Source organism: Henckelia pumila, chromosome 3, assembly GCF_033568475.1.
Source record: "Henckelia pumila isolate YLH828 chromosome 3, ASM3356847v2, whole genome shotgun sequence".
In the NCBI taxonomy this organism is placed as follows: Eukaryota; Viridiplantae; Streptophyta; class Magnoliopsida; order Lamiales; family Gesneriaceae; genus Henckelia; species Henckelia pumila.
The window spans coordinates 46791714-46863802 of NC_133122.1; the positions used below are offsets into that span (position 1 = coordinate 46791714).

Here is a 72089-nt window from a genome sequence, read left to right on the forward strand (position 1 = left end):
TCAATCAAATATTCTATCTGACGCATCAAGCGGTGCCTAAACAAGAATTATATTTACGTATCAATATATCAACAAACTAACGTCATTTCGATCATATGATTTCACCGTCCTGCAACGACTATGTATTATGCTAAACTCTGTGACCGCAATACCAATACATAGAGAGTTTTCTTCACACACACACACACACATGCACACACACACACATATATATATATATGTATATATACTTGCATAGTCAAGCTAGGAATGCAAGATAGGTACACTCATGAAGCGAAATTTTATTCGAGCCGAGTCGAGTCGAGACTTGACCGTGAGAATAATTGACATGCATGAATGAATGGGAATTAGAATGCATGTATGGTGAGTGGTATTTAATGTGTATAGGTGAAGGTACTTTGGAGTAGTTGGGGAAAGAGAATGGGGAAATGTAAGGTTTTGGGTTGGCATTCCCAATGGAATGCGAGTGAGTGTGTGTGAGATGAGAGAGGCGGCAGAGGTGGGGGATCGGGGCGACTCTTAGAAAAGGACGTGTGCATGGAGGGGCTTATTAATTTTTCCCATTCATCTGTTGTTTTCAAACTTTATTATATATATATATATATATATATATATATATATATATATTACATATATTACATTATTACTCCTTTTTCATATTTTATATTTATATAATATATATTTCCTCTTCTTCATAATGTTTCATCTTGTTTTTGTGTATACATAGTCTAAATCACTTTAACTTTCTCTAATTTAGTCATTTAATTTGCATGTGTATTATTAGTCATTTTTCAGATGATTATTGGCGTGAGTCCGCGTGACATCATACATGCAAGTAATGTTTGACTCGATATTATCATTTTACATTAATGCAATGTCAAGACTCCGTTAAAATTAGAATAAATTGGCAAAAAGATATAAAGTGGACTATAAGACCACGAATGGTCAATAATATGATCATCGAATATGAAAAACGTACACGTTATCCATCCAAAAATATAATTTCTCATTAAACTAATTATTGAATAGGAAAATATGATTATAAAAATGTATTTTGAAAAAAAAAACAAAATAAAATGGAACCTCCTTTCATTTTCACGAATGAAAACAGATCGTATTGCCTAAAATATATTAATTGTGGGTCATAAAGCATTTGAAATAGTGAAATTATAGGCTATATATAAATATAATGTACCATATAATATATAGGATTTGAAGCTTTTAAACACCTAGCTAACTACCGTGGCCATTCATCATGTTCCCAAAACACCCATCACTTTTTACTTTTAACACAATTTCTATGTGCGTATATATAATTCGAAATTCTGAGGGGAAAATAATACATTTGGGATCGCAGATTAAGCATATGAATGAACTTGCTCGATCGCGAGCACTAGCTCAATTTTATGGGTCGTCGAAGCTTGCTCTACCTCTAAAGTCTAAATTGTGAGGATTATTTCTAAGATATCGATCTACTCGAGTTTGATTAATTTAACATAAAAAAAAAAAACTTATGTGAGACGATCTCACGAGTCAATTTTGTGAGACGGATGTTATATTTGAGTCACCTATGAAGAAGTATTACTTTTATTGTAAATATGGGTAGAGTTAACTTGACTCGTCTCACTGATAAAAATTCATGAGACTATCTCAAGGATAGAGGTATTACAAGAGACATGCTCTTAATTTAATTGTACCACTATTTGAAAGTGCTAATTCATTTCATTTTTTATATTGGTAATATAAAGCTTTTATAACTAAATATTTTAATGGAAAATGATTTCTTTTTCCATTATTTTGTCCACTTTTTGACGTTTGTTCATTAACTTTTCAATATTTTGTTTTTTTACATTAATTTTTAATTTTTGGATCTTTTGGTTCAATTGCTGATGTGACAGCTCGACATGTAACTATTTTTCAATGTCACGTCATCATTTTTTAAGGTCATATCAGCAACTGGAAAAATATTCGAAAACTAAAGGTTAATGCGTGTCACAGGCTCACAGCCAATGGCCGACGGAACCAAGTAGAAGCCCAACCGGGCTTTAGCCCGGGTGGGCTTGAATTTTTTTTTAAATTTTGTATATAAAATTTTGAATAATTTTTGTTTAATTTGGTGTTAGCCCGGGTAGTCCAATTCAAAATATTAAAAGATACGAGAGCTTAAAATTTTAGCCCGGATGGATTAAAAATCCTAGGTCCGCCATTACTCACGGCCAAACTTAAGGAAATTGAGCAAAAGCAAAAAATTATACAAATTAATGAAGAAAAAATGCTATTTAATTTCCTTTATTCTTTTGAGTGAAAAAGTATTATTTACAGGGTCAAAGAAAGTAAGTGATGGGAGTCAATGTATTTCTTGATTTGTGGGGAAGAAAAATAACAAACTCAAATGAATTTGAAATCCACATTTATTATGTCTTCCATGACATGTTCCCCAAAAGTAGATGACTGTCTATTTTACATTTTTAGCTAAGCACTGGACCACTTAGCCCTTCAAATTTTATAGGTGGGAACCATTATCATCAGATTCGAATATATATATTTATATATATATATATATATATATATATATATATATATATTTACCGACTAAAAAGTTAAATAGTGTGAATTATTTGTACAGCTAAATGAAATCAAATATTTAATCACTTGGTTTAAACCAAATTTTTCATGACTTTTTAAAAAACGGTGGACCGATCCATATATAGAATGAAAATCAATATTTTGACATAAAAACTAATATATTTCATTAGTTGGGTGAGTAAGAGATCCATCTTATAAAATTAACTTGTGAGATCGTGTTACACAAGTGTTGGTGATTAACCAATGAGATTGTGTCACAATTGGATTTCCTACGGAAATATCTTCAGAAAACATAAACCTAACTAGCAATAAATATTCCTTACAACATGTTTCCTCGATCGATATCTTCCAAACTTCGTCATTTGAAATTAATTAATTCCCAAAAATCTTGAAAAAATAAAAATTTTCGAAGATGCGATCCCGGAGAGAAAATGGAGAGAGTAGTTATTATTAATTTTCTTGATATATTTTTTGCTTTTGCCATTTTAGCATTAGAGGAAAGACACAAACCCTAGAGCTAGTTGGGTGAAAAAGATGGGCATAATCTGTCATTTCTTACTAACATATATATTCAACCGAAACCATCAAATCAAATTCAAACCCTGGGAAAAAAGAGGTTTCAATCGATCTAATTTGATTTGTTTGCCAAAATGTGTAGTCGATGCATTATAAAAATTCTCGTGAGATGAATTTCTTACTAATGAACTCAATCCATGAAAAAATATCTTTTTTTTATGTCAAAATTAGTATAGAATACTATAGATCAGTTCCACCGGCCATCGTCTCATAGAAAAATATAATTACTTGGCACGGTTTTATTCTAGTATTTTTCTTGAGTAATTTAGTTCGAGAATTTTTAGGATGCTTCGATTGTGTACGTTAATATCACGAGAGATCCATGTCATATTGAACCAAATATTTGGATTTTTGATTCTCAGTGGTCCAATTTCAAATGATATAGATGATATATATGTAACATATACAATTATAACAAAATTTCCACATGAAATTAAATTTTAATTTACGTGCACGTTTTTCTTAGTTTTTATACAATCAACTTGCAAAATATACGGTAGCATACGTGCATGGAAACGTCGATTACATATTTTCTTTCAAGAAAAAAAATTTAACAAAATGTAAAAAAAAAAAAAATCAAATATGGGAGGAGGAAATTATCCAATGGATATTTGATGGTGCTTTGTATTTGTCGCTTCAAAAAAGTTATTGACTTGTGGACATAATGGAAAAGGGTGTGTACTAGTGGAACCTTACATGAATGTGACTTGATATATCAGTGTAACAAATACTATATAGTCAACTTAGCTACACTTTTTTTGTCCCAATATTTCGCTATAAGAAAAAATAATTATTCAATATAGAAATGGTTCAATTTTGAAAATGTGTGATTATATTATTCCTAAAAAGATTTTAATCGAACTTCAGTTAACGAATTATTATAAACGATAACTTTTTTTAAACCAATTATTATAAACGATAACAAAAAGCATAAAACACAATTTAGTGAACGATTTTGATATTATATACATTTTCTTAATCAAAGTCACGCGACTACGTAGTCGCATACTAATTAAATTGACGAGTTGAGCATGTCAAGCATTAAAGTATTTTTTTTTAAATAGAGAAAAATCCATGTATAGATATTCCACCGGGAAAATGATTTTTTTATTTTTTTTTCTATTAATTCGTTCGATTTTGAGTTTCTGTTCATAAAGTTCAAATTTTGGGTTTAATTTGGACCTTTTAGCATATATATATATTTTTTTTTTCCAATTTTCAACTATTTTAGTCTAATCGACAATTGACATGTTGATTATATGATAAATCAACAATATTTAATGTTATTTTAATATTTTTCGATGTCATATAAGTATTTTTCGGTATAACGTAAGTAATTAGATAAAAAAATAATTGAAATGAAAAAGTTAATATAAAAAAAAACGTCGAAAACATAGCGAAAAGAAATCCAAAATTAAATCGAACAAATTAACTGATCAAAATGAACTATTTTCATTTTTCCCTAACCATGTTAATTATCAGGAAAAAGCAAGAAAAATAAAAATAAAATAAAAAAAGGGCAGTACTCATTAACTAATCATACCATTATTTTTGTCGATTCGCGTGTTGCATATCTTTCAATTATTTTGGGTTTAGATTAATTATGTGTCAGCTGACACCAAACTATTTTGTTTTTAGTTTTTGGGGTTCGCAAAATCTCATGCTCGAATCACAACACTCTTCACATTTTATTAATTAAGCCAACATATATAGTACATTGTACTGATCATGTACAATATTAAAGAAAAAAATAAAAGACCTAGTACTACTACTGCTACCTAGACACTTGCTATTTCCTAGGTAGAGCTCTGAGATTGCCATCCACCTCCTAATTTAACATTTTGTTTTCTAAATATAATCAAATATATATGTAATTTTAATTTAATCAATTGATATTAAACATGCATCATCATCATTATTATATGTGATGTTATATATATTCACCTCACTAATGGCGATCGACTCCATTTACTTCAAGATTATTAACATGACTACCAACCGAGCCTTCATACAAGCTCGGGCGACGCGGCGCCATTCATGTTTGCAAGGCTACGATCGAGCCATTTCACGACTCACGTATCGTGATTGAGCTTCGTAGCATCCTTTGTGAGTTACTTTGCACCTAAAATATTGTATGATTTGAATTATCCTTGATGAAATGGGAAATTTGAGGGTTGAGATTTGTTGTGTAGTAAAAATGAGGCATCGCTTTCAAAGATATATTTATATAGGCACAATCAACACACACATGAGAGTGTGAAAATCGATAAAGATGGAAAGGTAATGGTCGCAATGAATGATCTGTGGACTCTGAATCATGTTTTTGGCATCTTCAACCCCTACTATACCTACCTATGCCTCCCTATACATACAAATACATACATAAATACACACACACACACTCTTCTCTCTCTGTGTGTGTACGTGTATGTAGTTATATATATATATATAGGAAGTAGCCACAGAGCTATAGAGATAGACACTGCAGGTATTATGTAGAAAAACCTTCAAGTTTTTGAATTGCGAATTGTAGGTGGCATGTTTTATGTCGCCAATTATTTTCATGGATAATTATCTAATCAGTCCCTTGTTTATGTCGTATTCTCGATTGTATTGATATATACAAAAAAAATAAATTTGAGGGATGAACTACTGACAAAGGCAGAAAATGAAAGCTCGAGTGACTACATTTAAGTATTGAATCTCCATAATCACTTATTTTTAGAGGTTGCAAACACTACCTTAGAGTCGGTGGTTTTCTTATTTACTTGATTTATATTTATCTAGAAATGTATATTTTGATTTTAGTTATAATGAGTTAACGGCTTTTGATGGGCTGAAATGATTATCATGAGCTAAGAACTTAATTTTTAACTGTACAATAAGCATGAAACGAAAATGAGGGGAAATAATGTAAAATGAAAAACTAACTCAGGACACTTGAAGAAACGAAAGATCAAATTGAAAGAAAAAAAAACAATAAAATGGAGGACTAAACAGGAAATTATCAACGAGACATTTGCTTACTTTATATAATGTATTTTTAACTATACAACTAACAATAACAGGAGGCTTAATCAGGGAAAAAGCATACAAAATAAAGTTCTAAGTGGAGAGAATTGAAAAACGAGGGACCAAATCGAAAAAGTACGGTAAAAAGGAGGGACTAAAAAAGAAAATATCGCAGATATTAAATACACACACATACATACATAAATTATGTTAAACAAACGCGTAAACAATATTAAACAATTACAAAAATAAAATAAAGATGTAACTCTTTTCGTGGCATAATGTTATAGCGACAAGCAAAGAACATGTCAGGTTCTATGATTCTATCGACTTAGTAGGTCAACCTTAATTTTTTTTTTTAAGAAAAAAACAAGAAAACATAATTTTTAAATTTCCCAGGTCTCTTTAATCCCTTTTTATAATATAATATAATATAACGTGTAACTTACGTTGACAATATTACCAGAGGAACATACAAGGAATTTTGAATTCCACCAAAATTTCAAGTTTCCCTCAAATATATGTGTACACAATCTTTTAACTGGAACAAGTTTAAATATAAGCAATTCTTTCAGAATTAAAATTAGAACTTACATTTAACAAAGGAAATGAGAATTTGTATGGCACGGGTTCAGTAATCTATGTTACGGCATATTCCCCGACAAAAGTCATAGCTACGCAGCGCTACGTGCGTTACCATACCATACAGTTGATTTGCCAAGTTGAAAAAACAGAAAAAGCCCATGTTTTAGGGTAATTTTAGACAAGGACTGTGTAGTGCTTAGCTTTTTTACAGAAAAATAAATGTCAAACTTAATTGACCTTAAAGCTCCTTTACATCCATGATTCAGCTATCAGCCTACCATGCCCAACTGACCCCCACAAAATAAAAAAAAAAATAAAAAAAAAAGAGGATATTGAGGAGATATTGAACTTTTTCCATAAAATATCTTCTGATCAAGATCTACTCCATGGTAACTATTAAAGTGTAATCAACTATCTCGGATCGCCTGATCATATGAACTCGAGTTTTCGAAAACTAGGATATCAATTCTCTTCTCTACCACATAAAAAGAGAATCTAAATGGAGTCTCTTAAGTCGCTATTTCTGCAGACGGTGTCGATGCAAGTTTAATGGGTAAGACATAAGGAAAAATGGCTGGGAAACAGTAGACCAATTACTCTGTAGAAAATAGCACATTGAAATTTCCTTCAAAAAGCCCATCTTATTTGGCAAAAAAGATAAATAGATCTTTACTTGGAAAGCCAATAAATGATAAGAAACAGTGTACACGCAGCAATAACTGCAGAAAGGATGAGAGTGTCCCTCGATCGTTTCCTCCTGATTGAACCTGAGATGGTGTAATAGAAAATCAAGAATGGATGCATATTCAAAAGCACCAAAAATTAAAAAAACAAGAAATTATATATAATTTCCCGTTCAAAAATATATATACATATATATATATGTATACCAAGTAGGCCACGAATGACGGGGAATTTGTCACCGAGTAGTTTGACTTTTCCTTGAACATCACCGAACAAGGTCCTTTGAGAACCCAACGCGGTCCTAGTTGCTTGAGCTTGACTTATCACATCATCGATCTGCAAGAATATGACAAAAATGCCTGAAGGGATAATAGCATGCCTGATCTTAACAAACCTAAACCTCTTATATAAAACAACTGTGGGGATAAAAAGAACAAAAACAAGGACAACAAAAATGGCCAAAAGAACGAGCAGTGAAATTCATTGTTGTCAAAGAAGATGAGCAAAAATAAGAACCTGAACAGGAATAGTGGCAGTGATTCAGAGACGTAGCCATCATTAGTGACTGAGTGAAAAACTATGACAAAAGCATGTGTTAAACGGGTAGATCTATGAGCAGCGCCTTGTGGAAAATAAATTGTATGATGTCTTCATCTATCAAAGAAATTCCACTTGACGAATAATGGACGCAACAAATTCATCCTAACATTTAATAACAGACTCCAAAACCAGCATACGAACCTGGCTGTTACAGTTGTGATGTTATCACCTGAGACAATTATTTCACAAAACTGACTCATCCCTGCATCCTAATCCTTCTATCTCCCTATCTCGACTGAAGATGTATACCTCAAGCGCATAATGAGATATTATCCATCATCCAGAACAATATCAATTTTGAGAAATTTCAACACCACCAATTGTTTTTTGATAAAGAGATACTAAAGATCAACATTTATAGCTCTCAGTTATTAATGTTGATGCACCATTCCACCATGCAAGAGTTACGCTTGATTACAACAACTAGCCAATAAGAGTTCATTTAGACGATATTTGATAAATCCAGAGATGGAGATATTATTCTCTGATAGGCCATTACAATCAGAAAGAATAAACTTTAACTGCATTCATCCAAGGGAAAATACAACAATACGGTTGCTGGATTATTTTTTTTTACTTCCATCACACAAATACCAAAAAATTTTATGTCCAAGTAAAATAACTCGTTTTCCTTAAACGAACAATTGCAGAGACAAACATTCAAATGTACTTCAAAATTTAGGAAAGCTCAAGCATGTCGAAATTGCACCCTTGGAACCATATTAAACAACTCTACGGCCATTGAACAAACGGTGAATTTCTTTTTCTGTTTCAATTAGCCACAATATGACTGGATAATCTATAACAGAATTCAGTCTAGGCACAAAAATCATGCAAATGATTGTGAACAAATTCCAATCCTTCCACATAAGTTCACCGTAGCAAAGCAGAAGTATTGCTGTGGAAATTTATCCAAACAATAATAAGCTGCTTTAAATGTCTTACATGAGATATGCTCCCATGAATGGCAGCTCTCTCCCGGAGCAACTGCATTCTTGGTGACCCACTCCCAGAAGTCTGCATAGAACACACCTTACAGCTTAGCATCTCAACCATTTATTACTAATGGTCATAAAACTAACATTTCTCACCTTGTACTCACTAATGTCATCTCTTACAGAACTAAGCAGCTCCGCGTGTTCACTCATTGAGGTAATGTTTCCCTTGATACGCCTGAATTCCTACATAATATCTTAAGTCAATTCACATGATATGACCATATTTGGGTCGTTATAAATAATTATCTTGAAATAAATAATACTTTCTAAGTATCTAACGAAGGAAAATAGTGCAAATATATTATCAAACTAACACACACAGATTTAAAAAATAACTTAACAGAATTTAGGATAACATGTGACATCTCGCCTACCATAGTATCAACTTCAAAAGGCAAAACAACCGAACAAAATTAAAACCATTTTCCTTTTCCTAAAATTTTATCTTAGCATATAGATTAAAAGCTTAAGTATCATACGATGGTCAATAGATGACCCGTGAGAGCAAATAACCTGGGTAAACTCATGCAGTATGTCCCTATGTCTGGCAAGCTTTTGAGTGGCTGAAGTGGTAGGAGCAGCTGATGCTGCACATCTACTCATGGAGTCATTTATATCAAACAGCTTCTCAAGCAGTGATTGAATCTCCATTTCTGTGGACTTCCAAGACCTGCTAGACCCAGGAGTAGGTGAACTAGCACCTACATAACCTGCAAACCGAACCAAACATCAGAAACACAAGCACCGAGCTAAACAGAGAAGATGTAAATTTATGACGTTTAGATTCAAAACCTAAGCCTCATAACTCCCTATGCATTACACTGAAATATTTAGAACTCGTGCGTTCTAATTTGATTAGGATAACGGAAAGAAAACAGGAAAAAAACATTAGATTGATTAAATAGGAATCAACCACGTCTTTGGCAAGTCAAAGACATTCCAGGAGTAGAACTTTCTAAAAATCTAGTCACAACAAGAAAGGGAACATGAAGTTTCTGGCACATCATTTCTTTTCTCATATTCAATAAGCATCGATTACCACTAACATGCTTCAGACCAGTAAACAATAATTTCCAAACATATTTAAAAAATAGCTCAAGTTTATGCTCTTTTGTTCCCACGACCCTACCTTGTCACGGTACATTTCTCTTGCATCGGAGTTGGGATACTAAATTACAAACTTTATAATTAATCACTTCAATAATTTTTTACCTGAGTGCAGGTATATGATGTCAAGCTAAAATTGGGCAGTAATAAAAAAAAATCAAGAATTTCTAAACAGGGGCCAATTTGCCCTCGCTGGCTCGCTGCACACTGTATGTGGCTCAGATTCTGCATTTCTCGCAGCCCCAGCACCGGGGAGGACCCAAGACCATGCAACTAAGCACCAAGGCCAGTTTCCCTTGATCAATAATCACCTCACACTTGTAGCAAGCAACAGGAAGCTCCGTATTTCAAATCAACTCCACTCAAGCCTCTCCACCACGAAAACCATGAAATTTCACGTATATTAATGTCACAGAGATTATACGACAATCCAAGAGCTAGGATGCAAATTAACAGCATACCTCCCTGGGTGAAGCGAGCACCGAGCTTCGCATACGAGGAGAGCTTTACATCGAGATCGCTTTCAATTCTACGAGCCTCTTTCCGGAGTTCCTCCCATCCCGACTCCTGCAACGCATCCATTCGCGGTTCCCCGGCGTCTGGCCCACAGAGATCCGACCCGTTTCCAGTTAGTCCCGAATCGGATTGAGCTCCGACTGTGCGGTTGAAATGGGGCGGGTTGCGAGATCCAACCACTCCACAATGGGCAATCACTTGTACACTGGAGAAGAGCGTAGGCTGTAGCTTTTTCCCCGTCTCCGGAATGGAAGTCTTTGGTGGGAGAGGCGGAAACGGGTTAAGCCCAGGAAAAAACTCGGGCTAAAAATATTGTCCGGTTAGCATATTTCTCATTTGAATATAATATTCCCATTACATGATGGGCCGCATATTGGATTTTCCATTTACCTTCTTTCTCCAATTATTAAATCTTTTTCTCCCCTCAAAATTATCCACATACGATAAATTAGACTAACTAGAGTTACAATAGTTCCGACAGCCCATTCATTTTTTTTTAAAATTGTTCATATATTTACTAAAACTCTTGAGAGACTGCTTACGGATTGATTTTATGAGGTGTATCTATTATTAGTTCAATCAATAAAAATTATTTTTTATGTAAAAAATGTTACTTTTCGCTCTATATATGAATCGGTTTAATGCATCTCATTAGTAAATTTTTGTGAGATTGTCTCACAAGAGACTTACCCTTATATATTTGGAATAGGATCCTCTACGTGTTGTGGCCGTTTCACCCCACAGCACATATTTCTTTTCTTTTTTTTTTTGTTTTATATAAATTTTTAATTCATTTTTTTATCTCCTTTGTATTTTGTTTTCTTTTAGTTTTTATACACACTAATTTTTTTTTTTATATTGTCAATTTTTTTTGTTCTAATTTGTCCTATAATATATATAAGTAGTAATTGAAGCACATATTTTGTGTATGTTCTGAAAAATTAATTATCATGGAGTAAAATTTGATTTTTGTATTTTAAATTTGTAGACTTAAAAAGAGAAATTAAAAAAAAAATTCAATGTGAAGAAGGTAATTGTGGAAGAATATTTTCGTGTGTTCTTTACATATAAAAGCAGTATCTATGATATCATTATCTATTATAAAATAAAATAGATAATGCATCAACTTATTAAATATGTCGATATGAAAACAAAAATGAATAATTATATATTTTACTCCAAAATAAATATGTTCGGATCCAAAAAATTAAAAAAAATGAAATTTAAATGATCAAGAAAATCATATTTTTTAAATAAAAATCTTATATCCATTGTTATAATTTTTTTAAAATGAATGGAAGAAAAAAAAAGAAAATTTTGAAACGAAAGAGCGAAACAAAATCCCAAAAAGGGAAAAAAAAAATTTCAAAAAATGGAAGAATATAAAATATATAAAAAAATAGTATAAAAATTTTTAAAAATGAAAATTTTGAAAGGAAATTAAAGATAGAAGGAAACCAAAGCCCAAAAAACTGAAAAAATTAAATTAAAATAAATATATGTAAAAAATACCATAAAAAATTTTTACAAAAAACATGTGTAGTTATGCTAAAAATTCTAAAAATTGTCATTATAAATTACAATAATAAAATTACACAAGAAATTTTGAAAAGATTAAAAAAAACTAATTTATATTTTTAAAAAATAAAAAAATATGATATAAATAAAAATGATAACAAAAAGTTAAAATGAAAAAAATTTGACAATATAAAAATTTTTTAGAGTGTATAAAAAAAGGTAAAAATGAAACAAATGGGAAAGGAGATAACAAAAATGAATTAAAAATTTATATAAAAAAAAAAAGAAAAGAAATATGTGATGTGATGTGAAACGAAGCACATCACCCTCTACTGTGGCAAGGGCAACAGTAGAGGATCCTAGTCCATGGCGTAAATCTTTTGCACAGTCTCATGTATCAAATTCCTGAAACGGAAATTCGATGTATCGATCAATATCTATAGCGAAAAATAATATTTTTAACATATAAACTATATTTTTTTCAGTAAAGTCATATTAGAGACCTGTCTTATAAAATTGACTCGTGAGATCGTCTCATAAAAATTTTATATTATATTTTACGTGCATTTTTTAAACATAGCATATTTTTACAAAATATGATTTTCCATTTAAAATTTGAAAAGTTTCATACGGTTAACTTCGCGGAAATATACAAAATTCCCGATCCAATACATGAATGCACATGTATAATTTTTGTTGCCAATGGTCTGAAAAATGAATTACCAAAAAATTTTATACAGTATTTATCACTACTATATGGGGTGAGGTTCTTCACTTCTTCCACCACCACTTCGGCACTTGGGATCAAAGTGAGGCACTTTCTGTTTTAGGGGTGTTCAAGTTAGTAGAGTAGGTAAGCACTTGACCAGTGGTCAGATATTTGATTTTCTACCAACAATTTTTTGGACTAACTTGTTGTACAAACTTGTCTAATGTGATTATTTAACTAGCGTGGTTTGCAGGCTATCAATTATTTCAATGGTTTATCAGTACAATAAAAAGTAATGATGAAAGGAACTCATATCATGTTTATCAGTACAATAAAAAGTAATGATGGAAGGAACTCATATCATGGGAAAAAAAAAAAGTGAGATGTCTTTACAGACTCTACTACTAATAGAAAAGGACCAAAAAAATAAAAATAGAAAAAGAAAAAGACCATATCACCGCACCAAGAGTGGCGACTTGGCGTAGCCTATTTTCATTGTGGGGAAATCGATGCCCGGTCTAATTTAATCACTTGGTCCTACCTTGGAAAAGTCAACTCAATATATTCATTTGACTATTCAACATGTAATTCAACTGTCCATTTACTTGTGATTCAGGTTTTAGACAGGGACGGAGCCAGAAAAATCAAATAGGGGGCGAAATCATGGTTCGTAGTTGCAATCGTGAAGGCTATCACTCCGATTTTATTGGAATTTCACGGAACGGTCGCGGGATATTTTTATAATAAAAATAGTAATAATTATATAATTTGCTAAAATTTTAATTGAAAAAATTAACTAAAACGTTTCGCGACGTCCGAAAAATCTATGAAATTGCTGTTTTGTTCCGCGACGTCCGCGAAATCGTCGATATTTTAAAGAAAAACAGTGTTATATTAATCAACCATTTTTCCCGTAACTTTGTCGCGACAGCTGCCGTTGCCGTTTCAGAACGACCGTTCCACCCGTTCCGTGACCGTTTTTGCGAACCATGGGCTAAATGAACAACACATATATTTCAAGAAAAAGATAATTATAGGACAAAATATTACTTCAAAAAAATAAAAAATCGTCAAATAAAAAATAAATTACTTAGATAAAAAAATAATAATTTCAATGCACAATTTTTATTTTTATTTATTTTAACTTTTTAATCTTTATTTAAGAATAAAAAAATATGGCCCCTGCCCCCCACCAGCGGAAGGTTCCCTCCGTCTTTGTTTCTAGGGGATTAAAAAAAAAGAAAGAAAAAAAAGCAGAGTTGGTTGAAGTGCAAAAGTTAAATTTCAATAATTTTAAACTTAAAGCAAGGTTAATACACACTTAAATATTGAATTTTTTTAAACATTTTTATCATAATTTTGATTATCTCGAACAAATAAATATATTAAACAATGCATAAACACAATAAATTTATACCGCATGCATTAAATTTTTTTTATAATCTCGTTTGGTATATTCTATCATTCATTTTAACTTTGATATCATCGAATACAAACTCATTTTAATTTGAAGATTTTATACTATCAAATCAGTATCTCATATACATTGATCATTTTTTTCCTGTTTTTTACAATACAAAGCATTTTATGAAAGTTTCAAGTTTAATTTAAAGGGGTTTGTCTCTTCGGATAGAATTATATATGTATATAGTTTTGATTACCCGTCCTTAATGTATAGGATGTCTGTAAACGATTACTAAAACACAATTTTTTTAAAAAAATATAGAAACTGCTAAAATAGATTGTTTTGTTTAAGTGATCGTTCACAGATTTCTTGTACAATGCTAGTGTGTGAGACATGAAAATTACACATGTTAAGTTTTAAAAAATAATATTAAACATATTGAACTAGGTGGCTCATGGTTGCTAGGGACTGTTAGCAACTGGCAACTAGCAATTATTATATTAATATGGAGCTAATATCGAATCCGTTCGAGCTATAGTAGCAATGTAAATACTTATATGAGACATTTTTATGGTTAAATTTTTTTATATGGATATTTTGTTTGAATTTTTTAAAATAAATATTTTTATGTCAAAAATATTATTTTTCAATATAAATATAAATTAGATAAACTCGTCACACATATATATATATCCATAAGATCATCTTATTAAAAAAGATTTCAAGTAACTTTATATTTAAATTTGCTACAAGAAAAATATATGATGATCGGCGATTCTCTGCATTCTTTTTCTGTGTCTTACAATTATTGTTTTAGTTAAATTAATCAACAAAGTCATGAATTATCAACTCATTATTATATATAATCTGAGTGTATTCTAAAATTCAATATTTTTTGTAATTGCAATGTTTGTTTATTCATTTTTTGTTGTAGCAGTGCATCGTAGGTATTTGAAAAACTGATATCAGGACTAATTACGTTAGACATCTCAACATTAATAACATATATTATAATTTCTTAATTTTCTTGTAGCCTCATGCTTTAATCCAGAAATAGGGCCAACCATAACTTTTTCTAACCAACTTACTTGAAGGGGAAAAATACCTAACGATGGCGGCGAGTAGGCACTCATATCTCCATCCATCATATTAAGTGATGATATCATGAAGCTAGCGATTGTGAGGATACAAAATTACATAATTAGAGGCAATAAATTTTGAACATCTCGAAATTCGGACTATAGATTTTTATTTTACATTTTCTAGAGAATGATATGTACTGATTCAACAACCAACAATATTTTTTTCACTACGTTGTGAAACAAAATGAGTTGACGACCTATACCCATAAATACACGATGTGTATTTTTTTAAAAAAACGTACGTACGATATTAATTTATGAATTTAGAGCAGAGTGATTATAAGAAGAAGTTCTACTTAGGGATTTGTCGATGCTACGCCAATGGAGTAGTGCCCCAAAGTGCATTTAGCTTAGATTTGTCGCACGCGAGAAGTTCGTCCATAAAAAAAAATCTGTCACTATCAGCGATACAAACCTTACTTAGCTAGTATTTGGGAGAGCTGCTAGCACTTCTCAACTTTTCGTTCACAAAATATTTAATTTTTTTTCAGTTTTTTTTCACAAAATATTGAAAAAGTTAAAAAATACTTTTAAAAACTAGCTTACATTCATTCATTCGACTGTTGAAGTCGTACACAGTCTCCGTACGTTAGCCGTCTTAATTAATTAATTGATTTTTAATGGCCGAAAGGGCAAAATTAATGTTTCATTTTCAAAGAGACAAAAAATCGTGGGAAGCGAAACCCCCATTGCTCCAATAATTGCTTTTGCTTTGTGGACTAAAAAATTTACATGTGAAGACAAAATAAAATATATTGGCCCAATACGACCAAAACATATCGGGCCCACGTGATTTTTTCTCATCTTTATCCATCCACATTGAGGTAGCCCGAAATCGGGCCCAGTACTTGCACACGAAAAAATTAGGTTTGTACAATCGTGTACGGATGATCATGCAACTTGTACATCGGACGGCTCGAAAACCGTGGCATTTTTGCAATTTAACACCATATGATTGCACGCTCGCCTTGACTTATTATTATTATTATTATTATTATGAGGCGATGTTTGATTTTGTTTATAAAAGGCTTACAAGTTATTTAACCGACCAATTATGGGTCGTCCAATACATAATGATGGAACTCGTCAAGTTTTTTAGCCAACTAATATGAGACACAAATTATTATACCAACACATCTCTTGCACGTTCAAGAATGATTTGAACCTAACTCACCTCAAAAGCTAGCTCAAGAAGTGAGGATTGCTCTTGTTTATATAAAGGACTCCCAGGTTATTATTACAACCGATATAGGACACAAAGACACCAACAATTATTATTATTATCTCATTAAATATACACATTAATTTCGTTGATTTTTCAACTATATAATCCTCTCTCATCATCATCATTTTTCAAAATAAAAAACGTTGATGAAAATAGGGGGAAAAATACATTAGTATCAAATTGAAAATTATTGTGAATTATAAAACGATATTTTTTTTGAGAGTATAAAACGATATTTTTAACAATACTTTTAGTGACATTTTTTTTAATTCAGACATCATTCATCTATCCAATCATTTACTAATGATGCAGATCTCAAACTCAAGATCATATCTCAAACTCCAATTAAATTTTAGTGTCAAATGAGTTTAAACTTAATTTTTTTATTTACAGAGTTGTCGAAATTAATATATGATAGACGTGGATCATACGTATTATGTTAACAATACAAAATTTTAAAACATATTAAACTCATTTAAATTTATAATTATACTCGAGCATGCATGCACAGATGTTATTTATTTTATTATTTGGGTGGGAAACACACTTGGTTGGGAAAGATGTGGCCTTTAATTTCTCAAAACATATAGTTAATGGATTCAAAAATTAATTAATAATACTAAGCGTTGGGAGTTGGATATATATAAAGTAATAATAAATAAGGATACGTGGCCGTTCTCAAGCTGACCATTCAGCCCCCGATGTTGAATACAAGACGCAAATAGCCAAATAAATATTATTTATTTATTTATTTATATTTTTTTTGACAGAAATTTATTTATTTTTCAATATTATACATCATCTTTATTACTTTGTCGATAAAGATCAACAAAATACTCCAATTGTTTTTTTTTTAAAAAAAACTTTATTTTTTTTTGACAGAAATTTATTTATTTTTCAATATTATACATCATCTTTATTACTTTGTCGATAAAGATCAACAAAATTCTCCAATTGTTTTTTTAAAAAAAAAAAACAAAAAAACTCCAATTGCTCCAATAAAAATCGTCTCGCTTGTAAAATATGCTTATGGGTTAATGTATTTTCTCTCCTTAAATATTTCAAACATATACTATTACTATGCTTATGGGCTTAATGTATATTTTTTTTCTCCTTAAATATTTCAAACATATACCATTACTAGTTCGTTAGCAATGCTTGTCTGCTATATTTTATGGACGAATCGAATAGAATATAAGTAAATAAAGCAAAATAAATAATGTTTTTTGTTAATTAATTATCAAAACAACATGAAACTCAATAAATAGAACTAAGATGCTCGCGTATTAATATTATATGGTATTCAAGTTGGTGAAATGTGTCAATATGAAGACTAAAATCAAATGATCGTGAGTTTATTTCTCTGTCAATAATCTCTCGATCGAGTATGTATTACAAAGTTTGTGTAGTGAGATTTATCTCGATTAATATAATTTACAAACACGAGAATTTAATCAATATACATTCGAATGTAGCAATTGCGTTCCCGAAAAACAAAAACGATTCGTATAACCTTTTAGAAAATTCATAATATAATTTACTCCCGATAATATGTGTCAAAAACAATAAATTCATGAAGATTTTTGTTTTAATGCAAGAAACTTCTCTATACCTTCCACTCCATTTTCATTCCAGAACCGGTCCGGTCCGTTTGACTTTTTCACGGCTCTCTCTTGTTTAAATATCTGACCCCTTTATCGAATCCTCCTCCATTTTGAGTTGCTTCCTCCTACTCACTTCTTCCCCATCCTCCGCCACCAACCACCTCCTCTTCCGCCGCCGCCGCCACGAAATATTGGGCTTGGAGGTACCTCCGTGGTTGGAAAATATCAACATATATATGAGCAGGACTCGAGGTTTCTTGTTCAAGCACCGGGTTGTCACCATGATCCGGAAAGTTTCCCGGCATCACCGTTTTCGGGTTGACCCGAAGGCAGTCTGCCGGGTCAAAAAACCCATATCCAAGCTCATCAGCTGGACGCATCGCCTTGGGAGCAGATTAGCCAAAGCCACGGTATCCAAGAAACTGGATAAAGGTCGAGGTTACTCCCGGGTCGAACATGACCCGGTTGCTCTCGAAAAACCCGCACCCGTCCCGAAAGGGCATCTGGCGGTGTACGTGGGCCATAAAGACGGGGATTTTCAGAGGATTCTGGTGCCTGTTGTGTACTTCAATCACCCTCTATTCGGCGATTTGTTGAAAGAATCCGAGAAAGAATACGGATTCGATCATCCGGGTGGGATCACCATACCCTGTCGGATTTCGGAGTTTGAGCAGATTCAGACCCGAATCAAGACGGTTCACTGTACCCGCAAGAAGATCCGATAAACAATATTTTAGCTTCTTGTAATATATTACTATTACTATACTTTTTTAAAAATTTTTGTGTTTAGTTTTTAGGGATTTTGTAATTTTTGTATTTTGAACTTAGTCTTCGGTACAGTACTGTACAAATATTTAATCTATTACCGTTCGGGAATTCGGATTTATTTATTTTGCCTTCTTTTCTTTTCTTTTATCGGAATTGTAACGAAAGATCAATGATCTTCTAGAGAATCGACGTAGCAAGAGTTGAATCATGTCGATGTACCCGATGCTCATGTTATGTGTGTTACATGGTAAGTACGTACAATTTGCCCTACATTAGGGGTTGGTATTTGGTAGCCTGCTAGGTCCAATAGGGCTAATTACTTGTGAAAGACTAATAAAACTTAAAAAAAAAAACTTTAAATCAAGTTAAGATCTAATTCATTATACCACGGGTCAAGGTTAAATTCTTAACTTCCCATGATATATTCGATTTTAAAATATAATAATCTCAAATGAAAAAAAAGGTGTTATTTCCATTGAAAAGATATTAAATTTTGGGATTGAATTCTAATCGCAGTCGACAATCGATGTAGCCCCATGTTTATCCCTTTACAAAAGTGATGGAATGTGCTTGGCATTAAACTTAGAATTTCATCATCTGATTTTTTTTATTTATTATTTTCCCTCGATGCATTAGTTGAAGTTGAAACTCGAAAGAAAAAGAAGGGCGTGGTCCTTCTGTTTACTTTTTTTTTTTTTTAAAAAAAATATACATTATCATGAGTATTATTATTTCAAAAGTCTTTCTATTTATTTTGTGAAACTAGTGCGTTTGGAATAAGTTTATGTACTCGACATCACTTGACTTGTGAAATAAAATAATAAACGAGCATCCAAGAGGTGTCCAATTTGATAAAGTAGGTGAACTCTTGGTCATAGGTCAGGACTCAGGAGTTCGATTTTCACTGCCAACACTTTCTTGGACCAGCCTGTCACACTGGGATTGCCTAGTGTGGTTTATCTGACTGACGTAGTTTGCAGGCTATTGCGTTAGTCCGGGGTTTATCCAGAGTACACCGAAAAATAGCGGCTGCGGGTTCTCACATAAAAAAAATAAAATAAAATAATAAACGATTCACAATATAACATCAAAAATAATAAAATGGAATGTGTATATATAATCATTTTTACCTTCAATGATTTATAACTCGAGATAAATGTTGGATGAAACAATAATATAAAGTTTTATATTTGCACTAAATGGTACCTTAAGCAATCAAATCCTTTTTAAATCAGACTGAATTTGAAAATAATGTCACGAGTGTAGAAAAATGACGAAGGTTGCTAAAAGTCAATATATTGTTTGAAAAGCTCACCATTAGATTTCGACTGGATGCCCTTCGCGATATTTTGGCGTGACTTGACTTTTGATTGCAAAAAAGCTAAAGCAAAGGGTTAACAAGTGGGCTTCTCCAAATACAGGGCACCCAACTAATTAGATCCTTAATTGAAGCCCATTTTATTGTTCTCATTTCATCAAATGGTCTGGATTCAAAATTCACCTCATGGGCTTGATTGGTCTAAGGCCCGTCACACTACTTGCACATTATGATCCCTCCTTTTTTTTTAAAAAAAAAATTCTTTTTAATTTTGTAAGGTGAACAAATACTTGAAAGAGGGTTATCAAAAGGAAAATACTCTAGTTGGTGTGCAATATTTGAATTGGTTAGGGAATTTGACAAAGAACAAATTCATTTAAAATTACCTAATCATTTGGGAATGTATTCAACCTTCGTACTCAAAACATATATACATGAGATCTATATATATATAGTCCCCAAAAGTTATGTTTTTTTTCCTTCTCAAATTAAAATAATTCTAACTTTCGATGCATAATTGTTGCGAATTAAATTGTTTTTGCTTTACTTTTGCGTGATTATATCCATTATAAAAAATTTCGAATGCATCAATCAATAAATAAATTTTGGTATTCTTTTATGGACATTTTATAATAAAAATCGTGTCTTTTCTCAAGAAAGAATCATAGTGGACACCGTCGTATGAATTCCACCACAATGTCAATTGTAATATATTCTTTAAATATTGCAAAGCAATCCATATTAAATATCTGTTAGTCAAAACTGAGAAACAAAAATTAATTTTATGTGATTCCAATAATCTCATAAAACAGGATCATGATTGTTTCACGTATTAAATACGAATTAATTAATTTACACACAAAGGAATTGAGATTACCCTTGAAGCGTGCTTTACGTTGTCTTGTCTGCAACAAAACTGCAACTCAACGCTTCAAACCTCCAGCCCTTTTCCGGTGTTCTCTCAAACTCAATCGTAGAAAAATTATACGTGGTATACAACTTTCTGCCAGACTGCGTTATATCAAGTAGTCTAGAAAGATAAGATAATCTCAAGAATGAAATTATCTTTTTTTCATAAATTAAAAGATTATCAATCGTATCAAATCTTATCGTATCAGTAAAGTTTTAATTCAAACTTTTCCATAGATAAAGATACTATAATCATATTAATTTATTCCTACGAGTTCCATAAATTATAACTCATATAATTTATTTGAGTTTATATTTGAGCCACCAAAGGGACCTGATCGGACCCAATTAAAATAAGCTTCAATAAATTAATTTGATCTAATCAACTCATGATTAATCAAGATAATTTATTAATCTTATTCTACTCCACTAAAAGAACAAGATTGCACTCTTAATTTAATTGAAATTACTGAAGCATAAAATCAATAATTACATCCTTAGATTGATCGACCCAACATATCACCCCCGTCGATCAACTAAAACATCTAAAATAGGATACCATGACCATGTTGCCTATATTAGATATTCATAACCACTCACCCTCATCTTCTATTTGACAGTCACATGTGATCGCATCACATAATTAATTCAACAAATAATATTGAATTACTGAGCTCAAATTTTACTGTCTTTTAGAAGAACTCGTGAGTTCATGATCATGTAGGTGGCGGATTCCATCTTGCGAATATATGTTATTTGTTATTTCACTTTGGTTCCCAAAATATCGAGATATTGATCAATGGTCTGATCTCACTCATTGATGTCTCAAAGAACTTCAAGTTAGTAATCAAAGTTCATTACCCACTCAGGATTAAGGTTCTATGTACGATAACCTAGTGGATTTGAATTAGTATGGTCAATTCAAATTCAAATCTCACGTGGTCCAGTCCAATACATCAAAATGTATCTCCAATTTTATTACCAAGCCAAAGATAAACTTCAATAAAATTAAAACGATCTTGTCAAAATAATTTGTCCCTATTTATTTTCCGATCGTGGACATTAAAAATATGAATTGAATTATAAATTGAATCTTTCTGTGTTTAACAACATAAACACTCAATTTATAATAATACAACAATTCAATAGACATATGCATTGCTCAAAATAATTTATTTAAGAATAAATAAATAAAACATTATTATAATTTCAAAATGTCATAATACATGAGAAATTACTCGATGGGCAAATACTGTTAAACATTCTTCTCCCACTTGCCCTAGAGTAAATGAGACATGTCCAACACTCCCATATTTTGAATATGTTTCTCAAAAGCTCCAGCAGGTAAGCTTTTAGTAAACGGATCAGCAAGATTTTCAGCAGATGCTATCTTGCACACTGTCACATCCCCTCGTTGAATGATATCTCTCACTAAGTGATACTTTCGTTCAATGTGTTTTCCACGTTGATGGTTTCTGGGTTCTTTTGCATTTGCCACTGCACCACTGTTATCACAGTATAAAGTAATGACATTTGATGCAGAAGGAACAACCTCGAGACTGAGCAAAAACTTTTTCAGCCAAACGGCTTCTTTTGCTGCTTCACAAGCCGCCACATACTCCGCTTCCATAGTGGAATCAGCAATGCAAGATTGCTTGATACTCCTCCAAATAACGGCACCACCACCCAATGTGAACACAGATCCTGATGTAGACTTACGAGAGTCTCTGTCAGCTTGAAAGTCAGAATCAGTATATCCCACAGGTGCCAGCTCAGAAGCTGTATAAACAAGCATATTCCCTCTAGTTCGACGAAGATACTTGAGAATATGCTTTACAGCAGTCCAATGCTCTGGTCTTGGGTTTGACTGATATCTACTAACAATCCCAACAGCATAACAAATATCTGGTCGAGTGCATAGCATAGCATACATAAGACTTCCTACAGCCGAAGCATATGGAACTCTTTTCATGTATTCTATTTCACTTTGAGTCTTAGGATTGTGGTCCTTGGACAAGTGAATTCCATGTCTAAAAGGTGTTTGACCTTTCTTGGAATTTTCCATTGCATATCTCACTAATATTTTATCAATGTATGAAGCTTGAGATAAGGCAATCCGCCTGTTCTTCCTATCCCGAAGGATCTGGATACCTAGAACAAAATTTTCTTCTCCCAAGTCTTTCATATCAAAATGTTGAGCCAACCATCTCTTAGCAGATGTCATCACCCCCACATCATTTCCAATCAGTAGGATGTCATCCACATATAACATGAGAAAAATCACCTTGTCATCTAAAACTTTCTTATAGACACAAGGCTCATCAAGATTTTGATCGAAACCATAATCCTTCACAGTTTGATCAAATCTGATATTCCAAGATCTAGACGCTTGCTTAAGTCCATAAATAGACCTTTTAAGTTTGCATACTTTATGCTCTTGACCGTTTTGGATAAAACCATCTGGTTGCATCATATAAATGCTTTCCTCAAGATTTCCATTTAAAAATGCTGTCTTGACGTCCATTTGCCACACCTCATAATCAAAATGAGCTGCAATGGATAAGAGAATCTGAATAGACTTTACCATAGCCACAGGTGAGAAGGTTTCTTCATAATCGATTCCTTCTCGTTGGCTAAAACCTTTAGCTACTAATCTAGCCTTAAAGGTTTCTACTTTTCCATCTATTCCTCTCTTTTTCTTGTAGACCCACTTACACCCAATAGGTTTTACCCCTTCAGGCATATCTACAAGATCCCAGACAGATTTAGTGTACATGGATCTCATTTCTGAGTCCATAGCACTCCTCCATTGGTCAGCGTCTATATCCTCCATAGTTTCTTTGTACGTAATGGGATCCTCCTCTTGTTCTATAAAGACTGCCTCTAAGGACTCTCCATAGAGCAAGTATCTAGAAGGTGGTCGGATGACCCTCTCACTACGTCTAAGTCGTGGAGGTTCTTGGTTGATTGGATTTGATTGTTGGTTCCTTGAGTTTTCTTCTTCACCATGTGCCTCATTCTCCATGTCGGTACGGTGAGGTGAATTAACATTAGGAACATTATCTTCCACCATATCAGTTGTTCGAAAAACAGTGATTAATGGTGGTATAGATGTGAAATCAAACTGAGTAGGTTCAGTGCGGATCTCTGGAGTAGATGATGTTTCAACAATCTCTTCCAAAAGAACCTTACTCTTTGATTCACGATCTTCTATGTATCTGTCCTCTAAGAAGGTTGCATTTGTACTCACAAATACCTTCTTATCCTGAGGACTATAGAAGTAGTATCCTCTCGTTCCCTTAGGATATCCAACAAACACACATGCTTCTGATCTAGATTCCATTTTATCCATCTTTCTCTTGAGCACATACGCAGGACATCCCCATATCCGAATATGTCTTAGATTGGGTATACGCCCATTCCACATTTCTAGGGGTGTCTTAGAGACAAACTTAGAAGGAACCATGTTCAATAAGTATATTGCAGTTTGAATAGCATATCCCCAAAAAGATGTACTGAGCGTAGAGAAACCTAACATGGATCTAACCATGTCCAACAAAGTCCTATTTCTCCTTTCCGAGACACCATTTTGTTGAGGAATATATGGTGCGCTCAATTGGGATAAAATCCCATTATCTGATAAGTATGCTCTAAAGCCACTGGATAGATACTCACCACCTCGATCTGATCGAAGTGTTTTTATGCTCTTACCTAATTGTTTTTTCACTTCATTTCTGAATTCTTTGAACTTTTCAAAAGCTTCAGATTTGTGGGACATTAGGTAAACATAACCGTATCTAGAGTAGTCATCAGTGAAGGTGATGAAGTACTGAAATCCGCCTCTAGCTTGAACACTAATTGGTCCACATACATCAGTGTGCACTAATTCCAAAACTTCATTGGCTCTATGTCCTTTAGATTTAAAGGACCTCTTAGTCATTTTACCCTCCAAACAAGATTCGCATACAGGCAAGGATTCCACCTTTAAATCACTTAAAGGACCATCCTTTACCAACTTTTGAATCCTATTAAGGTTGATATGACCAAGCCTCAAATGCCACAAATAAGTTTCATTAGTGGGAGATAATTTTATTCGTTTGTTGGATTGTGTGTGATACAAAGAGCTGTCAACGGGTTTTAAGACATACAAATCATTATTCAAATGTCCTTTGCATATAGGAGCTTTATTCAAGGAAATATCAACCACCATTTGTGAAAAATGGACAAAATATCCTTGTCTAAACAATAAAGCAACAGAAATCAAATTTCTAGTAATGTCAGGAACATAATAACAATTTCTCAAAACCAAATGTTTATTATTCTGAAAATAAAGATAAACGACTCCAACAGCTCTTGCAGATACCACAGCTCCTATGCCAACTCTAAGAGTATGTTCCCCTTCATTGAGCTCCTTGGTTACTTGGAACCCCTGCAATGAATTGCATATATGATTTGTGGCTCCAGAATCTACAATCCAAGTATCAGTAGAATCAACCACTAAACAAGACTCAATAAATGATAACTCACCACCTCCTTGCTTTTTGGAAGCTAGGTATCCTTGGCAGTTCCTCTTCCAATGACCCTTCTCTCCACAATGGAAACATTTTCCTTTGGGTTTGCCATCTATTTTGACTTTCTTTGCTTTTTGCTGTGGACCCTTCTTGTTGGGCTTCTTCCTCTTATTATTTCCAAATTTACCTTTCGGTTTGGAATAGGATGGTCCAACAGAAGCAACAGCAAGTGCATCACCACTTTGAGTTTTAAGAACAATTTCAGCATTTTGAAGTTCCTTCATCAACTCAGTCAGGGACATGTTTAGCTTGTTCATATTATAGCTAACCTTGAATTGTGAGAACATCTCAGGGAGAGTCTCAAGTGCCATGTCAACCTGAGTCTCTGATTTGATTTTAGCCCCTAAAACCTCAGCCACATTGAATTGACCGATCAATGCAAGCATATGATCTCTCACGAGCATCCCAGGTTTCATGCGCATGTTCATAATGCTCCTAATGGCTGCTTGACGTGCCTGGCGTCCTTGATGCTCAAACATTTCCTGAAGGCTTTTCATGATTTTTACCGCGGTTTCCATATTCTGATGTTTTTGTTGCAACACATTTGAGATGGATCCCAAAATGTAGCAACGAGCCATCTCATCAGAACGGACCCACTTATCATAAGCCTGCATTTGTGCAGCAGTGGACTCCGCCGTAGGCACCGAGGGACTTTGTTCAGTAAGCACATATTTATGTTTCTCCGCAGTTAAGACAATCATCAAATTGCGTTTACAATCAATATACTTTTTCCCAACTAGTTGGTTGTTTGTTAAAAGCATGGACAGTGATAGTAAGTTTGAAGACATTTTTTTGAAATTAAAATAAATTAAATGAGCAACACATACAATAAATAAAATGACATGTGTTATGCAAAAAAAATGCATTAGTAGACCCAAAAACTACTTACAACACAGCAATGACCTAAAACTCCAAAATCAAATTATACTCTTCTTTAGGAAAAGTAAACACGATTTATAGCTAGGCTGGGACCCTCCCACTAAATTCAATATATCTAGCATCTCATGCAATATTAATTTTGTATTGCTTGATTTTTTGGCCATCAAAAATACATTGTTTGACTATTATATAGGAATATCTCACAATGTTATTGACTTAAGTGTATACCCTTATATTGATTATTTTTCAAGTACTTAATTAATTATGTCACCTATAGGGTGATCAAAATTAATTTTACTTTTAAAAAATTATCACCATGTCGGGTCCAATCAAGTAACCGAAACAGTGCAGCCCTCCTATAGGGAGACCAATGAAAATTGGCACGAAGCATACACAAATTCTTACTAATAGACTAATAAGGGAGACCATGGGCTCATATAAAATATACCCCTCACACTTAATATTTTTGAAAAATAATTTTGGGTTTTATCCGATTAATAATATCCTAACTATTTTAACTCATAAAATAGTTCAATTATTAATCAAAAATTCATTTTCTATACATAAAAATAGAAAATAAATAAAATTTTGAGTTTTGTTTGATTAATAATATCCTAACTATTTTAACTCATAAAATAGTTCAATTATTAATCAAAATTTATTTTCTATATAAATTGAAAATAAATAAAATCTTATTTTATGCATGACAATGTAGTACCTAAAACGGTGTTTATGCAATCTACATGGCATGATAGATGAATGATATATAATGCATATAATAATTAAAGCAATAAGCAATAATTAAACAAGAACAAATTTATGGCCCATCCTAGACACAAAAAAAATACAAATAAATTAATTGAACCACAAACTGGCCCAATCTTTCAATTTAAATATTTTTGTGTCCAGCCCAGTCTTTATTTGACCCAAGACAATGACTCAAGGCCCAACAGAAAAACCATGAACCACGACCCGGTTCATGTCCACGACCCGAAAGACCCATGGACCGAACCCGTGACCCACGACCCATATTCCTTGCTTGAGCCCTAGCCATGCCGCCGCCATGTCCGACTAGCCGCCGCCGCCTTCGCCGGAAAAACACCATGAGAAGATGCCTGGATTGCTGGTACGCCACTCTCCGAAAATTCCACCGTGACATCTCCATTGCTTCGAATTCGAAGCAATGAGTCACGATTTTCCGGATGCAGCGCAGCCATGGTCGCGCCTGCTTCTTCCTGCCTGCGCATCGATGTTCAACGCATGGGAAGAAACCGCCGGACACCGGTCGAAGACTTCCCGAGGCTTAGCAATGGCTTGGCTTGATTCTTCGATCAAATCTGGAGCTTCCATGGAGGAATTCTGAAATTGCAGAACAGGCCCTCGAATTGTTGAAGAAGATGCAGCCTGGTCCCTGGTTACTTTGGACGAAATTGCAGATTGACCCTCCAGAAGTTTGAATAGTGGTAGAAAACTCCAGTTTTTGAAAATTACAATAAAAATTGCAATAAAATAAACAAGGGGAAACATGGAGTCGTAATCCACCCCCTTGGTTACATACTCGATAATTACGAAATACAATTTCACCAAATTCTAGGGCCATAAACTGTTCAAAAAATTATATTTATTCATCCAAACCATAATCACATAAATCTAACACCGCTTTAAACTAAAATATGCATACAAAATTAATTAATTTGAAATACGCAAAACACTATCAAAACCCGTGGCTCTGATACCATATGTTAGCCAAAACTGAGAAAATCGAATCACAAAAATTAATTTTATGTGATTCCAATAATCTCATAAAACAGGATCATGATTGTTTCACGTATTAAACACGAATTAATTAATTTACACACAAAGGAATTGAGATTACCCTTGAAGCGTGCTTTACGTTGTCTTGTCTGCAACAAAACTGCAATTCAACGCTTCAAACCTCCAGGCCTTCTCCGGTGTTCTCTCAAACTCAATCGTAGAAAAATTGTACATGGTATACAACTTTCTGCCAGACTACGTTATATCAAGTAGTCTAGAAAGATAAGATAATCTCAAGAATGAAATTATCTTTTTTTCATAAATTAAAAGATTATCAATCGTATCAAATCTTATCGTATCGGTAAAGTTTTAATTCAAACTTTTCATAGATAAAGATACTATAATCATATTAATTTATTCATACGAGTTCCATAAATTATAACTCATATAATTTATTTGAGTTTATATTTGAGCCACCAAAGGGACCTGATCGGACCCAATTAAAATAAGCCCCAATAAATTAATTTGATCTAATCAACTCATGATTAATCAAGATAATTTATTAATCTTATTCTACTCCACTAAAAGAACAAGATTGCACTCTTAATTTAATTGAAATTACTGAAGCATAAAATCAATAATTACATCTTTAGATTGATCGACCCAACATATCACCCCGTCGATCAACTAAAACATCTAAAATAGGATACCATGACCATGTTGCCTATATTAGATATTGCAAAGCAATCCATACTAAATATCTACAACTAAAGTTACTAAACTTCTCATAGATAGAAAACAACTAAAAAAGACTATTCAATTTTAGGTGGAATAATAATGAGCATAATTTACACAAAGATAAAAGGGTATTAACAAAGCAAGTAGACTTGAGAACACCACCAATTGGGTCACTAAAAAGCAAGAGAACCTAACCTAATTCTCAGCCAATATCCCAAATTAGAAGGAATCTTAAAATTAATAAAAAAATGTCAAATAAATAAATTTAGTTGGTCTTTTTGAAAAAAGTATTTAAAATTTATGGGTAAAATATAGAATTTATAAAGCGAGAGATAAAGTGATAAATCCTTATTGTACACTTGCTTCCACCCTTATGCTACTTGCCACACAGACAAAATAAGAAAGAAAACCCAAACAATGCTTGATCAAACCCTTCAAAGGCACTCCATTAAAACACAAATTCCACCTCTGAATCTCTTCTCCATCACCATATTGTTCTTCTTCATCATCTTCCTCACAAATAACATCCGTTCGACCAAATCCCACGCGTTCGTCTACTCCGGCTGCTCCCAAGAAAAGTTTCAACCCGACTCACCGTACCAAACGAACCTCAACTCCATGCTCTCCTCTATAACCAGCTCCTCTTACACCACCCTCTACAACTCCTTCACTCTCGGGACGGACCCCTCGGCCGTGTCGCCCCCGGAGGGCGCGGTTTATGGCCTGTACCAATGCAGAGGTGACTTGAACACGAAGGACTGCTCTGCATGCATAGCTAGTTCGATTAACCAGATAGTCTTGCTCTGTCCGCATTCGTATGGAGCAACACTCCAGCTCGACGGCTGCTTCGTTCGGTACGAGCATGTCGATTTCTTGGGAAAACCAGACACGACCCTCGTGCACAAGAAGTGTAGTGACAGGTTACTCAATGATGCCGAGTTTTTACGTAGGAGGGATGCTGTTCTTGATGATCTGAGGGGGGCAGTGGGGTTTAGGGTGAGTTCTGCGGGTTCTGTTGAAGGTTACACGCAGTGTTTCGGGGATGTGACCGGCGGAGATTGTAGTTCCTGCTTGGGGGATGCGGTGGAGCAAGTGAGGAGCCTCTGTGGATCGGCGGCGGCGGCCGATGTGTTCTTGGCGCAGTGTTATGTCCGATATTGGGAGTCTGGTTATTATAATAACCCTTCAGGTTTGTTTACTTATAAACAAGTGTAATCACCGTTTTTAGATCTTACAAACATAAACAATGTTGTATGAACACATTCAGTTCTATATTCGATATGTTACCTTTGAAGTTATAAAACTATTCCTACGAATAGATCTTTCCATTAGTGTATCTATGATAATTTTATAATTTAAAATGTAATATGTACATGTAGCATGACTCTTGCAAACAGTCTCCTAATTATAAAAAAATCAGTCTAAGAGTTTAAAAATTTGGAGAGGTGGTGTACGCATTATATATATTCTTCAAGGCTAAAGTTAGCAAACTGATTGGAGGCTGGAAATGAATTAAACTTGGTCCAAATCCTCTCTTGGAAAGTAGAGAACCCACTAGAAAAATTATTCTAAGATCCTAAAGGATCCACAGCCAATCCTTTTATAAAGTAAGAAAATAAAGTAGCACTGAACAATTGCAATTGTAACTGTTCCATCATTATGAATCTATTTATTGTAACATTTCTTTAAAAATCCTTAATTTTGTACCCTCTCAAACCATACCTCAAAATGATGGTTAATTGAATCATTTTCAAAATTATAATTAAATTATGCTTCCTTCATACAATTTAGCTAAATTTTCCCTTTTTTTTTTTGGTGACAATATGTTATACGTAAGAAGATTCTTCCAATGAGGATGATGTGGGGAAAACAGTGGCGATAATTGTAGGAGTATCGGCTGGTGTTGCGGTCTTCGTTATTCTTCTGTCATTTTGCAAAAAGGCCTTTGGTAAACAACTAAATTCCTTTTCCACCCTTTAAAACATAGCTCATTTACCTGATAAATAGCAATCACCCCCCTCTTTAATTAATCTATACGATGATTTGGTGATTTCAAAACGCAGGTTGACATATAGAGCAAAGCATCTGGTTGATTTGAAGATTCTTGTATCTTGGATTTCTTTTTTGGGTGGTGCACAAAACAATGTTCTCTATTGGGATTTAAGTGCTAAATGAAAATGTATGCATCCAAGTTCTATATAGTATATATAACTATTTTTAGCAGCCGGGGACTAAATTTTTTAAACGAAAATATACTGATAATCAACCGGTTACATTAGGACCCAAAATCTTTGTATGAACTTCACCATCTCTTTATAGTAGGACATCAAAACTTCATAAAAGCCTAGGAAATGATCTTTCAACAGCAATGAATCATGACTAACTAAGCCCTCTTACATTACCTTGAATATGAAGAAGACACACTCGGCACGCAGAGACCACGGTCATCGCTCGTCTCAATTCTCAAGAGATTTCTTCAGCAAATATGATGTCGTATATGTATTGCACTGAAACAGCAAAGTGTAGACATCAGTATGCATGCGATTTACCTAAAGATCGCTTTAAACCGTGCAAATATGTAGGATGAATAAATAAACAAGTGTGACTGGAGATAAAAGTTTTCATGACCACTGGGATATTAGAACACTGAATGAACACATAGTATTACACATTGTAACAATAATACACTTGGTAAAAGGTTAACCACTGAGCATTTTCATGAGAAACTTGCACGCCAAAAAAGAAGAAGTTATGATGCAGAAAAACCCGTAAGACACGCAAATTCCATTGAATGCAATTGTTACCGAGTGTGACTAGAGACGCCTTGTATGCTTTTTTTCGTCTTCTTTAAGTTTAAAAGCCTCTGCTTTCTTTAATATCTGATGCAAATCATATACTTTGAATCATGTGATAACCACTAACTACAATCAAATTTCAATTTACGAACATTATGGTACATTCCACCATTGGATTTGGAAGGCAACTTGAATTTACCTTCTTCTTGAGGAATATTTGGTTGATCCACCAGGAGTTGCTGAAGGGCTCCTAAATCAGCACTTGCACTGAATTGGAGACAGACAACAATGTATGAATATAAATCAGATAAGCAAATGTGAAAATGAAAAAAGTGAATGATTCTTAACAATTTAAAATTCTTAATTGAGATTCACCATTAAATTCTTATTCGAGCTTTGTTTGACAACTTCATGTAATTTGCGGATTTTTAAAGCTCAACTTGAGCATGGCCCATAGGAATAGAGAAATACATCGAAGTAAATTGAGCCCAACTCATGCATAGCTCCAGTTTTCATGCTATCAAACTTGTTCGAGATTGACTTGTTAGACACTCAAGTAGTTGATATAAGCTCAAGTTTGATAGAAAATCACAATCACGTTAAAACAATATGTTTCTAAGCTCAACTTGAGGTTTTAACAACCTTATTTCCATATGAAATTACATTATTTTGAGCCAGATGGTACCTGACAGATCTTAAAATCAATATACCTTGGTTTCAGTGCAATAGCCGGAAGTGCAGATAACACTGATAGTTTAAGAAGATACCTGCAGGAGAATATATCTAAATTTCAGTTAGAGAAATACCATGTTAGTATGTTACAGAACTCAAATACGCAAAGTAAGTTTAAAACCTCCCATTACTTATTTTAGAAGTAAGGACAGACATGATAAAAAAAATTGAAAATTTTAACATATAATCTAAAAACCACTAATTTCAATTATTATTTTTTTTAAAAGTGCAGAATTTCAAGCCCACATACTCAGATTGATACATCTCTTCAAGACGCCTAAGTCCATCTAAACAATCTTGAAGACTTGGCTTAATGCCGATCCGTTGCCTCAGCTGCTTTGCCGTTGGCTGGGAAGAGCCCGTTCCTGCCAGTTGCCGACTATCACGAACTATCTTCTCGAGCGACGATACAACGCCGCGAAATTCTTCCCTTGATTTCAATTTCCAGCAAAGAAAATAAAAACAGAACTGCCATTAATTTTAAATTCCAAAGGTCAAGGTATGCATCGAACAGCCTGTGTCCCAAAATTTTTACAAAAACTAACATGAATGGCAATCTTCAATATGCTGTCACATGAATATAGTTCCAACACCAGAACAATACTTACAAGGTGTTGTTCATCGAGAGCATGATGGTGTGCAGGGACTCCATTTGCTTCCCCAACACAGCATCTTCAATGCCCTCAACACATTTCAAGATTCCATAGTTTCCTGAATCTTGGATTACCTAAGCATTAGAGTAACAGAGTTCAAGAAAGACGATTGAAAAGGAAAACTACAAAGTAATACAAACCGAACAAAGATACATGCATTTAACAAGCTTATTAGAAGATCATTTGCTTTAATGCATTCGCCTAAATACTTTTTGTCAGAAGATCATCTGCTTGGATGCATTCACCTAAATACAAAGAAAGTAGATTCGATCACAGAAATTTAGAGTGAAAGAACTGAACCTGCACCCTCTGAATAATGGAAGCGGCATTAGAAAATTGTGAAGTCACCCGAGTTTGAAGCTCGTCCCACCGGCTCAGTTCGGACTTGATTTTCCTGAATTTCTGCTGATATTTTTTAACAATCGATTCCATCTTTTACGTGCGCTTAATCAATTGAACCTAAGAAAGTGAAAAAATATATATTTTTTTTAAGAAAAAGAATGAAAAACCGAGAATTCACAACATCGGGCGGCCGAGTGAACATTCAGTTAAAACCAAACGAACTGATCCCCTTGAAGAAATGAAAACACAAAACATTTAAACAAATAACGCACTGCATTTTAACATTCTACTGTAAAAGAAGGTATGATCAAATCGAATTTTGGACAAATTTCTGCATAGGCAAAAAAAACATATATAATAAGCATAAAAGAAGCACAACAGTACATATTTATATATCTTCATAAAGCCACTCACCTGTTGGAGATACTTCCTAAAACACCCACATGCTCATTTTCACAATAAATAAAAGGAAACTGAGGAATCGGGAAAATGTATAAAAATGGCCGACTGGAAGTCTGGAACAGAGAAGGGGAAAGGAGGGGAAGTGGAATTTTTTTTTTTTTTTTTAAAAAAAAAGATGCAAATTGGGCTAAAAATAAAGCCCTACACTGTACAAATATTGGCCCAATTTTAAAATTAGACTTTTTATTTGACCCATTTATTTCGGTCTAAGGATTTCTATTTCAAAAATCAAAACCGAACCGAATAGATTGAAAATCCATTTTTGAAGATGGATTTCAGATTTATATTGCTAATAGGGAGTGCTTGGTAGAGCTTTCACAATGTGCTTCTTAGCTTGTAGTTGTATAAAAGTGTTTTTGAGTGTTTGAGAATGTTAAATTTTGCTTTAGCTTTTACAACTTTTATCCAAATCAAGAAGCTAAAATTTGACGTTTTTTTTCTTCTGCTTTTTTTAAGGTATAAAGTTACAAGTTGACATATATATCCTTAATAAACTTATTATATTACATATGCTTTTATTTTTTTAAAAAATATTTTTAAATTTTACATTATTATTACAAACATTTTTTTAAAAATATATTTTTTAAATTTTACGTTATTATTACAAGCATTTTTTTTAAAATTTTACAATATTATTACAATCATTTATATATATATATATATATATATATATGTTTCATTTTCATAATTTTTTTTATTAATCTTATATATTATTTTTTAAGTATTCATGTTATAAAAAAATAAAATATTTTTAATACAAAATTCATAATGTAATAATAATATATAAACTCATTTTTTATAGTATGAGTATCAAAAAATTAAATAAATCAAATAAAAGTATGATTTTTATTTAATTAAAAAATTAAGTTTGAAAGCAATTATTTCCCAAATACTTTACTTTAGCTTATGTTAACTTTTAATTTATATTTTCAAACACTTCCTTCTTTAGCTTCTCACCAACTTCAAAATAATCTCTACTACAATCACTTTTAAATAAGTAAATGCTCTCCAAAATACTCTCATATTAATATTTGGATCCAACATGTCACCTCGACTCTCTCCTAGTCATGCAAGGAGCCATAGGTATGGAAGAGAACCTCGGTTACGCTGGTGTCCTTGCAAAAGATACTAACCTCCCCGATTCACATTTTTTTAAAGTCATCATGTACTTTGATCGGCGTAGTTGCACATTGGATGCCGCTTTTACTACTTCTTCCAGTCTTGTGTTGGGAAAGTGAAATTTTTTTGACTTATTAATATTGTAATTTGTAAACGAAGTTCTTGTTTTTTCCCGATAAATTACAAGATTTTTACTCGTAAAAAAATAAATATGATTAACAAGAAAATTATATTGCATGCACTAATAACCATTTTTTATTGAAATAATTTTGTAATTTTTAAGATAACATTTTATTGAAATAATCTTATAATTTTAAAGATAATGTATAATCATGTACATGTATTTTACGTTTTAAAAAATAATAAAAATAAAAACCATGGCTCACTGCTAGAGAGAACCGATTTTTAGTATTTGTAATTTTGATCCATACATATAAATAATAATTAAAAAAAGAACTCTTACAATTTCGTATTAAAAAATGAGTAAAAATTAATTTTGTACATGAACTATTGATTAAAAGTCAATTTGATACACAAACTTTTGTTAATGACTTAATTGGTACATGTCCACTTGATTTTGATTAAATTATGATGAAGAAAAAAGAGTATAATAGTTTTTTGATAATACAAATTAATTAAAACAATAATATTATTTTAGTTTCAAACCAGCTTCATCATTTTTGTCCGTCAGAAAAACCGAGAACGACTTTCAATTTTTTTTATTAGTCATGTTCTCTTATAAATTATTGTGTTTAAATAAACTTTTAATTTTTGTATTTATTGATTAAAAAACATATGACACGTTTTGACGGAGTTTAATTGGTGTATTGTTGAGTTTTTCGTATAAATATAATTTGAAAATTTAAATTAATTTTTAGTAGAACTTAGATAATATTTTTATTAAACTAATATATTCAATAAATTTTTACATAATTAAAATATTAAAAAATATTTTATCACTATTCATTTAATATTATTTTTCAAGATATTATTGAGAAAATTATGTATACAAAAATAAGAATTTTAGCTAAAAAAATATTTATTTATTTTCTATGGTATCAATTTATTTATTTACAATTATTTAAATATTGTATGCTTTAATATAATTTATCTAATCCTTCTCATTGAAATATATAATCTATTTAATTTATATAGTATAATAAATATCATGTACAAATAAATTTTTTTAATCAAATCAATTTTTAAGTATGAAATATAATCTAAATAAAATGTGCATTTCTTGTGATAAAAGACAAATTGAACATTTTACATAAATATCAACGAAAATTGACCGGAATCCGACGGACATGTACCAATTAAGTCATTAACAAAATTTCATGTACCAATTTGACATTTAACCAATAGTTCGTGTACCAAATTAAATTTTACTCATTAAAAATTACTTGCATGCTTTTATTAAATTTCAGAAGTTTAATGGATTCATGAGCAACAATGGTTTCCTAAGGTGCAGTGACAGACCTACATGGTCCCGAAAAGGTGCAACCGTCCCCCTGAAATTTTAAAAAAAAATTAGTATATATATATAATATATACCTTTTTTAAATACAAATTTTAATTATGCAACCTCCTCCTCAATAACAAAATAATCACATCCATTTTGACTACCGTGATAAATTTTGAATAAATAACAGTAAAAACAGATTTGGAGATCACGACGAAATAATGAAAAAAAGATCATTTTAACTATTATCGTTTTGAAACATTTTATGAAGTGACAGATTTTCAGAGATTTAACAATCGCTTTAACTGGGTGAACACAGATTTGTTGTTATGCATAACATATTTTGATCCATCAAATTCATTTGTTTAACTTATGATAAGAAAAATTACTTCAATTTGATCAATTTTATCATCTGATTTTTCTTTAATAGAGTTAGCGCATCTTGAGCACCAACATCATACCTTTATTTGATATGTGAAGTAGCAATCAATTTTTTTATGTTGCAAAAATTAACGAGATTGCTAAAAGAATCGTTTAATATAAAAAAAATCAATGATTTCATTTGATTTATTTACTTTTGAAATTAGCAATGTTATATATCTGTTATAACTGCAACTGCAGAGAGCGTTTTTTCAGTAATGAAAATTATTAAAACATCACTTCGTAATCAACTGAAAGATGATTAAATAATTGTTTGGTACCATATGTGTTTGATACAATTGATAATAAATGTTATTCAGTATTTTCAAAGCATGAATTTGGAAGAGTGTTATTGTAAAAACAAATATAGAATTAATATATGATATTTATTGTACATTTTTTAAATCTATTTCGCCCCCTCTGATCAAAAATTCTGGATACGTCACTGCTAAGGTGCCAAGGCAATCACTGCTATTATGTGAAAAAGTTTGACGATTCTTATATCATACTATTGTTATATGTTGATAGAAAGATCTTGTCTGGAGGAGATTGATAAAATCAAGAAATAGTTATCAAAATAATTTGCTATGAAGGATCTGGGTGCTACAAAGCAAATTCTTGGAATGAGGATCTCAAGAGACCGGGTGAATAGAATCTTGAAGTTATCTCAAGAAGAGTACGTGAAAAATGTGGTTAGCGGATTTAATATAGATGAAGCTAAAGCTGTAAGTGAAACATCTACTACTAATAAATGCGGAATTTTTTTTTTAAAATTATACTTAGTAAAATAGATGTACATACATGCCCATACATATATGCACAAAATAAACAGATTTAAAAATAACATAAATAAAATGCAACATTCTTACTTAAATAACTGAGTCAAACTTAAATAGAATACTGTCAAACCATCCACTTAAAAGTTTGCATGCAATAAAAATTATTTAATAAAAATAATTCTAAAATTCACCACTGGAAAGACATAAAAGAAATAAATAAGAAACAGAGTTTAAAAATTCTTAAAAATGTTCTCAAGACTCAACCGGCGGTCACGGGGGATCACTGCATGTCCGCTCATACGTCCTCACCACCGGTAGGAACTACATCTTTCTCTACGTACTCACCTGCACCATATAAGTGTAGTGAGCCTAGAGGCCCAACATGCTAACATAACAAGGGTTTAAAATAATTTAAATCACTGGAATACTAATAAATAACATATATATAAATGAGCATGCTTAAAAAAAAATTATGAATTATAACTTAAAATCTTACTTGAACTTGAACTTAAATATAATCATATATTACATACATAAACATTGTTGAGCATAACATTTTTTTTTCTAACATCGCATGGTCATATCCGTAGTGTAACCTTAAACTTAAAAGTTTGACTGATCAGTCTCTTAGAACCAACGTACGTGGCGGTGACGAATCACCTCTTACTGGTAGTAAAACTACCCTTAAATTGACAGTAAACTGCCCTTAACATGTGGGGACTGGTCCCCCTTAAATTGTCACACTACTTCAACTTCCAACATAAAATTATTTTCTAGCTCAACCTTAAACATTAAATCATGCCATAAAATTATTTCATGAATACATGTATTTAAATAAAATGTGTGTCCTTACTATATATTTAATTTAATTTTTTATACTAACATATAAATACTAAAATAACATTCATGCATAAAATAATTAATTATATATTTAGGACACATGCAATTTCTAATGGTTTGTGCTGTACTGCTGGCCCTAACACTCAAGCCCATTTTCTTAAATTCTGGCCCATTAACACTGAGACTGACCCATTAACATTCTTAAGCCCATTAACACATTTCTAAGCCCAATAAATCAATTAAAGCCCATTAGCACATACTTGGCCCAATAACAACTTAATCTGGCCCAATGGGCCCGAAAGCCCAAAGACTGGCCCAATAACTTCCATGGGCCCCCAAGCCCATAAAAATTATTGGACTAACTTAATTAAATTTATTTAAGCCCAATAATAATTAAATTTAACCCAAATAATTAAATGGAATCCAATTAAATTTTTGGATTTAATTAGGCCCATTTAACACTTAATTAAACTTAAAACTTAAAAAATAAAAATACCCGAGCCCGACTCACTTAACCCAAACCCGGACCCAACTAACTTGACCCATGACCCGACGAACCTGACCCGACCCGGCCCGCCAGAAAACCCATATCCGTAACCCTAACCGTGAATTCTATCTTCCTTCTTCTCTAAACCTGCGCCCAGCTGAGCGCTTCACCAAAACCGTTCGTGCTGCCTACTCCAACCACCTATGGCCTTGAAACCACCGCCCAAACTTAGACAACATCAAGACGGTTCTAACCCAACAAATTTGACCTCAAACCAATTCTTGTAGTAGGAGAACGAACAAAAACACTACAGGCCTTGTTTCTGCTCGCGCGCAGAACGCAAGCACGGACTTCCGGCCGATCGGCCGGCAATCTCCGGCCACCACTGGATAGAGAACTACCTGGAATACCTTTGCCAATGTCTTTAGGTTCTAACCCAACTGGAATCACCTTAAAACACGCTCTGTGAACCGAGAACGAGCCAATCTCCCAACCCCGCTCAATCTGCGCGATCTGCTGCGCATCAGAAGGACTGGCTTCGGTTCCATCCCTTTCCAACCTTAAACACCGAGCCAACCCAAGTCTAAGGATCCTAACACACCCCTCTGAACCTCGGACCAGCAACCAGCCCGTCTCCCATGGCAAAAACGTGAGCTTTAGCATGAAAAACAAGCAAAACATGAATAAAAACATGACTAAACATGCATGCTTCAAATTTCCAGATTTTTTAACGTAAAAATCGTGGTGATTCTGATGAAAAGAGATTTAATAGCTTAAAATATTATTTTAAGCTCATAAAACTCATAAAATATTTTTGGCTAAAGATTTTGGTATCTCGTCCGTCCACGGTCCCGTCTACGCGATCAAAACAATTAATTTCCATAAATCATGAAAAATCACTAATTATGGGTTAAATGCTTAAAAATAACTTAAAACATGCACACATAATTTCACATAATTATTTAACCCATAATCTAAAATTCTAAATAAATAAAATCCCTAATTATGCATGCGAATTTACATATTAAAATACCGGGTGTTACAATTCTCCCCCCCTTAAATTGGATTTCGTCCTCGAAATTAAAGTACTTACCCGAACAACTCCGGGTAGTGAGTTCTCATGTTTTCCTCGGTCTCCCAAGTAGCTTCCTCCTCCGAGTGATTCAGCCACTGGACTCTGACCATCGGTATGACTCGCATCCTAAGTCTCCGCTCCTCCCCAGCCAAGATCCGTACTAGCCTCTCCTCATAAACTAGATCAGGTGGCAACTGCAAGGGCTCGAAATCCAACACATGCGACGGGTTATAGACATATCTCCGAAGCATGGATACATGGAAGACGTTATGCACTGCTGCAAGCCCTGGCGGTAGAGCTAAACGGTAGGCCAACACTCAAAATAATTAAATATATATTCAGGACACATGCAATTTCTCATGGGTTGTACTGAACTGCTGGCCCTAACACTCAAGCCCATTTTCTTAAATTCTGACCCATTAACATTGAGACTGACTCATTAACATACTTAAGCCCAATAATGCTTATTCTAAGCCCAATAATTAGTTAAAACCCATTAAGACATTCCTGGCCCAATAACAACTTATTCTGGCCCAATGGGCCCAAAAGCCCAAAGACTGGCCCAATAACTTCCATGGGCCCCAAGGCCCATAAAAATTAGTGGACTCACTTAATTAATTATTCAAGCCCAAAAATAATTAAACTCAACCCAAAATAATTAAATGGAGCCCAAATAAATTTTTGAGATTTAATTAGGCCCATTAAACACTTAATTAAATTTAAACTTAAAAATAAAAATACCCGAGCCCGACTAACTTGACCCGGACCCGGACCAACCCGACTTGACCCACTACTATCCAGACCCGAACCAGGCCCTTGACCCGACCCGGAATCAACCCTAACCCTTAACCCAAACCCCCCCTTTCCCTGCAGCCCGCGGTCGCGAGCAGCAGCCCTTCTAGGGCTGCTGCCGCCCTGATCCGGCCGCCCCTGGCCGGAGCCCCGTCGCCCAGACGTAGCCCACGTCTGGGCGGTTCGAACCTAGCCCATGCCCAGACCCCATGCACCCTGAGCCACCGAACCCGAGCCCCCTTCCACGAAGCCCTAACCTGCGTCCCCCCCTTGGCCGATCACCTCTTGGCTCCAAGTCTGGGCTCGTTTGGCTCGAGCCACTCGAGCCTAGACCCATCTTAGACCCCTTACCAACCGTAACAAGCAGCTAGAACCAACCATGTCTAGAAAAAAATCGTGAGATGAATGAATAAACATGTAAACAAGCTTCAACCACCAAAAACCGATCCTCTTTTCTGAAAATTCTTAAAAAATCTTCTATATACACGCAACACACACCTACAATACTGATATCGTGAAGAAAAGTGAAAGAAGACATGCCTTTCACTGATAAAATAATAGAAGGGATCGACGGGACGAATCCGGGACAACGATCGGACGAAAACTAGACAAAACCTTCAAAAGTTGGCTATGGATTCCTCCTTGGCTGTTGGCTCGATGAAGAAGATGATGGAGATGGGGGTGTGGCGGCTAGGTTGAAGGGAGAGAGATTGAGCGTGAGTAAGGGGGGTTTTGGCCGATGGATTGGGTAGTCTAGGATATTAATTTTGGAAAAATATAATCTAGGAGATAATAGTATAATTAAAAAAGTTTCCTAAGTTTTTAAAATATAGATAACTTAAATAATATAACACAAATCCCGAAACATTAAATTAGGGAATTTTTAAAGATAATAAAAAGTCATTATTTTGGCTTAATTTGAATAAAAACGGACCCCTAAAAATATATAAAATTAAATATTGATAATTTTGAGGAAATAAAACTCAAAATAATATTTTTGGGCTCTTAAAAGGCTCATGAAATAATTTGGATAGAAAGTTGTCATTTCGTCCGTCCACGGTCCCGTCTACGCGATAAAATAATTCAAATATCAATAATTCATAAAAATCACTAATTATGGGTTAAATACTTGAAAATAATTTAAATCATGCACAAATAATTCACATAATAATTTAACCCATAATCTAAAATTTTAAATAAATAAATATCCTAATTATGCATGCGAATTCACGTATTTAAATACCGGGTGTTACAAACTAAGCTCATTTCCATCCCATGGAAAATTCTACGCTCAATCTCTGAAAATATCAGACAGTACCTAGCGCAAACACTGCACTAACTATCCTTGCTTCGTTCATCCAGGATGAATATCACGATTCGTCAAATTCAGAATCATAACTAACGAATCTCCAAGATTCTTACAATATCCGAACACACTCTTGATTATATCTCTCGTTAAGATTGTGCAACAATTCAAGACTAAGGTAGCTTACCATGATAACCCACCTGGACAACCACCAAGGCTTCACGATCATAGGCCACGCTTTCCTCTCATCTTAAATAGTCCTGTACAATCCTCAACATCTGATATAATCCATCACAGATGAAGCCAATCATCATAGAGTAGTCCTCGTATTCGAGTCGAAGTCTTAAAACAACATCCCATCCAAGTTCTCGGATGATTCCTATCACAGGAAAACTCTAACCACAACTTTGATGACAACCTCTAGTCATCGCTGGTAGAAATCCGTCCACCTACTAGATCTACATGTCCAGCAGTAACCCAAAGGTTAAAACCTATCTGCTCAGAGTACACATTTGTCAAGGAAATCCTCCAAGACTGGTTCCCATAGCAGAACACTCAAACTATATCTCTGGCACACCAGACGATATCGAACCATCGATATCAAACCTGATATCTAATCCAAGGTCATACCTCGTCATGACTGTCACCAAATCCCTAGACTGAGTAGCCTTCCCACTGCCATCTCCTGAAGCACGAAGGCTCCCAGGTACCCTCTGAAGTACAAGGACTCTCAGAGTAACACTGGCATAGGGTCGCGCTCCATCACGTCTAGTCATGGTCATAGCCCACAACTCTCGGCATATACTGGACCTGGCATCTTGAGGAAAATCTATCATCACAAGTCTCAACCTAACGAAGGTCAAACAGCTTACTGTTCTAAGAAAACAACCTAGAACAAAGCCCAATGTTCTAAACCGAACAATAATCTTAATGCCTCTAGATGAGTCCACTCATTGCTGGCACTATCTTAGTTCACTGACTAACTAGGTCAATCCTAGGAAAACGCCTAGACTAACCACAAGTCACACTGTCACAGTCGTCCTACTCAATCCTACTCAATTCCCATGAGTTACAATAGTTGAACACTAATCAACTAAAACCACGCCAAAATTTCGCACAATCATGCAATCATCCACGAATTGCTGGATAAATAAAACATGTATCATTGCTTCAAGTTATGTACAATTCTCTTTATTACAATCTCATGTAATACATACAGTATTCAAAATACAATGAAATGTACAATCGAACTTGAAATGATACAACCATAGTATGATGATTCATTACAACTGAAATACTGTTTACAAATTACATCAATACAGTATTTAAATCATCGTACTAGTCTTCGTTTCTTGAGCATGAAGCTTCTAATCGACACACGCATCAATGCAAGCGTACTCCCGTCCAAGTCTCTCTAACTGTCCTCCTACAAAGAACTTTGGAGAAATGGCACGTGATAGCTAACCAGCTATGCTCTGCATCAGTGCATGTGATCAGTCGACCTCTTCTGCTCACGATCTACCGTCAGCCTTCTTCTTGTAACCAAATCATGCTTTTGAACATGAAGTTTCCCGTTTGCCTACCGAACGCATCGATACAAGCATACCGGCAAAACTATGTTGTGCATGAGTTTAAAGACCTTACGCTCGAAACCTGTCATGCCTTAGGCACTCGAGGCATTTCCTGGTAAAGGTCTATCTGACAATCTCTCCAACTACGACTGGAGAATCTTCAGAGTAGTGTCATCATGGTAGTGATTGTACAGATGCAAGCATCAAGTAAGTCCCCACCAATCCTCTGCCACTGCCTCTGGCATCTGGTACTCGATCCAAAGCTAAGATCCACATGAGTAGAAGTCTTGAAAACTCGGGCACGATCCATCACTCCTGTCCGCACTTGCTGGAATCCCATAAGTCAAATCTTCAGAATTCCTGCCGATGATGATAATCTTCGGGCAATCATCGCATCATGACCTCTTCGAAGGTCTCATCAATCCTATAAGGATAACCCAAAGTCTCATTACTATATCCCAAGTCTCTTTGCATGCATGCGCTCTGATACCAATAAATGTAGCGACCCAACCCGGATCTACTACCTAATCAGAGTTAAAAGCATAATTAAGCATGCATTAAAATAAATCGCTGCGAAAGACTTAAATAAAAGCAGACCGGCAGAATACAACCGGTTAAAAAAAATTCGATTATACAACCCAATCGAATGAATAAGCCTAAAGGGCAAAACCTACAGCTAGTCCTGCTGTCTTCACTGGTCACTAGCTACTCCAAGCTCCTGGTGCTCAATCCTGCACCTACACCTGCCCCGTCGAATGGGGTGTCCAGATACACAGAAAAACTGGACATGAGCTCTAAGCTCAATACGAAAGCAATGATATATAAAATATATGCAACACATAAATATATTTAAAACGAGAGTAAAATAGTACTCAGAGGCGCCATGAATATACAGGGAAATATCGGGTAGCAAGTCCGCGGTGCCGCTCTTCTAGCGTCTACTCCACCGTCGTGGTCGCTCCTAGTGATAGCAAAACCAGGGCTAAGTGTCCCCAGACACGAATCCGCAGAAAGTAACGCCTCATTGATAGAAACTGTCAATGACTCACATCATACCAGATGCAGTCAACCGTAAAAACATGCATGTGCTAAAGCCATAAAACATGGTAAAACAAGTAGCACATACTCATGCAACACATACAATATATATCATGCTGGTCATCTCAGTCAGTACTTACGTACCTTATTACAGGCAGTCCTAGCAGTCCCACTCTAGGTTCCAAGCATATCATCAACTCTACAATGCAATTACCCATGCATCATTAATTAAGCTTTAAAAGCCTTAACTAAGCTATTGCATACTCCTAAATAATTTAAGGAGACCATAGCTGTACCTGCGTCCATCGTCAGCCCTCTGATGGAGACTATCCTGCAACTAGGGGCACATCCCTGCTGCAGCTCCACAGCCTCGAGCACGGCTCCACTACACGAGCACTGCTTCGCTACTATGTTAGACACTGTCTGACTATGCTAGAATATATTCCCTACTCCAACTCTAAAATAAGAGTACCCAAAGCCCTAAAATAGAGCCACGTGGGCGAAGGAGATGATTTTGGAATTTGCACGAATGAGGAGCTCGGACCTCATATTTATAGAACACGTTCGGATCGTCCGAACTGCTTCTGTAGTAACCCGTACCCTAATTGAGTAATTAAAGGATTAATGCTAATTAAATAAATTGGGTATCGGACGGATCGGAAGCTCCGAAGGCACGATCGAAAGCTCCGATCAGGATCGGAAGCTCCAATGAGCGATCGGAGGCACCGATAATATTACGTCACCGATGACGCGTGGTTATATCGGAAGCTCCGATCACCCCTATCCGGAATCAACAAGTGATATTTTGACACATGGCAGATCAGGATCTTCGGAAGCTCCGATGGCAGGATCGGACGTTCCGATCGAGGTTCGGACGTTCCGATCGTTGTCTATAAATAGAGGGCCGAGGCTTCATTTCCAATTGCCAATTCCGAGTGTTTCCCTCTCCTTTCTAGTCTATTCGAGTTGTTCTAGCCTTCCTAGGCTTGACCCAGCGGTCGGCGAGGCGTTCGGTAGTCGTAGCGGAGTTGTGCCCAAGTTCTGGAGGCATCTACATCAAAGGGCTAACGATGGACGAAGGTATAACTTTTGCTTCCTATAAATATTTAGGAGTATGCAATAGCTTAGTTAAGGCTTTTAGAGCACTTTAATGATAGTAGTATCATTTGGCAGTGGCGTGGACCTAGAGTTGGTAGAGCTTGCACTGTTTTGAGGTACGAAAGTACTGTTCGAGATATCCTGACTGAGTATGCATGTATTATGTGACTGCATGATTGATATGTCATGATATTATGCTGCATTCATTTGCATATTGCTGTTATCTCCTTCGAGATGTCTATTAGTAGGGTTGTACCCTATCCTGTTAGTGGATCGACTTCCATCGATTTGGGTCCGGCGTATCCACGGTTATCTCGGTATGGGAGCCACCTCCTGAAGCGACGGCACAACGTGCTACATACCAGGGCCCGGTCTGTCTCTGTTATCTGATCCTTGACCTCGAGTTATAGGGAGTTCACTTTGCATGCATGTATACTCATACTCTCGTACTGAGCGTTTTATGCTCACGTCTCGTACTCTGTATTTTTTGGACACCCTATTCCATGGGGCAGGTTTGCGATTGGATGAGGAGGGTGGATCCAGGAGGGGCTAGTCAGTGGTTGGCCAGCTGGAGCTTCGTCTAGGTTTTATTACTGTTGTTTGGGTTTATACAGCTATTCAATTTGGTTGTATATTATTTGGATAAATTACAGATTCCTTTACTTGGGATTGTATAACGTTTATGGTTTCCGCAGTTTATTCTAATATCTGTTTTAATTAAGTTAATTGCATGCATAAGTTCTGTTTAGTAGACGATCCGGGTAAGGGTCACTACATTTATGGTATCAGAGCATGTAAAAGAATTCTTGGGATTTAGTCTCACCATGAGGTATTTTTGTAGATGACAAATCGTGACGACCGGAGTTCTCATGGCAGTGTTGGTGGGCGTTGGGATGATGCCGACCGGGAGCCTCGTCGAAAACGGCGTCATCGTCATCATGACGATGAGCGTTTCACTGTGCGTCGATTCTTAGCTATGGGTCCTAAGCCCTTAGTTAGAGGTGAGTCTTCGGAGGATGCGGAGAACTGGTTAGACCGCATGGAGATGACTTTTCAGACTTTTCAATACACCGAGGAGCAGAAGGTGGAGACCCTTGGCTATATTCTGGATGGGCGTGCGCGCAGGTGGTGGAGGTTTACTTCTGCACCTTTTGTTGCGGCGAGAGGAGTGGCCACCTGGGCTGAGTTCCGCACAGCTTTCCAAAAGCGGTATTTTCCTCCTGCACTCCATCAGTCGAAGGCAGGCGAGCTACTGAGTCTGCGACAGGGAGCCATGTCTATCGATGAGTATCAGCAGAGGTTCTTTGATCTGCTATCCTATTGCCCCGAGATTGCTGATAGCTCAGAGATGAAGTATAATCTGTTCCATCAGGGCCTTAACCCTGAGATCCATGACCGTGTGGCGGTTGGCGACGACATGTCCTACGAGGGTTTTGTGAGCCGTTGTCACCAGGCGGAGGACAGCATTCGGCGGAACAGGTCTTTCCCTCAGTCAAGGCCTGCTAGTTCTTTGGGTCCCCGTGCCCAAACTTTCAAGAAGTCTGGATCTTCTTCTTCCTCTGGTTCTGGAGGTGTTGTCCGTTATGGTAAGAAGGACAAGTGTGATCACTGTGGGAAGAACCATCCATCCGATAAGTGCCGTAGAGCTTCTGGAGCTTGTTTCCATTGTGGAGAGACTGGTCATATCCGGAGATATTGTCCACTATCTGGGGGAGGCGGTTCTGGATCTGGTTCAGGATCTGGTTCTCAGGCCACCGTACAGCAGAGGTCGCAGGGACAATCTTCTGGGAGTTCTCATTTGAGGCCACAAGCTTCAAGCCAGGTGTTTGCCCTGAGACATGATCAGGCAGTGGAGGAGAATGAGAAAGTCATCGCAGGTAAATTTCTGCTTTATGGTATACCTGCTCTTGTACTTATTGACACTGGTGCATCTCATTCCTTCATTTCTGCACGTTTTGTTAAGAGGCATAAGTTACCATGCATTGCACTAGACGTAGTGATGTCTGTTTTTACTCCGACGGGCCAATCTGCTTTGGCTAATCGTCTAGTGATGGGTTGCCCCTTAGAGTTTGAGGGTAATATTTTGATTGCGAATCTCATGGTCCTGGCGATGGACGACTTTGATTGCATTTTGGGAATAGATATGTTGACTACCTATCGAGCTTCAGTGGATTGCTATCAGAGATTAGTACGCTTTCATCCGGAGGGGAGTTAGAGCTGGTTTTTCTATGGTGAGGGAGCGTGACCTCCAATGCATTTGGTATCAGCTTTGAGAGCCTGTCGAGCTCTAGAGTCTGGCGGGGAAGGCTACCTTATCTATGCAGTTGATTTGTCCGCTGAGAGCATTGGGATAGAGAGCATTCCTGTTGTGGATGAATTTCCAGATATATTTCCTGATGAGATTCCGGATTTTTCTCCTGCTAGGAAAGTCGAGTTTGGCATAGAGTTGATGCCGGGTACTTCGCCTATTTCTAGAGCACCGTATCGTCTGGCTTCGTCAGAGATGCGTGAGTTGAAGAATCAGCTACAGGATCTTTTGGACAAGGGGTACATTTGTCCTAGTGTATCCCCTTGGGGAGCTCCTGTTCTCTTCGTGAAGAAGAAGGATGGGTCGATGCGGCTGTGCATTGACTATCGGCAGCTGAATCGAGTCACTGTGAAGAACAAGTATCCATTGCCTCATATTGATGACTTGTTCGATCAGCTGCAGGGCACATCAGTTTACTCCAAGATTGACTTGAGATCTGGGTATCATCAGTTGAGAGTCCGTGATCAGGACGTAGCCAAGACTGCATTCCGTACTCGCTATGGGCATTACGAGTTCCTAGTGATGCCATTTGGTTTGACTAATGCGCCGGCTATATTCATGGATCTGATGAACCATGTCTTCAGAGAGTATTTGGACAAGTTTGTCGTGGTCTTCATTGACGACATCTTGGTGTATTTGCGTAATACGGAAGAGCATGTTTCTCACTTGCTGTTGGTACTGCAGACTCTTCGGGATGAGCAGTTGTACGTCAAGCTGAGCAAGTGTGAGTTCTGGATGGATATAGTGGTCTTTCTTGGCCATATCATATCCAGGGAGGGGATTTCTGTTGATCCAAGCAAGATTGAAGCGGTACTTAATTGGTCGCGTCCGACGACAGTTGCTGAGATCCGTAGTTTTCTGGGTCTAGCAGGGTATTATCGTCGCTTTATTCTGAACTTTTCTCAGTTAGCTCGACCGTTGATGCAGCTTACTCGCAAGGGTGTGGATTTTGAGTGGTCCTCCGAGTGTGAGAATAATTTCTGTGAGCTTCGACGGCGGTTGACTTCTGCGCCTGTGTTGGCATTACCGTCAGGATCTGAAGGGTATGTAGTTTACACGGATGCTTCTCTTCAGGGGTTAGGTTGTATCCTGACTCAGAATGGGCATGTGATCGCATACGCTTCTAGACAGCTGAAGCTTCACGAGGACAACTACCCAGTCCATGATTTGGAATTGGCAGCCATTGTGTTCGCTTTGAAGATCTGGCGTCATTATCTGTATGGCGAGAAATTTGAGATCTTCACCGACCATAAGAGTCTCAAGTATTTGTTCACGCAGGCAGAGTTGAACATGAGACAGAGACGTTGGATGGACTTGCTTAAGGACTATGATTGCGAGATTAAGTACCATCCGGAAGCTGCTAATCTCACCACTGATGCTTTGAGTCGCAAGGTGCGACTATCCGCACTTCAGATTTGTTCGATGTCTAGTGCGATCAGTGACTGTTGTACTTCAGGTTATACCTTCAAACATAAGAAAGGTATGCATAGTATCCAGATGTTTGCGATATTATCTGAGCCAGCCTTGTATTCGCGGATCCGAGATGCTCAGATGTCTGATACGAAGACCCAGCGTTTAGCTCGTCTAGCTAACGAGGGTAGCTCGTCTAGATTTCATTATCAGTCAGATGACTTTCTGTGTTTGTCTGGTAGGCTTGTGATTCCGCAGGATGAAGAGTTGCGAGAGGAGATTTTGTCTCAGGCGCATCGCACTAAGTTGAGTATTCATCCTGGGAGCAACAAGATATACAAGGATCTACGTACTCGTTTCTGGTGGAAGGGAATGAAACACAGTGTTTATCAGTTTGTTTTGAGATGTTTGGTGTGTCAACAGGTCAAGGCAGAGCACCGACGACCTGGAGGATTGCTTCACAGTCTGCCTATTCCTGAATGAAAATGGGAGTTTATCACAATGGACTTTGTGACCCATTTGCTGTTATCCCCGAGGAACTGTGATGCTATCTGGGTTGTGGTGGACCGACTCACTAAGTCAGCGCATTTCATTGCCTATAGCTGAGAGTACTCTGTGGATCGCATGGCACGGATGTACATTCAGGAGATCGTTCGACTTCATGGAGTGCCTGTGAGCATTATCAGCGATCGGGACCCCAGGTTTACTTCTAGATTCTGGGGGAGTGTTCAGCGTGCGATGGGTACTACTCTCAGTTTGAGTACTGTCTATCATCCGGAGACTGATGGTCAGTCAGAGCACACTATCCGTACTTTAGAGGATATGCTTAGAGCGTGCGTCATGGACTTTGATTCAGCCTGGCAGGATCATTTGCCGTTGATCGAGTTCGCGTACAACAATAGCTATCATACTAGTATTGGGATGGCACCTTTTGAGGCGTTGTACAGGCGACGTTGTCGTACTCCACTCTTTTGGGAAGAAGTGGGGGAGAGACAGGCTGAGGGACCGGAGTTTATCCAGCAGGCGATAGACATTGTTGATCAAATCAAGAAACAGATTAAGACTGCACAGGATCGTCAGGCCAGCTATGCTAATATCAAGCGTAGGCCCTTGAAGTTCGAGGTCGGGGAGAAAGTGTTTATGAGAGTGTCACCTTTCCGCAAGATTCTCAGATTTGGCCTTAAGGGCAAGTTGTCTCCCAAATTTATCGGTCCGTTTGAGATCTTGGAGAGCATTGGCGATTTTTACCACCGCATCAATCCAGTATTCACGACGTGTTCCACGTATCTCTGTTGCGACGGTATGTGGCGGATGAATCTCATATTCTGCAGCGGTCTGAGGTTCAGGTAGACAAAAATTTGACTTATGTTGAGAAACCTCTTCGTATCCTGGATTATAAGGATAAGGTTTTACGGAACAAAGTCATTCCTTTGGTTTTAGTCCAGTGGCAGCGCCGAGGCACTGAGGAAGCTACTTGGGAGCTTGAGGACAGGATGCGTAAAGACCATCCTGAGTTTTTTTGATTTTATTCTTAAGTTGTATTCAGTTGTAAACTCTGTAAACGTTGGATTTGAATAAAGAATGTTTCTGATTTTTGTATTGCATTCGGTACTTAAGATCTTATTTCGAGGACGAAATATCTTAAGTGGGGGAGAATGTAGTAACCCGTACCCTAATTGAGTAATTAAAGGATTAATGCTAATTAAATAAATTGGGTATCGGACGGATCGGAAGCTCCGAAGGCACGATCGAAAGCTCCGATCAGGATCGGAATCTCCGATGAGCGATCGGAGGCACCGATGATATTACGTCATCCATGACGTATGGTTAGATCGGAAGCTCCGATCAGGATCGGAAGCTCCGATCACCCCTATCCGGAATCAACAAGTGATATTTTGACACGTGGCAGATCAGGATCTTCGGAAGCTCCGATGGCAGGATCGGACGTTCCGATCGAGGTTCGGACGTTCCGATCAAGGATCGGAAGTTCCAATCGTTGTCTATAAATAGAGGGCCGAGGATTCATTTCCAATTGCCAATTCCGAGTGTTTCCCTCTCCTTTCTAGTATATTCGAGTTGTTCTAGCCTTCCTAGGCTTGACCCAGCGGTCGGCGAGGCGTTCGATAGTCGTAGCGGAGTTGTGCCCAAGTTCTGGAGGCATCTACATCAAAGGGCTAACGACGGGCGAAGGTATAGCTTTTGCTTCCTATAAATATTTAGGAGTATGCAATAGCTTAGTTAAGGCTTTAGAGCACTTTAATGATAGTAGTATCATTTGGCAGTGGCGTGGACCTAAAGTTGGTAGAGCTTGCACTGTTTTGAGGTACGAAAGTACTATTCGAGATATCCTGACTGAGTATGCATGTATTATGTGACTGCATGATTGATATGTCATGATATTATGCTGCATTCATTTGCATATTGCTGTTATCTCCTTCGAGATGTCTATTAGTAGGGTTGTACCCTATCCTGTTAGTGGATGGACTTCCATCGATTTGGGTCCGGCGTATCCACGGTTATCTCGGTATGGGAGCCACCTCCTGAAGCGACGGCACAACGTGCTACATACCAGGGCCCGGTCTATCTCTGTTATCTGATCCTTGACCTCGAGTTATAGGGAGTTCACTTTGCATGCATGTATACTCATACTCTCGTACTGAGCGTTTTATGCTCACGTCTCGTACTCTGTATTTTCTGGACACCCTATTCCATGGGGCAGGTTTGCGATTGGACGAGGAGGGTGGATCCAGGAGGGGCTAGTCAGTGGTTGGCCAGCTGGAGCTTCGTCTAGGTTTTATTACTGTTGTTTGGGTTTATACAACTATTCGATTTGGTTGTATATTATTTGGATAAATTACAGATTCCTTTACTTGAGATTGTATAACGTTTATGGTTTCCGCAGTTTATTCTGATATCTGTTTTAATTAAGTTAATTGCATGCATAAGTTCTGTTTAGTAGACGATCCGGGTAAGGGTCACTACAGCTTCGGGCCGTCCGATCGTCTCATTGAATCGTCTGATCTCCGCCACGTGTCAATCCAATCGCATGCAATCATGCACCTGTCCCGAACACTGTTCGGACCGTCCGATCTCGCCCTTCGGGTCGTCCGAACCCTGTCCGGATGACGTCACCAATGACATATTAATTTAGGACAACTGGCTGGGCTATAGTTTGGATCGTCCGAAGCCTTCAGAGCCTCCGAAGCCTGGCTCCGTCCATGTTCGGATCCTCCGAACTCTAGTTCGGATTGTCCGAACCTTCCGAACCTTACCCACCATTTTTGAGTGTCCTGAATCCATTTCTGAACTCCGTTAACCCAATTGAAATTTCCTTAATTATGTTTTACTTAACCTAAACATGATTACACGATTAATTACGCATTAATTGTTAATTTTGGATACGGGTTACTACAATTTATCTCTATGATTCAGGAAGACTTATCAGGACTTACAAGGATTCGTTGATGCCGATATGGGTGGTGACCTAGACAGAAGGAAAAATACCACTAAGTGTGTGTTCATATTAGGTGGTACGACAGTAAGTTGGGTATCTAAACTGCAAAAGATAGTTGCACTTTCGAACACTAAAATTGAGTACGTTGCAATAACGGAAGCAAGCAAAGAGATGATTTGGTTGCGATCATTTCTAGAGGATATGGATCAGAAGCTTGAGGATAGAACATTACACTGTGACAGTCAGAGTGCTATTCATTTAACAAAAAATCATGTTTATCATGCCAGGACAAAAGCATATACAGGTTCGGTACCATTTCATCAGATCAGTTTTGGAAGATGTAATCTTAATGCTTGAAAAGATTCCTGGAAGTAAAAATTCAGCTGACATGCTCAGAAAGATGGTAACCAATGACAAACTGAAGTTGTGTTCAACTTCAGTCGGGCTGCAAGTATAAGAGAGGAGGCATGAGCTGCTGCATTGACTGTGTGAAAACATGATTGAAATCAAGTCTTAAAGTGAAAGAAATGTTGGGTGAAAGAATGGTGGTTAGCAAGTGGAATATGAATGATTGATGGTTGGCTGTATGAATGATTGTGTCTCATTCAATGAACGTGACTAATTTTCATCCTCAATTCATGAGTCAATTTTGCCTATAAATAGGTTGTCATTTGCCTTGAAAACCGTCTCATTCCAAAGCTCTTCTCTTCTTTTTAAGATCAAAACAAAGAAAATACTCTGTGTTTATTTTCTTGTGCGAGTTAGAAAAATTATTTCTCGGTTATACTCGGGGGTTGCGATAGTATGAGAGAAAGTCTTTTGTATACACTTGTAATATTTATCCATAAAGAAAATATTTGCAGTAAGTCCGTGAACATAGCCTATATTGAGTGAACCACGTAAATCTTTGGTGTTCTTATTGATTGTTTTATTCCGTAGTTTTATTATCGTCATGATCGCTTCGGTATAATCCATAACAACTAAGAGTATTCGGCTTCCCATTCTACTCGAGATTCATAAATCTAGACAAAGCAATGCTCAACTTCTCATAATCCACCTCAAACTCACCTCCACCCTAAGAAAAACCAACATAACGCAATCAGGATACTCGAACTCAATAACTGGCATCTTCCCTCTAACATGCATGTTGAGAATACTAAAATCCGCAAAGTTTGTTAGCCCCATCAACTTCTTCAATTCTTCATAGCCTAATCCGTCTAAAATCCTTGCATCCCACCCAAGCCTCGCTGCGGCCACATAAACGACAACTGCAGCGTGCCCAACATCATGATTACAATATCTAAATGCCTTCTCTCCGTACTTCCAAGCCTCCCGCCAAAAAATAGACGAGAACCCAATCAAAAAAGAATCTTTGCTAGGATGAAGTGGACATGCCGCAAAATGGGACTAAATTTTTAGACCGCGACAAAGGAGAGAAATTGATCCCCAGACAATGCGAAAACTGAAAGCTTTATATGGATTACTGACTGAATTTTCTGAAGTTGTATCCAACTTGATGGCCGACATGGTCGCACTGACCAAGCTTTGGGTTTTATGAAGAAGATCTTCTCTTATTTCCGGGAAAGAGACGATCACGACAAACATATGTAGGAGATTAAAATGATTTATTTTCACTTCTTTGTGGTTTTCAATTCAATTATTTACATTTTAATTGGAAAGTTTTACAGTTTTCTTGGCCATGAGTAGCGTAGGCAAACGTCCCATCTTTATTATGTACTAGCAGAAAAAGCACACGCGTTGCGTGTGATATGCTATATGAATTTCATATTTTGTTTTACTTTATATATTTTTTATTTTTAAATTTACTTGATTTAGTTATAATTATCTACAAAATGAATGATATATAATGAATCATAAGTTTGTAAAAACATAAAATAAATGATATATACAATAGTTCATACTTTAACTATTAGCCAAAAGAAAAACTAAAATAAATGAGATATTATACAATAGTTCATAATTTAACTATTAGCCAGTAGAAAAACTAATTTATATATAAATCTTACAGAATACATATTTTATTTATACAATCAAGGAGAAAGAAAACATAGATAAAATTAACTCAACTCAATTACGTGGATGATTGACCTAAATTTTAATAAAATTGTTCCAATATTGGTTTAAAAAATTTGCAAAATTAGATAGCCACTAACAGTAGGCCGTAGAAGGATTTCGAGATAAATAAACATATACATTACCTATATATCAGAATATATTTTGGATCTACAAAGGCACAAACAATGTAAAAAAAGATTTACTCTTGAAATCCATAAATAAAAAATATATAAATGGCTTTTCTGTTGATACATTATATCGAATAGTTAGTTCGCAAATGAAAAATAGAAAACAATAATTTGATACAAAATTTATCACTTAAATAATAATTTTTTTTTTGGAATATGAAGTAATAAGCTTTGACAACAATAAAGACTTATATTAATTAACAATATAAAGAAGAACAAAAGAAACATGATTTCTGGGTAATTCACAGGGTAAACACGGAGAATTAATTATGACAGCAATTTTCGGTTCCTATGTTGAAATTTAACGACTTCAAAGTTCGTAAAGTTACAAAAAAAATCATAAAAAAAGCTAAAATTTGAATATTGATTTAAACAATTGACAAAGGTAACCTCAAATTCAAGTATTATTCGATAATCTTCTCCAAAAAAAAAAAAAAACGAAAAGAAGCAGGGAAGATCCCATTAGATTTAACCATTCTGTCAATAATCATGATAAATGTTTCAATCAAGGGGTTTTTTATTAAATTAATATATAATAAATAAAAATTAATAAAAATATTGCATTTTTAAAAACTTTATCAATTTAGTGTAATCCGGGACAGTCTGTCCCGGATTTAGTTATAATATTAAAAAAAAAAAACTCAGATTAAATCGAGTCCAAAAAAAATCGGCTAGAAAGAAACTGCTGGTCTAGCCGATTTTTTTTTAAATAAAATGAATAAGCTGTCTTATCGGTCACAATGACCGATAAGACAGCACTCTGAATCCGGAGCAGCCTGCTCCGGATTCAGAGACGCGTGAATGCATTGATAGGACTTCACGGGCTTATTGATGCATGTGAGTCCCTTCACATTCCAATTATTGATGCATATATTTTGTCCGTGTATCCTCTTCCCTTTCCATTCTATTCGCTTATATATTCGAATTTCTCGATCATTTTTTTCATACTTTCTCCGTCTTTGTTAAAAGGTAACCATTTATGTTTATGTTTAATTTTTAGTTTATTGTAATAAATTTATTTTGTTATAATGTATTTATTTAGTTGTATATTTTGTTCTAATTTTTTAAAAATATTGTCAGGTTATAATTTAATTCGACGGTTGAATTTGTCTTCGTAAGCAGTTAACAGGTAATTATTGTAATTATTTTCTTACGATTCTATTATTTGTTAATTTTGGTGAAATATAAAATGAATTTAATTTAGTTACAAGTTTTCTTTACGTATTTTATGCTTAGTTAAAATAGAATTTATAATTTTATTTAATTATCTTAAGTATAGAGTAATTAATTTATTTATTTTAAAATTATAGCGACACAATTTTTTGATTTTATTTTATATAGACTATAATTGTTTTTTGTTTTGCGTGATCTCTGCAATATTATATGTAAGATATAAGATACATTTGTGAGTTGTTAATAGTAAACTAAAAATACATAATTAAATCTATTTAAGAAAAAAATAGTATGTGAATAAAACTTCATGTATTAAAATCATTAGTAAGTATCATAGTATGTGTTATTTTTTTTTTAGTTATTTAACTTCGTAATGATTTTTTCAAAGATTATATTTTCAATTATAAAGAATAAAATGATTAATTATTATTATATCAATTAATTAAGTAGATATATACGAATTAATTGTTTGAATTTAAGAATAAAATATATTATAATACAATTAATAATTTTGAATGTTAATAATTATTTCGACAAAGAATTATTAAAAATAATTAAAATTTATTAAATTATAGTAAAAATTTAAATATTATATTATTTATTACATTTTTACTAATTTTAATTTCCTAACCCAAAGAATAACTAAAATATATAAAAATTTTAAATTTGATAATAATATAACGAAATATGTATTTATTGTAATAATTATATATTTAATGTTAAATAAAGTTAGTAACTATCACAATATTATTGTCAAAAAAACAAATATATTATAATAATCAATAATAATAAAAATAGTTGCTGGATAATAATTACAGTAACTACAAACTTAATTATATTATAAATCTAAATTAATTATTAAATAATTTTTTGAATTTGTAAATATTTAAAATTGAAGAGTATTGTTGGAAAAAAAAAATTTGTCAAGATTTTTTTTTTTTTGCTTACTTCTCTAACCTCGTTTAAATTTGAAATTAATTTATAATATTAGACAAAAATCATTAGTAGGCATGAATGTGTGTGTGTATTTTTTTAGTAATTTAAGTGTATAATATTTTGTTAACATATTATGAGTCGAATCACAAATAATAAATATTATATTAACCTTTAATTAACATCATCAACAAAATATCATTTGCTGCTAATGAAAAATTGCATAAATGTAAAAGTTTTTATCGAATATGTCATCAGTTATATTTGGATATTAAAAGTAATTTAATTTATATCCAGATTTTATTAATTGCAGGATGACCGAAAATGTAGATAATGTGTTGTACTTGCAAGATAGACATATTTTGAATAATATCAATGCCGAGAACATGGATTCACTAATACCTCCACGTCGTTCCGATCGTTCTCTATGGGCATTGTATAGTGAAGGAATTCACCATCGTGTTCGCCTATGTTTGGCGCGCATGGGTTTTTATGGTATCTTACAGTGTGGACCAATAAAATATTATGATCATCACTTGCTTACAGCCATGGTAGAGAGATGGCATCGAGAAACCCACACGTTCCACCTTCCCGTAGGCGAGACCACGATAACCCTACAAGACGTGGCAATGATTTGGGGTTTGAACATCGATGGCATTCCCATCACTGGTGCAGATACCGCGTACACTAAAAATGAGTTGCAGCAACGCTGTTTATATTGGTTGGGTTTCATGCCCGAGGATAATAAAATCAAAGGTGGACACCTTTCCCTCGGCGCTATACGAAAGCACTGTCTTGATCATATGATTCAGGATGACAGCACAGATGACGACGTTGCAAAATATTCTCGTTGTGTGGCATTACTGATTATCGGTGTATGTATGTTTCCGGACTCAGAAAGTTCTGCTGTAAAGCTTATGTATTTACCATTTCTTCAGGACATCGATAGAGTGAATACATATAGCTGGGACTCGGCTGTATTGGCCTATCTTTACCGAGAATTATGCAACACATCCATGGAGTCAAAGAGCGATCTATGTGGGCCTCTCCAAATACTTCAGGTACAATTATACTTATATAAAATTTATATATGTTTTGGTTAAATTGTTGTTATGGAAAGTGTATATTTTATATCGTTGCAGATTTGGGTGTGGTCACGGATTACACTTTTAACTCCGGATAGGGTACAACAAAGTCATCTGGCATCGGAGCAAGTTGTCGATGTGCTTCAGGGACTACCGTTCCCACCTTATGGCGCAAAGTATTCTTCATAGGCACTTAATTTTTAATATGATTCTATTATTTATTATCAATGTCCTATATTGTCTGCTTATTCATATCATAGGTGGAAGCGTGGGTTTTCATGGGTGCACACTGTGCGTCATTCTGTTCGTGTAATGAGAGATATGCTTGATTGGATGGTAGACGGACATGTAATTTTTGACAACACCTATTACTATAAAAATATTTTATAAATTGTTTTAAGATAAACATGTTAATATTTCTACTTTACTTTTTCGACAGTTTAAATGGACCGTATATGATATGGAGTCACCAGAGTTGTCTATGTACCTTGAGGGAGATAGAAATCTCCTATGTCGATCTGCATGTCCTCTGATAAATTTTGATATTATTGAAATGCACCGACCAGAGAGATGTCTTCGACAATTTGGAATGCGTCAGGGTATTCCCCCACCCGCCACTAACTACGACATATTTCATAAATTGACACGACAAGGGCGACCCAATTACGATTGGGATGCATTTCACAAACAGTTTGTGGATATGTGGACTGATAGATATAATTTTGTCATGGGCGGAGAATTTTTCATACCTGGTACACCTGACACCACGTTGGAGTATATTAGTTGGTACCGGCGTATTTCTCATATTTTTGTATCTCCGACGCTGGTACCTACGACTATGGTTGGATATCATCCCATTGATGGAAGATACCGACAATCTTTTGTAAGATGTGTTACATTTTTTCCCTATTTTATTAAATTTAAAATAACTTTAATTTTTCTAACATGAACATTCTCTTATTTTGTTTATTATATAGGAACAACAATATCAGCAACAAGGTCATGTGTCTATGTCGCAACATCCAACGTGGACACAAAATGAGGGTGAAGCCGGAACTTCTACGACAAATCATCCCAGGTACACACAACATTATGGGGACCTCAGACCTTCGACAACAAATACTACATTCTATACTCCGCCTATGATGTCGAGTTTTAGAGGGTATGATCATGACTTTCACACCACATATGCTGGTAGTTTTACACAACTTCTACAAAGTGACTTTCGACCATTTATGCATGACATACGCCCTCGATTGAATATATCACCGATCCCATTTCAAGAATATTCTGATATACCAATAACTGAGATGTCTGTGAGTACGGTTGGTCCCGGCACAACTCCTGCACAACCACGGACAGAGGGAGATGAGGAGGAGAGGTATGGTCGTGGTCGCAGAACAATTGTAAGACCTAGTTGCGGCACTGGTGGTCATCGTTATCACCGTCATTGACAATTTTGTCTTTTGATTCCATGTACATATAAAAATATTTATGTTCTAAAAATATTTTGTTACTGAATTCTTTTCTTTTACAATATATATTTAAGTTTAGTACAAAATTTATATTTAGATATAAGTTTACGTACAAAACCTCATTTAAATATTCACGTTGAATTATAAAATCTATATACATATTTAATAGTATACAAAGTGCATTATTTTCTATTAAAATGTATAGTTAAAATATTATTACTAAATCTTTTTTTAAAAAAATATAATTCAAAGACAATTATATGATTGCAAAATATTAACAATTAAGAGATTGCAAAATATTAGAATTAATAATAAAATTCTTATAAAGCAGATGTGCAACATAAGTAGAGTTAATATAAAATATTTGATATCCAAAGGATAAAATTTAAACAACGAAGAACTTATTTTTATGATAAATTGAAAATCTGTAGGTTGCATATCCACGTAATTATCTCTCAAGTGTCACCTACATGTAATGAGAACAAAGAAAAATATTAGGAAATTATTGAAAAATACGAAAACAACATAAATATAAATATTATATGGTGAGGAGTGATAAAGATTACATTAGTATATCGTTGAATTAAAAGTTACATAATTTAACATTATAGATCTCATGTTACCTCCCACGTCTCTCTCTGCCAGAAGATTGATCCATTTCATTTCTAATGCGGGTCCTACGATCTCTACCAGCTCTTCTCCTCTCTCGTCGAACTGGATTGTGCTGTAATTGGAATGTTGGTTCTTCCCAATATTGTTCATCATGTACAGGGTAGAATCGATCATCATAAGTGTTCACATATTCGCTAAGTGTGTACCATGATTGTACAAGTTGTGAAGGATCTAGTCCAAACCATTTTGATGCGCATATGACATGTGAACAAGGGATTCCAAATATTGTTGTCTTCCCACATGTGCAATCACGAGTAGAAATCTTAACAGCTTGTATGTGATGTTGGCTCCCCGGTCTTGCTCCTGTTGCAACGGATGCTGTCTGATCCCTTTGGTCAAATTGTACAACCCTATGTTCAATTGACTTTCTCGACCACTTCTCAAATTTTTCGCAAGCATAATCAGTCCAAGGTTGATGTTTTTCAATCATTTTTTGACTTCGGCCACGTCTTTGTATGAAATATTGCACGCATCGCTGTAAGGTCAACTCCACTATTGCGGTAATAGGGAGTCGTCGAGCTCCTTTCAACACACTATTTATACACTCAGACATATTTGTCGTCATTACCCCTCGCCTCCATCCACCATCATGAGCAAATGCCCATTTCTCTTTCGGGATTCCAGACAAATAATTGAAAGCTGCTACATTTTTTGATTTGATTGCTTCCATTGTGGCGTTGAATTTTCCTATTTGATGTTGTGTCCCTGCTTCCCAACATAAATCCTTCAGATGAATGTTTTTGAACCTGTTATTGAAATTAGAACACACGTGTCTCAAACAAAAACGATGGACACCACAAGGAGGTCTAAAGTCAGGGAGATCTTGCACCGCACTTGTTAAACCTGCATGCCTATCAGATATAAGACACATTCCTCTACAGCCTCGTATAACATATCGTGCAACATTACTTAAGAACCAATGCCAAGACTCGTAAGTCTCTTCATCGACCAACGCAAATGACAGAGGTAACACTTGGTTATTAGCATCCAAAGTCACTGCAATGAGTAGTTTGTGCTTGTATTTCGTGTACAGATGTGTGCCATCTACACTGATTATTCTACGACAATGCGAGAAAACATCTACACACGGTTTGAAGGCCCAAAATACAAAGTTCAAAACTTGGGGATGGTCGTTTGGCCGAAGATGCTTCCACTGTACAATAGTTCCTGGGTTATAATTTGACAAAGCACCCATATATTTAGGAAGCAAAGAAACAGAGCTTTCCCATGTACCATATACGATCTCCACTGCTCGCTTCAAACTCTGCCATGCCTTAGCATACGATATATCATACCCATATTTTCCTTTGATACTCTCTCGGACATACTTGATCTCGTATGCAGGATCACAACGCACAATTCCAAAAAGTGTGCTTGCTACCATACTTACGTCAAGGTTATGGTGATCTATACCCACTTGGCTAGAAATGCATGTATGCTCCCCACCGTACTTCGTTATCATGAAAAACCCTATATTCTGTTTGAATGATGCTCGAAGTCCCCAACCACAGTTGCCACCTTCAGAAAAGTTCTTACACTTGATCTTCCATATTGTTGGAGAACTTTGGACAACAATATATTCACGTCTCGCAATTCGAACAGAAAAATCCTTCACAGATGCTATTAATTCGGTTTTGTTCTTGAAAACCATTTTCACACAAAGTTCCGGCCTCTGAGGATCGTAAAACTTAGTCCGAGATCTAGATGATAGCCCAAATGTATCGGGAATTTGTTCATCATAAACTGTGTTGAAAAATTGAGGAATTTCGCGCATAACATGACCATCGCGAGGAAAATTATGTTCATGTGTTTCCCCACCATAGTTTGGGACCTGCGACGATGTGCCCTCGCCTTGACGTGCATTCATCAATTGGGTATCATCTTCACGTAGTGTGTTGGCACGGTCATCGTCTTCCCCATCATTTGATGCAACATCAAGCTCACTATCACTACTTATTACATTGCGAGAACTGTCTGCAAACGGATCATGCACCTCTGTAATATTTCCTGCGATTGTATCCAACATATTTGCTCTCCTCATATGATGATCCGAAGGCCATGGATTTAAATCCCATGACAGTGTTTCGTTATGGACCCATCCATGATATTCTCCTGCTGGAACCATGATATGGTGATCCCAATTGCCAGCTGTATCAATTCCAGAATACAATTGCGTACTATCGACGCCAATGTGATGTGCAGAAGTTTGTGCCTGCTCATTGAAATCTATTGTGTTCATACCTTGTGTTATCTCTGGCATGAACGACTCATGATCACAACCTCTGACGTCGTAAGATACTGGAGATGATTCAACATACAGGTAAAAGCAATGTAATAACGGCGAATCAAACATGAATTGCAGACTATCATCATCTGTGATGTACACATGCTCTTCGATATGAGGAGACATCACTTCATAAGAATATTTTGTTGACAGTTTAATACTGAATTGCGATGGGTCAATTTGTAGGAGACAATGCACTTCATCCAACAACTGAAAAAATGTAATAGAACGTGGGATTTTTGCGGGCCTAGTTGCTGGTATGCTATACCCGACCCTCTCATTGTGGACAACGACACAACCACCTATATAGAGCAATGCACTCACGACATCCATTTTTGTATTTAACAAAAAATATATAATATCAGCATCCTTAAAACATATATGCTACTACTGCTATTATTACTAATATTAGAAAGTAATTATCATAATTATTTTGCTATAAATTGTATTATTGGTTGATTAATTTTCTTCGGATTTAGACTTCATTTTTTTATTTTTTTGGACAGAAACCGTTCTGGAGACAAACTCAGGAAATAGAATACTAACCTCAATAGAGTAGGTATGATATTAAATCCAAATTCAACGAATTGGGCAAAAACCTGACAAAAAATTGAAATGTATAATCACAAGTCACACTTAAAAAATAAAATAAATTAATTTGCAAAAAATATGCTAATACAATAATTAAAAGTTACACGTAAGTGAATTAGAGACAATAATATACAAAATACAATTTTATTAAAAAAAACAAATAAACAAGAGCTTTCAAATTTAAAATAGACTACATAAGTACAAAAAGAGCAACACAAAAATTGACAAATTTTGAGCAACACAAAAATTGACAAATTTTTAGTTTCCTATAATACTCTACAATTTTAAATAGTTATAAATTGAACAATATTTAATTGTGATTGATAATATAACTAATTTAATAGTTACTTTAATTATTATTAACCATATTTTAATTATTATTTATAATTATAATATATTATTTATTTAACAAAATAATTGTCATCGTTACTAAATTTTACTAAACTTTATTTAACATTAAAATTAATATTCAAAATATTATTACTATTTTAATTATTACTATAATTACATATTTATATTACTATTAAATTTAATTATTTTCTATACTTTAATTAATCTTTTAGTTATTTTTTGGGGTTGGGAAATTAAAATTAGTGAAAACTTAATAATTAATATAATATTCTAGTTTTTACGATTATTTCTATCTAATAGATTTATTACGCTAATCTACTTCTAGTTTCCCTTGGGTGGTATTATGATAAAATATAGACAATAGATTTAAGTACAACAATAAATTATGATTAATCTATGTATTTAATAAATACAATATGTAATAAATATTTTTTTAATTTCAACATTTATCACAAAAAAATACGGTCAACTAAAAGTATCCCCATAAATATAGCGCAATAAAAATAAGTTAATTGTTCTTATATTCACATACTTAATTAATTTTCTAATTACAAAAATAACAACAATTAAATAACAATTAATTATATTCACTGTGAATAATTAATTTATGACCGTGATAATAACAATAACAATATTACATCAATACGAATAATAATAATAAATAATATTATAAATATTATAATTAATTAAATTAATGATGAATAGAAAAATCATGTTGATATTTATAATAATGTTAATGGATATAATACTAAATTATATGTAATGACTTGATGATGACAACAACAACAACAAACAACGATCACCATCATAATAATAATAATAATAATAATAATAATAACAATAATAAAAACAATAAATTATATTCATCATGAACATTTAATTAATTGATGATCGTGATAATAATAATAACAATATTACCTTTCAACCGCATGTGAAATTAAAATAAACCGACAAATTGATAATCTGAAAAATATTACAAATCATTATCAGAATCATAATAAACAAATAAATATATACATCAAATAAAAAAACAATACTTATAATTTACCTTTTAAAACTAAGAAAGTGATATACATCAAATAAATATTTTTTTTAAAGACATTGGAGATATAGAGTTTTTTTTTAAAACAAAGAGACAGAAGTTATGAAACTTAAACTTGAATGCAAATAATTTTCACAGCCTTACTCACATATATATACACACACACGTGAAAGCTAGGCCGCAAATTACGGATGCACAGTAGCAGCTAAGCCTGCAAATTGGTGCACAGTTCTGAATCCGGACCAGTCAGGTCCGGATTTAAAAATGTCTTTGACTGGTCAAACCTTGACCAATCAAATTTTGACTAGATTCCCTTTTTTTTTAATATAAAATCGGCTGGACCGCCGCATGGTCCAGTCGATTTTTGAAGCAACCACACTTTAAAAAAACAAAACAAAAAGAAAAGAAATCCGGGACTCTCAACCTCTGCTAAATCCGGGACAGAGAGTCCCGGAATATTATAAATCCATAAATGTTTTTAAAACGCGATATTTTTGTTATTTTTTTTTAAAAATATATTATTTAGAAAAAAAACCCTCAATCAAGATAACACAAATTTAATAAAGAAAATAAAAGTTCCTACCGATATGAAACTGATTTAATTAAAGTGCGCAAATCAAATGCATAAATTAAACGTGATTTGGATGGGTAATATAGTGGCCGAGGAATTTGGAATTTGGAATTTCATCTCGATCGATCTGAATGGGTTGAAATTTTATTACATTAGAGAAGTTTGGAAAGGAAGTTATTTGAAAGAGGAGACATTAATGTGAGGGTTAAATTTTAAGCGGTTTTAATTATCATTTTTAAATTTTCATATCCAAAACAAGGGTTAAATTTGTAATTTGATGGTTGGACATACCATCAAACCAAGTAGAGACTTTCTTTATCCCTCTCAGGCTTAATACTTCCTCCGTCCCATATATGTGGTCTTGTTTTAGTTTTCACATGAATTAAAAAAAATTTATTGGGAAAATAAATTTTATATAAACTTCCTATTTTATCCCTATTTAATGTATTAAAAAATGATTGCACAATTTTTAAGGTGTAGTTAATAGGGGTATATTAGTAAAGAAATATAAAAAAATATTACTAAATATGGTGTATGACTATATATTTGGGACAAACAAAAAAAACGTGGACAATATAATTGGGACGGAGGGAGTAATATAGTAAAAGCTTAATAATATAGTAAAAGATAGTGAGTGATATTGATTGGCATATATCTCATTTTCTTGACTATTTGTTTTTAAGTAATTCGTTAAAGAGGATTGTATTTTTGCAGGAGAAGAGATTGATTGATTAGTAACATGCATGGAAGAAGCTAGGAAAAAGAGTCCATGGACGATACAATACAATTCTTTATGGTGTTTCTGGAATACTGTTAGCTGTTCTTGACAATATTACTGTTTTGATGGTTCTTGGAAGTTGGAACTGATTTGTATGTACAATTTTTAGCTGCGTAGACATGTCCCATCTTTATTAGTTCAAATTTATCATGGCATATTTCTCTCTCTATGTAATTATATATTCTACGTACGATATATATATATTTTTATTATATTATTAAAGTTAAGCACCTCATAATAATTAATTTGGTGTCTTAGTTTGTTTTCAATATACCCAAAATACTCTTCTTTTGTCACAACTTAAAATGGGTTGATTAAAAAAATGGGAGTGAGAGAGAAAGTATTTAAAAAATAAGTAGTCTAAACTTTTTTTTAAGAAAAAAAGAGTTGACTACATTAATTGAAAATTAAACTCATTAAGTTAATTAATTCATCTCTTTTAATTAATAGCAGTTTTGATTTAAAAAGCTTTGGTAGCAAAACTAAAGAGTCCAAGAGGCGAAAATATTGCATGACACGACAGTTCATAAATTTTGATGTATTTAAAGCAAAAAGATTTACATTTGTTTATTTATATCATGTTGTTACAATATTTTGTGCATGATGTTTAAAAGTAAAGATTTTATTATTTTTATTGTCGGTCTTTTTAGTATGAATTTTAAGTATTCCAAATTTTAATCTTTTTAATGTTTATTTCAGTTTGATATCGTTGTGTGGGTTCCTCGATTATTTTCAAATGTATTTTATGCATATAGTCAATCAATTCAGCTCACATCCCCTTATCTCATTTAAATATTAGTAGTAGGTTTTGACATGCCATATTTTAGATGTCTTTGTTGTAGGGTTGCATCGGTATTTTTTTGACTTCGTGAACGTTCAGTCACGAGTTTTATTGTTATATATTTAGATTTTAAATTCTTTTGGAATTAGTGTAATGCACTCCCTGCATTGTTTTAAGTTTCGAAAAATTTTCCCACTCTTTTTTCGCAACTATTTTCATTATATGTTTAAAATACGGGACGTCACATACTTCATCGCGATCAGAGAATGTCGGTGAAAATGACGAAGCAACGGGAATAATTCAAATTCTATCAGAGACATTTCAAAATTATGGTCGTTGGATTCCGAAGCCTATAAATAGGCATCTTGATCAGATGAAGAACAACTTTTGCCAACTCTTGTTATCGCGAACATTTCAACATCTAAGTTTTTCGAGTCTCGCAAGTATTTTGATCAAGAAACTCGAAGCACAACACTTAAAAGATTATTCTGATCATTCTAGGATCAATTTTGTGCAATCTCTAAATCAAGTTGTAACACTTGCTTTTTATCAGTCTAAGAATGCAACTGAATTGTAACTAAAAGTTTTTGGATAGACTGTGTGTGTAAGTCCTAGTAATTAAAAAAAGAACACTTACAATTTTGTATTAAAAAAATTAAGGTTTAATGCATACGCCCCCTGTAAATGTTATAATTGACTCATAACCCCTCTTATTATTTTAAGTGGCTCCACGGTCCTCGCGTATTTGAAATATTGGCTCACGTGCCCCATGCTCAATTACAATATGTTTTTAATATATCTTAATTATGAATTGACAAATATACCCTTATAATATAATGTTGTATGCTTTAATATTCAAGCATTGATTACACTGATTCAATGTCTTCCCAATTTCAACCGACAAATTCCCACGCAAAAACTCTAAACTCGAACCAGAGCTTGGAACAAAGATATTCGTTGATGAGATTCTGAAATTGAAGTTGGAAGTGTGGTGAACTAAGTAATCTTTCATTTCTTATTCTTACAAACAGTACATTATGGATTCATCAATTAATTTTGAGATGTGGGTTGGTGGTTTGTTTAAGATCCAAAGCGAGCCCGGAAAGCCAAAAATAGTTTATGTTGGGGGGCTTAAGCATGAATTTAAAAGGTTGACTTTGATAGGTTTAACTACAGCAACTTGTATGATATGTACCGTTTGTGTGGTGGCAACAAGTTGAATGTGCGGTTTTATTTTAGAATCCCTGGGTATGTTATAGAATATGGGCTTACAGAGATATCTGAAGATAAGGAAGGTACTGAAATGTATGATTTTTACAAGGGCTTAGGTACATTTCCAATTTAGGTTGAGGAGACCATGCCAGTTGTAGAAGTGGTGATTGATCCTGATGAGAATGTTGTTCCTTCTAGTGAATTCATTCATTCAGGTCCAGTTCCCTACATTGAATATAGAAAAGAGTCTTTTAGTGGTCATTCATTTCATTCTCTTGATGAAAATGATTCTAGGTCTTGTCATGTGTCACCAGAACCTCGACCAAACTCCCTTGATATTTCACAACCTCAACCAAACTCTCTTGCTTTTGATTTAAATGCTCATGAAATACCCGAAGTGAATACATGCTCTGGTCCTGCTCTTTCATCTCATAACTCTAGCCATGTAGAACCTGAATTTGATTCATGTGATCAAGAAGATCATACAAATGTATCCCATAAAAATGTATTTAGTGACATTGATGAAGGGATTAGTGAGAGAAGTGAGTTTGATGACTCATAAGATGAAAATTACTCTATGTCAACTGAATATTCTGAATATTCTTACTCTTCCGAATCTGATGTAGAAATTAATAACATTGTAGTTGAAATTAATGATGTAAGAGAGGGATGGACTAAGGAAAAAGTAATGACAAAGGTAAGAGTAAGGTTTATGAAAAAAAATAATGATAAAGGCAAGAGTAAGGTAGGGGAAAAAAGGAAGGTGAGTGAGTGTGATGATGATTGGGATAGTGATGATGGTGAAGATGATGAGTTGGTAAGTCTTGATGGATCAGGAGATGAGAGCCCTAGGCATCCTACATACAGGGAGGGTCAAGATATGGAGAGATTTCAGCTTGTGATTGGTATTAAGTTCAAGAGGGTAATTGAATTCAGAGAGGTTTTGAGGGACTACATGGTGAGACATGGGTTTTTATTGGATTTTAAGAAAAAATGAGTCCAAAAGAATAACTGATGTGTGCAAAAATGGATGTAGTTGGAAAATTCATGCTTCTTTAGTTATGGGTGAGCCTACATTTCACATAAAAACAATTACTGGGGAACATTTATGTGCTAGAGTCCGGGAAAACAAATTTGCAAACTACAAATACTTGAGCAAAATGATTGAGAAATTTGTCCAAGACAATCCTGACATAAATATTGAACAACTTAGCAATTTGATAGTAAGAAAGTGTGGGGTTGAGGTTAGCTACTGGAAGGTGTTGAGGGCAAAGAAAGCTGCCATGAAAAGAATTAGAGGGGTGGACAGTGTACAATACCAGCTGTTGTGGGATTACTTGAAGACAGTGTTGAGATTCAATCCGGGTAGTAAGTTAATGATTAAGAGGAAGGAAGACGTGGAACCACCTATATTTGATAGGCTATATTACAGCTTGCAAGGCATGAAAGCTAGTTTTTTAACCGCATGTAGGCATACTATAGGATTGGATGATTGTTTTCTTAAGATAGTTCATGGAGGGCAGCTTTTAATGACTATTGGTAGGGATGACAATGATAACATGGTCCCCATCGCCTTGGCAACTGTCCAGGTAGAAAACAGGGAAAATTGGACATGGTTTCTTAGAGAGCTATTGGATGATATAGGAGGTTTGGGTGAGAATAGGTGGACATTTATTAGTGATAGACAGAAGGAACTTATTGAGGCATTAAAAAAACTTGTACCTGATTCAGAGCATAGGTACTGCTTGCGACACATGTACCAAAACTTCAAGAAAAAGTATAGGGGAATGAAATTGAAAGGATTGTTTTGAAGGCTGGATGTACAACAAATAAGTCTGATTTTGAGAATTACATGAAACTTATTGTTGAGACAGATCCTAAAGTGAATCCCAATCATTAGACAGCTAGTGAATGACTATAAAAAATCCCAGCAGAGCATTGAGCCAAAAGTCACTTCAAAACAGATTGTTTGAGTGATGTGGTGGTGAACAATCTTTCGGAGTGATTCAACGACTACATCTTGGATGCAAGAGACAAGCATGTATCACTTTAACGTACAAATTGCTTGTATCACATTAATCACACAACACAGAATTCATTGCTAAAATCCAAACTAAACAATAAAAAAAAATGATGAAATTATAACTTTAGTTTTAAAAAAAACGAAAACGACTTTAGCATATATATGATAGTTTGAAATGTTCAACTATGCAACGTCCGACTTCTAACATAATTTTATATTAATGTCTTTGACATATAATTTCCCACGAACATCCTAAAATGCCAAAAATAGTTGCAGATTGAATCTTTCACTGACTGCCTATATATTTACACAAGTAGATTTTTTTTATTTTTTGGTTTTGAATATGGACTTTTTTTCACTATTACCTGAAATCGAACCCGACCTCTCTATACAGGTAGAGGTTTATGGCGATTTTTTTATTATGATCGTATGCATACCTGCTAACTGGAACAGGTTGGGTTGAATTCTTGTTCATTCTTGAACAAAACATTAAGCTTGGACGTCTGGCCCGGGGTACGCGGGTAAGCTCATGATACGCTTATCAAGCACAGGGCTCCCAACTGTAAAATGATAGAGACTTTGATACTTCAACCCCTTCAATCCAAGAATCTCATGCACTGTCAACAATTCCCAACGAGTTAGAACTGGAAAAAACCGCTCAAGATTGGAAGCAGAAATTGCAGAAACTCACAAAAAAAAGTAGGGAAAAAGAATTATATCAGCAAGATTTCATTTATTTTGTTCTTTCCTAGAAATCAAGAAATTAGCAACATAGAAAGTTGATGGTTCAAGGATTCTTGCCACCACAGAAGATAATCAAGAATGATAGTAAAGACTCATAATTGAAATTCGATACAACACCAACAAAGTTTGCATGTTTTATAGCAGACAAATTCAGCGGCACATATAAGCGGAAAATGTAATGGTGCTGCACCGCTCAATCCCAATTACACAGCCCAATTCAAATCTAGTAACAAATTAAAGAAGTTGAACTTGGTAATGTTGAAAATTTCGAAAAGTTGTAAAGACCCTGAAGTTCTCATAGCACGTAAAGCTTAAAAGATTGCTGTTCAACAATGAGTATGATCCCAAAACCAGGGATTACGATATGAATTCCATATTCAAACATCAGCGATCAACCATATTACCAGGTATTAATCGCCACCATGACTGGCTCGTGTATGATACTGAATAATTATTTCAGAAATGATTGATAAAATGACAACAAATATCAAATGATCTTCGTGATGTTGAGTATATTGAAAATAAGCACGAAAATAGGAAAATGAAAACCAGTGCAACAAATTACAGGTTGAAGTATCTTTACGAAAACCAGTGCAACAAATTACAGGTAGAAGTATCTTTATAAGAGCATCAAGCCTTTACGTCTAAAAAGTACAATACTCATCGCACAAAATGTAAGCTATTTCTGCGAAAAACAAAAGCCAGGGAAACAAGAACAACCATGAACCAAGGGGGAATACGGACAAAATTTCAAGAATGCTA

General features: G+C 34.8%; 7 protein-coding genes across 12 annotated transcripts in view; 3 read left to right on the forward strand and 4 right to left on the reverse strand.

Moving 5' to 3' along the window:
* Positions 1-7360: 7360 nt before the first annotated feature.
* On the reverse strand, positions 7361-10956 carry LOC140890400 (Golgi SNAP receptor complex member 1-2-like). Its single transcript, XM_073298163.1, has 6 exons — positions 10610-10956; positions 9555-9751; positions 9135-9224; positions 8989-9060; positions 7650-7779; positions 7361-7526 (listed from the first exon to the last, which is right to left on the reverse strand). The coding sequence occupies exons 1-6, from the start codon at positions 10728-10730 to the stop codon at positions 7429-7431; spliced, it is 708 nt and encodes a 235-aa protein (XP_073154264.1). The 5' UTR covers positions 10731-10956; the 3' UTR covers positions 7361-7428.
* Positions 10957-18368: 7412 nt separating this feature from the next.
* LOC140892492 (auxin-responsive protein SAUR36-like) lies at positions 18369-19157 on the forward strand. Its single transcript, XM_073301412.1, has one exon. The coding sequence runs from the start codon at positions 18504-18506 to the stop codon at positions 18990-18992; it is 489 nt and encodes a 162-aa protein (XP_073157513.1). The 5' UTR covers positions 18369-18503; the 3' UTR covers positions 18993-19157.
* A 10400-nt stretch (positions 19158-29557) lies between these two features.
* On the forward strand, positions 29558-31419 carry LOC140891371 (plasmodesmata-located protein 8). Its single transcript, XM_073299831.1, has 3 exons — positions 29558-30394; positions 31046-31153; positions 31269-31419. The coding sequence occupies exons 1-3, from the start codon at positions 29623-29625 to the stop codon at positions 31271-31273; spliced, it is 885 nt and encodes a 294-aa protein (XP_073155932.1). The 5' UTR covers positions 29558-29622; the 3' UTR covers positions 31274-31419.
* An 18-nt stretch (positions 31420-31437) lies between these two features.
* On the reverse strand, positions 31438-34266 carry LOC140891372 (uncharacterized protein At5g43822-like). 2 transcript variants are annotated; one of them, XM_073299833.1, is made up of 8 exons: positions 34142-34266; positions 33686-33844; positions 33341-33459; positions 32983-33162; positions 32711-32767; positions 32200-32267; positions 32010-32084; positions 31438-31712 (listed from the first exon to the last, which is right to left on the reverse strand). In XM_073299833.1, exons 2-7 carry the CDS (start codon positions 33815-33817, stop codon positions 32059-32061), a joined length of 582 nt encoding a protein of 193 aa, XP_073155934.1. In that variant the 5' UTR covers positions 33818-33844; positions 34142-34266; the 3' UTR covers positions 31438-31712; positions 32010-32058. The 2 variants fall into 2 exon arrangements, with proteins under 2 accessions (XP_073155934.1, XP_073155933.1); XM_073299832.1 differs by lacking the exon at positions 32010-32084.
* A 22200-nt stretch (positions 34267-56466) lies between these two features.
* Positions 56467-60266, forward strand: LOC140892691 (serine/threonine-protein phosphatase 7 long form homolog). Of its 3 annotated transcripts, none has more exons than XM_073301653.1 (7): positions 56467-56581; positions 56693-56741; positions 58016-58779; positions 58861-58979; positions 59064-59151; positions 59243-59686; positions 59781-60266. In XM_073301653.1, exons 3-7 carry the CDS (start codon positions 58033-58035, stop codon positions 60255-60257), a joined length of 1875 nt encoding a protein of 624 aa, XP_073157754.1. In that variant the 5' UTR covers positions 56467-56581; positions 56693-56741; positions 58016-58032; the 3' UTR covers positions 60258-60266. The 3 variants fall into 3 exon arrangements, with proteins under 3 accessions (XP_073157754.1, XP_073157753.1, XP_073157755.1); XM_073301652.1 differs by having other exon boundaries at positions 58032-58779; XM_073301654.1 differs by having other exon boundaries at positions 58657-58779.
* Positions 60267-60711: 445 nt separating this feature from the next.
* Positions 60712-63532, reverse strand: LOC140887960 (uncharacterized). The gene is made up of 2 exons (XM_073295607.1): positions 60902-63532; positions 60712-60744 (listed from the first exon to the last, which is right to left on the reverse strand). The coding sequence occupies exons 1-2, from the start codon at positions 63358-63360 to the stop codon at positions 60741-60743; spliced, it is 2463 nt and encodes an 820-aa protein (XP_073151708.1). The 5' UTR covers positions 63361-63532; the 3' UTR covers positions 60712-60740.
* A 5121-nt stretch (positions 63533-68653) lies between these two features.
* Positions 68654-72089, reverse strand: part of LOC140887961 (uncharacterized) — a 9033-nt gene continuing 5597 nt past the window's right edge. The window contains exons 3-5 of one of the 3 annotated variants that reach the window (XR_012152057.1): positions 71021-71200; positions 68878-69012; positions 68654-68785 (exon numbers count right to left, since the gene is read on the reverse strand). Coding sequence is in view for 1 of the 3 variants with exons in the window: in XM_073295608.1 (XP_073151709.1) it covers positions 71073-71200 (128 nt within the window). In the remaining 2 variants the exon portion in view is untranslated. Of the gene's footprint in view, positions 68786-68877; positions 69013-70706; positions 71201-72089 lie in introns of those variants that run through there. The other 2 variants (XR_012152058.1, XM_073295608.1) reach the window with 2 other exon arrangements.

Excerpts from the sequence above, each read along its gene's own strand:
- LOC140887960 (XM_073295607.1), bottom strand. The coding sequence starts at position 63,360 with ATGTCTCCTCATATCGAAGAGCATGTGTACATCACAGATGATGATAGT.
- LOC140892691 (XM_073301653.1), top strand. The coding sequence starts at position 58,033 with ATGACCGAAAATGTAGATAATGTGTTGTACTTGCAAGATAGACATATT. Across the intron at positions 58,980-59,063 it reads TTCCCACCTTATGGCGCAAA|GTGGAAGCGTGGGTTTTCAT; the intron begins GTATTCTTCATA and ends TTCATATCATAG. Across the intron at positions 59,687-59,780 it reads GAAGATACCGACAATCTTTT|GAACAACAATATCAGCAACA; the intron begins GTAAGATGTGTT and ends TTTATTATATAG.
- LOC140891371 (XM_073299831.1), top strand. The coding sequence starts at position 29,623 with ATGCTTGATCAAACCCTTCAAAGGCACTCCATTAAAACACAAATTCCA. Across the intron at positions 30,395-31,045 it reads TTATTATAATAACCCTTCAG|ATTCTTCCAATGAGGATGAT; the intron begins GTTTGTTTACTT and ends ATACGTAAGAAG.
- LOC140892492 (XM_073301412.1), top strand. The coding sequence starts at position 18,504 with ATGAGCAGGACTCGAGGTTTCTTGTTCAAGCACCGGGTTGTCACCATG.
- LOC140890400 (XM_073298163.1), bottom strand. The coding sequence starts at position 10,730 with ATGGATGCGTTGCAGGAGTCGGGATGGGAGGAACTCCGGAAAGAGGCT. Across the intron at positions 9,752-10,609 it reads TGCTCGCTTCACCCAGGGAG|GTTATGTAGGTGCTAGTTCA; the intron begins GTATGCTGTTAA and ends TTCGGTTTGCAG. Across the intron at positions 7,780-8,988 it reads TTCATGGGAGCATATCTCAT|ATCGATGATGTGATAAGTCA; the intron begins GTAAGACATTTA and ends ATATTCTTGCAG.
- LOC140891372 (XM_073299832.1), bottom strand. The coding sequence starts at position 33,817 with ATGGAATCGATTGTTAAAAAATATCAGCAGAAATTCAGGAAAATCAAG. Across the intron at positions 32,768-32,982 it reads GAAGAGATGTATCAATCTGA|GTATCTTCTTAAACTATCAG; the intron begins GTATGTGGGCTT and ends ATTCTCCTGCAG. Across the intron at positions 32,268-32,710 it reads GCTATTGCACTGAAACCAAG|TGCAAGTGCTGATTTAGGAG; the intron begins GTATATTGATTT and ends TCTCCAATTCAG.